This window comes from Sorex araneus, chromosome 1, assembly GCF_027595985.1.
Source record: "Sorex araneus isolate mSorAra2 chromosome 1, mSorAra2.pri, whole genome shotgun sequence".
In the NCBI taxonomy this organism is placed as follows: Eukaryota; Metazoa; Chordata; class Mammalia; order Eulipotyphla; family Soricidae; genus Sorex; species Sorex araneus.
Window position 1 is genome coordinate 225,211,474 of NC_073302.1, and position 72,089 is coordinate 225,283,562.

The 72,089-nt window shown below is 40.5% G+C and overlaps 1 protein-coding gene across 1 annotated transcript; it reads left to right on the forward strand.

Annotated features, from left to right (window-relative positions):
* Positions 1 to 2,447: 2,447 nt before the first annotated feature.
* Positions 2,448 to 39,383, forward strand: MTMR6 (myotubularin related protein 6). The gene is made up of 14 exons (XM_055136787.1): positions 2,448 to 2,625; positions 15,807 to 15,923; positions 17,820 to 17,982; positions 19,708 to 19,865; positions 20,006 to 20,134; positions 24,083 to 24,217; positions 26,967 to 27,099; positions 27,966 to 28,075; positions 28,662 to 28,787; positions 30,872 to 30,921; positions 31,706 to 31,906; positions 33,832 to 33,963; positions 34,047 to 34,173; positions 37,209 to 39,383. The coding sequence occupies exons 1-14, from the start codon at positions 2,602 to 2,604 to the stop codon at positions 37,467 to 37,469; spliced, it is 1,866 nt and encodes a 621-aa protein (XP_054992762.1). The 5' UTR covers positions 2,448 to 2,601; the 3' UTR covers positions 37,470 to 39,383.
* The last annotated feature ends 32,706 nt before the right edge of the window (positions 39,384 to 72,089 follow it).

The window sequence follows — 72,089 nt, forward strand, 5'->3', positions numbered from 1 at the left end:
CTCCTGACTGCACTCAGGAGGTACCCAGTGTGTGTGAAGAGAGCCAGCCAAACGCTGTGCTCGAAACTTAATGTGGATCAGCTGCACGCAAGCAAGTAACCTACCCTCTGTATTCTCTACTCAGTCTTGGAGAGTTTTTTAAATATGGAAATAGCAATGAGGGTAAGGGTGACTAGCGATTGTGAAGGCTCCACTGTACAGTCACCACTGGACAATACTGTGGCCTGGAGTCTTTGTCAGTATTTTTTTTTTTTAGTATTTTTTTTTCTTCAAATTGCTTCACTTTTTTTTTTGGCTCCAAGGTTTACAGTACCTTTAATACTGTTTGGTTTCCAATGAGCCCTCGAGTGGCCCACCTGGCTACTGATCAAGCTGCTTAAAGCCATAATCCCAGAGACTCTGAAACAAATCTCAGAACCCAGCAGCTTTTGGGAGAAATCCCTCCAGATTTAATTATTAAAGTGTCAAAATTCCAAAATTGTGTAGCAGCGCGACATCGTATGCTATTCATAATCAGCAATAGAAAACAAATTGTCTAATGTTGCAGATCTGAGTGTTGGGATCATCATTATCCCGTTGATTGTCGAATTTCTCGAGCAGTCTCAGCAACCTCTCCATTTGTCCTATCCCTGAGATTTCAGAAGCCTCTCTCTACTCAGCTTTCCCAATAATGCCGCATTGGAGGCTCTTTCAGGGTCAGGGGAATGAGACAACAGCTTGTTGCTGGCTTTGGCATATGAATACACCATGGGAAGCTTGCGAGGCTCTCCCATGTGTTGGGATAAAATCCCAAATAATAATGGTGGGTCTGGTGTCAAAATATTGACTGTAATCAAAGTAGAGAGAGAGTAATGCGAAATCATCTGCCACACAGGTAGGGGGAGGGTGTGGGATGGGGGTATACTGGGGTTTTTAGTGGTGGAAAACATGCACTGGTGAAGGAACAGGTGTTTTTATCACTGTATGACCCGGATTTAAACCTGAAAGTTTTGTAACTGCTCTCATGATGATTTAATAAATAAATTATTAAAAAAAAAAGTTGGTTTCAACAGACAGTATTGCTACACCACATCCACCAGCAGATTGCCAGTGTGCCTCTACCACTGCCTCTAGGTGGATTCTCATCTCCCACTCCCTTAGCAATCTCAATTCTGTAGACTGATGACCACCTTCCCCTCCCCCTGTTCTGTCACTATTGACTGTTTTATTAATTCCCCTTCTATATTTCTTTAACTCCACATATTAGAGGTCATTCTGCATTTATTCCCTTCCTTTTCAGACATTTTTCCTTGCAATCTTCTCTCCAATTCCATTCATGTAGCAGCAAACTGCAGGGGTTCATCTTTCCTCATAGCTGAGTAGCATAGTAGTAGTACTACTACTACTCTAGTAGTAGTAGTAGTAGTAGTAGTAGTAGTAGTAGTAGTAGTAGTAGTAGTAGTAACAACTGTTCCTTTGGTCCACTTCCCACAGCAGCCACCACGGTGACTGACTCCCACTAGCCCCACTCAACCGACTCACAACTAAGTCTTTGAGGAGATGCAAAACAAGCAGCTAAAATTCAAGGATACACTGGTCATCCTGGCTGAAAACTCTAGAACGCCTTCAGGAGGGGCCAGGGATAGTCCCACCCTTTGCTCAGCAATTTGCTCAAACTGGCACCAGAAACGTCTCCACTGTGAGCAAAAAACTTGTTGCTATTTTTGGCATATCGAATACGCCAGAGGCAGCTTGCCAGGCTCTGCCCTGGGCGGGATACTCTCAGTAGCTTGCCGGGCTCTCTGAGAGGGACAGAGGAATTGAAGCCGGGTCGGCCACGTGCAAGGCAAACGCCCTACCCCCTGTGCTATCTCCAGCACCCCCAAACTCAAAATATATACATATATATATTTAAAATAAGACTATACTAATTACATATGGTGATTCCTGTAATGGACCTGAGTAGAGGCAGGGTATTTGACACCCGATTTCACACCATGAGGTTCTCAGAATCCGTTTAGGAGGTATGTCGAGGCAAGAAACGTAGTACACTGTAGCGCTCTCGCCTTACCCAGGCTCGATCCCTGGCACCAGATATGGTCCCCCAAGCTCCGCCAGAAGCGATCCTTCGGCACAGAGGCAGGAGTAAGTCCTGATCGCCCCCGCCTGTGACACACACTCCATTATCTCCCTGGCCACCCTCCCTCCCCCCCCAAAAAAAATAAAAGGTGAAATGTACTAGGACAGGCGTGATCTGATCTCTTCTAGCCACACATCCCCTTTTCTCCGGGCTGGCCGAGCCTCTGGCCCCTCTGCCAGCTAGGGACGCTGTTGGAACTTGTGGCGGCTCCGGAGAAATTAGACGCCCTTCTCCCTCCGTCGGTCGACGCTCTGCCCCGCCAGTCCCGCGTCCCCTCGGTGGCCGCCTGGTTTGCGGAAGTGTTTCTAGGAGACGGTGCGGGCCCGGCTGCGCCTGCGCGGTGGACGCCGGTGGGGCTGGCTGACGGACAGCGGCGCCGGCCGGTGGAGGGAGTTGGCGCTGGCTCTGGGCCGCTGTCGCCGCCCGCGACCCGCGCTCCGCTGCCGCCGTTGGAGAGGGCCGGCTGCTGACGCGTCTTCGGGATGGAGCACATCCGCACCACCAAGGTAGCGGGGCGCGGGCTGGGCGAGCGGGCGGGGGGCGACGCCGGCCCGTGGGTGGCAGCGCACGGCCCGGCGGGGGCGGGCGCGGTGGCGCCTCTCCTCGGGGTGTCGCTCTCGCGGTCGGGGCGCCTGGGGAGGTCGTCGTGGCCCTCCCGGCAACTCGGCTTCGGGCGCTGCAGAAAGCTCCGGCTGTCGGGGCCCCCGGCCTGGCGAGTTCGTGGCTGGGGGTCCCCAAGGTCGTGGGGCGGCGGCGTCGGGGCGCCTCCTGGTCACCCCCGTCCCACTGTAGCGAGGCGCGGTGGTCGGTGCTGACCGGGGCCGAGGGTGGAGCCCTCGCGGTCCGCCCAGTTTCCAGGCCGGGTGCGGCGGCCGGGCCCGCGCTCTGGGCGTCCGGTGCCGGTTCGGTGGGGAGGGGCGTGTCACCACGGGTGGCGAGGGGCGCGGCGCCTCTTGCTCGCGGTCCCCAGGCCCCCTCCCCCCGAGGGACGATTGGGCGCCCGGAACACGTTTGTCTCGAGACCGGGTGTTTTCCTGCGCCCAGAGCGAGCCTGGGAACTTGCAGGAAGTGTCATCCGGCACCGTGCAGCGTCATCGGCGTTCGGTTCCGACAGGGAGGAAACGTGCGAGAGCCCGAAGCGCCGTGGGGTTGGCCGCACCCCGCGCGGCCCGGGCGCCTGAGATCCGTCACAGCCCGCCGCCCACCTTTTTTAGGGCGTAGGTGGGTTTTCCTTTAGGCCAGAGGCTACTCGGAGTGACTGCTGTCGAAGATGCCCAAAGCCACCTCTGTAGCCACCCCCCACCCCGCGTTTTGGGGTTTGTTTTGTTTGGGGCCCACCCCGGTGATGCTCGGGGGCCGTTCTGTGGCCCTGCCCCCCAGGCATCACTCCTCGCGGGCTCCGGGGCCAGACAGGCTGCGGGGACTCGAACGCGGGTTGGCCGGGTTGGTCCCGCACTGCTGCCGCGGCCCTCGCAACCCCCTCCTGGTAGGTTGCGAGGAGGGTGCGGGGAGCTGGGCTGGGAGAAAGGTGCAGGGGGACGCTGTGCGGCAGGCAGAGAGGGTCGCCCCCGACCCCACTTTCCTCGTGCTTGTTGGGGTGCAGAACCGCTGGGCAGGGAAAGAAGTAGCACAAGGGATCCGGGCTCAGCACCCAGACCGAAGGCAGCGGGTGCGGCCCTTGCTCGCCTCTGCTTCCCGAATGTGAGCGCAGGGCTGTGAGTTACTCACTTGCGGCTGGTGGCTTGGTTCCCTGAAGATGACGGTGCAGTCCTTCCCAGGGAGTCGATGCTGGTGGTTGTAGCGAGGCACTTTCATGATTGTTTTAAGGGGGCGCGGAGGATGGGGGGCGGAAGAGCAAACTTTGTGAGCAAAGTTGAATTTTTGCGCCACCACAACCCACATAAGTGGGTGTATGTGGAGTGTAAGTAGAAACATACTAGGTGTCAGTTATGTGCCAGGTACTGCTCAGTGTACCTTGGATCCGGTAATACATCCTGACAACTGCAACACTTTTCCAAATTATAACTTGTTCCTAAAATATTGATTTGAAGGGCCGAGGAGATAGTTGAATGGGCGGAGCAGACGCTTTGCACTGTGTTATGGATTTCTGGAGTAGGCCCCAAGCACAGAGCTGGCAGTGACTGCAGCAGCACTGTTGGGAATGTTCGCCCTTGCTCCTCCCCTCCCCCCCATACCAAAACACACACAACACTGTTTTTTTAAACACAGACAACTTTTTGTTTCCCAAAACTTTCGATGGGCTTATTTGCCGCAAATATAATTGTATTTCAGAACTAAATCAAATCTCTTGAGCATATTTACCTCTTATTTACTTAGGGTTTTTTTTTTTTTTCCTTTTTGGGTTACACCCGGCGTTGCACAGGGGTTACTCCTGGCTCTGCACTCAGGAATTACTCCTGGCGGTGCTCAGGGGACCATATGGGATGCTGGGAATCGTACCTGGGTCCGCCGCGTGCAAGGCAAACGCCCTACCTGCTGTGCTATCGCTCCAGCCCCCGTTTTTTTTTTTTTTTTTTTTTTTAATGGGGGTAGGAGGAGGGTCCCATATGTGACACTGCACCAAACCCTGTTGGCTGAGTGCAAGGCAAGCGCCTTAACTGCCATACTCCTGTTTTTGTTTTTGTTTTTTTTTCTTTTTGGGTCAGACCTGTTGATGCTCAGGGGTTGCTCCTGGCTCTGCACTCAGGAATTACTCCTGGCGGTGCTCAGGGTACCATATGGGATGCTGGGAATTGAACCCGGGTTGGCCATGTGCAAGGCAAACGCCCTACCCGCTGTGCTATCACTCCAGCCCCAACTTCGATACTCCTGGTCCAGCATTTACTTTTTTTTTTTTTCGGTTTGTTTTTGGGCCACACATGGCAGTGTTCAGGGCTCACTCCTGGTTCTGCACTTAGGAATATTTCCTGGCAGTGCTCCAGGGACCATATAGGATGCCCGAGATCAAACCCAGGTTGGTTGTGTGCAAGGCAAATGCTCTTCCCGCTGTACTATTGCTCTGACCCTTTTACTTCATTTTAGAGTGGAAGTTGTCCAGGCACTTTTCCTAACTTAGTGCTCGGGAATGATTGTGGTATTGCTAGGGAGAACCTTGTGCAGTGACCATAACTGAATCAGGGTTGACTGTGTAAGCGCCCTACATCCTCTGCTACTACGACTTTGGTCTTGTTTAACGTTAACTCTTTGAAGTCTAGGTAGGTTAAGTCAGTGAAATCAAGAATTTCAGCTGGGTGGAGAGATAGTACAGCATGCTTTGCAAGTGGATGGCTGGGTTCAACTCCTCGCCTCACATATGTTCCCCTGAGCACTGTCTGAAGTGATCCCTGAGCACAGAACCAGCAGTAAGCTTTGAGCATGGATAGGGTGTGGTTCCAAAACCAAAATAAGACCCACAAGCCACCATAAAACCCCCCAATTAAGACTCAAGAAAAACAGAGGTTCTTATTGGAAATTGTTAGATTTTCAGAATTTCTGTGAGAAAATTGTTAAAGACAACCTTTGTTAATGATTAAATAATTTAATAATGGTAGTATAGTAAAACATGTGATTATAAACTCATTATTTTATAAATTTTATCTATTGTCTTGAGATGAAGAGATTATTATGTCTTATATTTATGGCTACAATATCTCTCTCACTACTAAAAACTTAGAATTCTCCTCCTCAAACTTCTTGAACTGAGTAAAATTATGGTACTTTGTTTTTGTGTTGTTTATATTTATTTTAAAAGTTGCTTGCTTTTAAAATCAAGCAACTTTTAAAAGGAGAGATTTATCAGATAATTAAATTTATCAGATAATTAAATGAGTTTTTACTTCTAAAATTCACGAGGAGTTATATTGTTCTGTTTTGGTCACATTTGATTGACTACACATGTCAAGTCAGAATTTGAATTTCTGAGAGAATACTTACAAACTAGTGAAACATGGTAACTTTTTCTAAATCAGTTTGAACTCTCAGGGCTGGAGCGATAGCACAGCGGGTAGGGTGTTTTCCTTGAACGTGACTGACCCGGCTTCGATTCCCAGCATCCCATATGGTCCCCTGAGCACCGCCAGGGTAATTCCTGAGTGCATGAGCCAGGAATATCCCCAGTGAATCTCCAGGTGGGACTCAAAAAGCAAAAAAATGAAAAGCAAAAAAAAAAAAGAAGAAAAAAAATCAGTTTGAACTCTTAGTTTTACCATCATGAAATGTTTTGTCAAGAAACAGTGGCAAATAGGCTGACTGAGTTCTTTATGTAGTCTTTCTCATTTCCCTGCCAGGCTCCAGTGCTTTGGCTGACATAATATAGTGATCTGACTGTTATTTATGAATGGAAGTTTACAGAATGAAATAGAAGAGTATTTTCCTGTTTTGAAAGACTTTGTTCTAGAATTTGTCATAAAATGGAGTTCCCATGAAAATTTGACCTCACTAGAGTGCAAATTGTGTTATTTCAGAAATTTTTCTCTGTTCTTAGTGTTTTGTCATTAGAATGAGATCATATTTTATTCATATGTTATAAAGAGGAAATGCAATACTAAAGATGGATTAAGAATAAGGAGAAACTAAACTTGGTCCTATACTGTTTCTCCCCACATGAGGAGCTCCTTTTCCTGTCTATTCTACTTTCTGATAAACTTTTCCACTCTCCTAACCCCCCCAAAAAAAAATACCCAAAAACAAGAATAAGGAGAGACATATTTTAATTTACACAGAAATGAGGGCCAGTACTGATTTTGAGGTATACTTGAATATTTTTTCCCTATGTGAAGTGCTATTTTGACTGTCAATAATATTATTCCATTATGCAACTGAGAAGACTGAAGCTTGCAGAAATTAAAATTATTTGTTCTGATTCAAAACCCAGCTGTACTATGCAGGATGTGGAGCTGGGAATATGAATCAGGTGTTTCTAATGCTAATCCCACTCTCTGTTATTGCGCTTTCCTATCTTAGAGAGTAATGCTGGAGCACTGCCATCTCCTTGCTCATCGATTCGCTCAAGCGGGTACCACTAACGTCTCCATTGTGAGACTTGTTACTGTTTTTGGCATATCGAATACATCACGGGTAGCTTGCCAGGCTCTGCCAAGCTACACTCAGTAGCTTGCCGGACTCTCCAAGAGGGACGGAGGAATTGAACCCAGGTCAGCCGTGTGCAAGGCGAACGCCCTACCCACTGTGCTATCGATCCAGCCCCCTCAGAGAGTATCAAGTTTTTTCGATTTGGCTTGTTTTTGCACCTGGCAGTACTTAGAGACTGTTCTTAGCTTGATGCTCGGAGGTCACACACCTGCCCCTTGGCAATACTTGGGGGACCAGGCAGTACTGGCCTGTATTGAGCTGTTTCTCCAGTTCCTTTGAGGGCGGCCTGTGTGAATAGAGAGTAGGCAAGCAGAGGAATGAACGGGGCAGATTTTGTCTAATAGGTAGCTGAGAAATGGAAAATGTCTGATTAGAGAAATAGCTTTGGGAGATGTCTATTTTTAGGTAATGTTTTTTGAAATGAGGTGTGTGTGTGTGTGTGTGTGTGTGTATGTATGTGTGTGTATGTGTGTGTGTGTGTGTGTTAGAGATTCTGTAGAGAAGAGAGAGGATGTACGAGCCCTGGGAATACTTAAAAGTGGGCAACCAGTGGAAGAGAGCAGCTGGAGAGTTTCTGGGATATCATGGGAAAAGTGAAACCACCGTTCAGAAAGGAAAAGTCTTTCCTACTTCAGTTTAGCCCCTGCTTCATCCTCTGCCCCACCGGCTCGTCCATGTCTCCTCGTCCCATGAATTAGACGCACTGTTCTAGATACTGGGGAAATGACCGTGAATAATCAGATAAAAGTCCCTGCCTTGATGATGCTTTGTTCCCCTAGTTATAGCAGTCATAACAATAAACATAATTCAAAGTCAAGTGTTGTAATGTAGTAGGTGATGATGAATACTCTGGCGAGTGTCAGGAGGAGAGTTGTTTGGGGAAGTAGTGTTTAAGTAGGGAAGTCTAAGAAGCTCCTACAGAGATCGCTTACAGATTGCAAGAGGCGAAGAGTAAGGGAGTAGTCATCTTCACTGAAGTAAAGGGTGGGAAACCCAAGAAAGGGAACAGCAACAGTTAAAATGTATGTTGCAAACCACAACACCCAAAAGGAGAGAGAGCAAAAGGGAATCCCCTGCCACAGAGGTGGGGTGGGGTGGGGTGGAGGGACGGGTGGAGGTGGTGGGAGGGATACTGGGATCATTGGTGGTGGAGAATAGGCACTGGTGGAGGGTTGGGTACTTGACCATGGTATGACTGAAATGCAAGCACGCAAGTTTGTAAGTCTGTTACTGTACCTCACGGTGATTCACTAATAAATGATTTTAAAAAATGTATGTTGTTGGGTTTGTCTGGTTTTTAAAAACTAGCAAGAACCAGGGTGGCTAAAGCAGAATGAGAGGGAGATAGCATAGAGATTCAAGATGGGCACAGGAATACGTAACTACAGAACCTTTTAGGTTACTGCTAAAATGTTTTCTTTCTCTGGAAACCACTCACTGAATATCAGCTGTTTTTAAATGATGCACAAAACCAAAGCACTTAAGAAGCTCACATTAGATTTATGGTCTCTTTCATATTGACTATATTACAGCAACAGAGTGTTGTAGGAACTGGGGTATATGAACCAAAGAGCTGATTAAAATCCCCATAGTTAAAATATTTTTTTTATATTATAAAGTAGTTCACAATATTTCATTACATTTAATATTCAAACACCAACCCACCACCATTACACCTTCCCATCACCATATTTCGAATGTTTCCACTTCAAACCCCAATCCCTGCCCCAAAGCAGAACCAAAATAATATGTCTTGTATTGTTTGTTATGGAAAAACCGCTGAAAATGGTACAAAAAAGTATGCTTAGAGGAAGGAGTGTGGCGATTGTTATATTTCACCCAGGGGCTATTCAGCCCTTCTATAAAAGATCACTAACATGTTGTTAAAGGTTGAATGAACCTTGTGTGCTTTATATATGTATACATATATATATATATAAAAATGTATATTTCCCTCTAGGATTGGAAAATCCCCGTGCTTTAAAAATTAAATTAAAAAAATTGATTTTGGGGGAAATTCCCTAGAAGTGCTCAGGGCCTGAGCCATTTCTGGTGAAATTCATTTTGGTGGTACAGTTTGGGACCACCAGGGCTATAGCCCACAGTGCTGAGGGTTCTGCTGTTCTGGGGATTTAACTTGAGGTCTCAGGCATGAGACTCTGAGCTTTTCTCCTTGGCCCCCAATCTCTCCTTTTGACTTCATGAAGGCAATTTGATGGATTCTTTTTTGCTAGCTAATTCTTAACTGGAATTGAAATGGATTTAACAAGTAATAAAATCTGGAATCATTCAAATATCCGAAATCTAAATTTTGTTTTAGTTTTCATGACTCCACCCTGTATAGTACCAATATGAGTCATGTTTCCAAGACTCATCAGATGGATATCCGATTAGAGGTTGAGCATCCCGTACTAGAGCATCAAGAACAGTACATGTTCTGCTTTGATAGTTGTTGCATCTGGTTCTACAGTAAGTTGGTCAGGGAACTTTGAGACAAGCCATTGGTCCCTTTTTGTTCCAGAGCTACTTTTTTCTGTGGGTCTAGTGGGTGCCTCAGATTCTGTGTACTTGTGATACTTTGTATTTTTTTTTTATTTTATGCTGATATTCACTGACATTCACATTTCCAATAATACACCACTAGGGTTCATTTTGGGCCTTTAGTTGGCAGCAACTGACCTTTAAAGTAGTGTGCTGGCATTGGCATCTTTATTTTATTTTTGCCCCCAGTGGCATCTTTAACGCCATTACCAAGCCCTCCAATTCTTAGGCTCCATTCTCTTTGTTTATTCTTCCTACAATATTTTCCTCTTTTCCCTTTTTCCTTGTTGTCTGTGGTAATACTTATATAATTAAAGACTCCTAACAATGTTTCTATAGTGCCTCAGTTCAAGTGACCTGAAAGAGATATAATTGCTTTTTAAATATCTATCTTAAAACATTTATAGGAAGAACAGTAGGAAATACACAGTAGCGACATCTGTAAAGTACTTTCAGTTCCTTGGTGAAAGGGGAAATAAAAACCAGCAATTGGAGTTTAGAAATTGCCTGCCTGTGACTTATACTTTTTATTTTATGATTTTAGCAAAGAAAAAGATTTGGATTCCATTTGTTTTGAAAGCTAGGATTTGTAGCAAAGGATAGAGTAATTTATGTATTTTGTCAGAAATTTTTTGTTTACCCCAGAAATTTAGTTTTCAGATATTTGAGTGATTCCAGATTTTATTACTTGTTACATCCATATAGAGATCGTGATGTTGCAGGTGGAATGATTTTTAAGTGTATTATCTTGATGTGAATATAATTTTGCATTTACCAAGTTAACAAGTAACCTCAATTTATTATGTAGTCAAGATGGATTCTCTTTCATGCTCTATTTTTATTAAAGTACCATGATTATAAAGTTATTCATAGTTGAGTTTTAGACATAAAATGTTCCAGCACCAATCATACTTGTCTTTACCAGTGTGGATTCTATCATTTAAAAAGTTTTATTTTAGGCACTATGGTTAAAAAAAATTATTTTAGGCATCATGGTTTACAATACTGATAATGGTAAGGTTTCATGAATAAAATAATCCCTCACCACACCCTCCACCATTATTCCAGTCTGTCACCTCTTCCCCATTTCCCCCCCCCCACCTCCCATCCCTACACAGACACATATCCCTACCCTATGGTAAGCTGCTAACTGAAGACCAGTTCTCTGTTGCCTTTCAGGCACTTGTTATGCCCCTACTAGATTCTGTATGTCCCATATATGAGAGTCCCTCTCCTGACCGCTTCACTCAGCATGCTACCTCCTGAGCAGGATGGAGTCCCTTTGCTTGCGGACTGACATTTCCTTTTCCATGTATGACATCTCGGTATGTTAAATGAATGCTACCAGCCTAACAAACTAGAATCTTAGAATATTGCTTTTGTTCCTTCCTTCCCGCATATTTTATTGCACAACCATGAGCTTCCTCTTTATCTTGTCTATTGCAGCTTGGTCCATGCCCTTATCAGATCTCTACCAGGCACTGTAAATTATTTCATTTTCCTCTTCTAGTTACCTTGCTACCAGTTTCTTCCAAACCTTTTCAATTTGAATTTAACTAGGTGATAGGTCAATACAGAGGACTTGCAGGGTTCATCTTCTCTTATTAATTTACTAGCAATAGTGTATTTAAAAATATATATACTTGAATATTTATTGCATAGCACAGTGGTAGGGCATTTGGCAAATTCATCTTTCCTAACAGCTTTGTAGTATTCCATTGTGTAGATTGACCAAAGTTTCTTTAACCAGTCGTCTGTTCTTGGGTACTCGGGTTGTTTTCAGATTCTGGCTATTGTGAACAATGTTGCAATGAACATACAGGTGCAGATGTCATTTCTACTTGCTTTTTTTGCACCCTTGGAATATATTCCCAGAAATGGTATTGTGGGGTCATATGGAAGCTCAATTTCTGTTTTTTTAAGAAATGCCCATATTGTTTTCCAAAAAGGCTGGACCATTAAGGTAATTTTGGATGTAGAAATTGGTGGTGGGGAGATCTAGAAATAAGCTTAGACTATTGAGTATTTTTAGCTTAGAATTTCCAATTTTGATAGACAGTGAGAACTAAGTATTATATAGTTATAGAGAAAGAGTGACTTTATCCTCATTGGATGATGGGGTAGGGATGCAGAACTAAGATGAAGGCCACTTGTCTTCACCTTTCTTGAAAATCTTAGGAAATGAAAAAATGTTCCATGTTCATGGATTGGAGAGTCAACACAGTTTTCATCCAAATTCTGGTAACATTCTTCAGGGACATGGAATAATCAATAATAAAATTGCTCAGATGAAATCATGAAACACTCTGACTAGCTATAAAATACCCCAAATAGCCGTAAAACACCTCAAGTAGCAATTCTGAGAAGTAAGAAATTGGGAAGTATCTTATTACCTACCTCGAAGCTATGCTAAAATAAAGCTATAATAATAATAATAATAATAATAATAATAGTCTAGTTTAGAATAAAGATACACTTTTTGACCAGTTGCTTAGAATTGAGTACCCAACAACAAACTTCCAGATCTATAGTTAATTAATTTTGCACCAACGAACCAAGTAAAGTACGTGAAATAAAGACAGCCTCTGCAACAAATGCTCCTGGGAAAACTGCATAACCTCCTGTGAAGTCAGCTGAATCAGTCCATTCAAAGTGGATCAGAGACTTTGAGTTTAGACCAGAATCCAGAAAATACATTGAGAATTAGATCATAAAGATGTCCTTGATGATACACTTTCACTGGCAAATAGAAAAGCTGCAAAAATAAATAGGATACAGCAAACTAAAAAGTTCCTACCTGGTAAAAGGAGCGTGGGCTAAAACAAAGACACCCAAGTGAATGGGAGAAAATATTCTCAATACATTAGATGAAGGGCTAATATCCAAGATAAAATCCAAAACCCTATCAAAACACAGAGAGAGGAAATGAACAGACACTTCTGTGAGGAAGACAAAGGAATCGCCAATATGCACATGAAAAAAGTGCTCATCATCACTTAATTATCAGGGAAATCCAAGTCAATGATTAGGTCTTTGTAGCTTCCTACTTGCAAGCTCTTAGTAGAAGTATGGTACGGTATCTTGAAACATCATTTTCTTTGGGGATAGCACTAGTATCTCCTGCAGGATTTGTGAAAAAGAAGATAATAATGCATGTTAAGAATTTACAGTAGAAGTCAGAGAAAGAAACGTGTTTTCCTGGCATGACCAGTGGTCACTTCTGCACACAGTACTGTGTAGTATAGCCCAAGCCTCCCACTGCACCCTCCCTTCCCCTCTAAAACACCCCAAAATTTACAGTATAGGGCATATAATAAAAGCCTCAGTACAGTACTAGGAATTACTATTATTTTTGTGCATTATATATTATGTCTATAGCAGTGTGAACTCTAGAGGTTAGTGCTAAGCTTACCGTTTTGTAAGTAATTATCATTTTGGCTAAAACAGTGATAACAGACAAGAGTGCTACAGAGACTGGAACTCCAAAGACTAATAGTGAAGCAGAGAGAGTTAAAGGAGAATAATTACTTTGAATGTAGGAAAGTGTGTGTGTAGAGAATTGTTTGGAGAACTGTGTGCCTTGTAAAAGAAATTATTACTTTAGGCTTTTGAGCACAAGAAGAACTAAGACACTTTAGTGAAGTTAATCAAAGGAGAGGAACAGACACGGGATGTCCTCTCCTCTAGTCAGAGTCAGAGTCAGAGTCAGAGTCATCCCATTGCTCATCGATTTGCTGGAGCAGGCACCAGTAACGTCTCCATTTTTAGACTTGTTACTAACGTTTTTGGCATATTGAATACACCACGGGTAGCTTGCCAGGCTCTGCTGTGTGGGCGAGATACTCTCGGTAGCTTGCCGGGCTCTCTGAGAGGGGCGGAGGAATCAAACCCAGGTCGGCCGCGTGCAAGGCAAACGCCCTACCACTGTGCTATGGCTCCAGCCCCCTCTCGAGTATAGTAAGGACATTTAAAAACTGTACAAGGACAACAGAAACTATGAACTGGTCTTCAGCAGGAAGCTTCCCACAGTGAGAGGAGCGGGCGGCCACAAGGGCATTGATGGAGGGAAGTCAGCACTTCGGTGGAGTGTGGTCCTGGAATGTTTTATGCTTGAATACCTACCACTAACAGCTGTGTGAACCATGGTGCTTAAAATAAATTTTAAAACATTTTTATTTTAAATGGAGCAAAATAAAAAAATTAATTCCATCGATTAAGAAGCTCATGTAGCAAACTTACAATTTAATTAAGTAAATAAGACAATCAGCACTCTTAAATATCAGTATTATTTATTTATTTATTTATTTTTAAAGTAACTTTTTGAAGGCAAAATGTTGGCAAAAATTGGTAGCTTGGGTAGTGTTTGTATTCTCTTTAGAAGCATTAAGCCTTTGATTTTATTGCTCTGGAGAGGGAAGTGTTTATGTTAATTGCTTTTGTTTGCTTGTAGTGTCTTTACTGCCAAGCCAAATGCAATTGATGAGGAGTAAACAGTTGGCCCTGTTGTCTTAAAAAAGTTTTGATTCGAACATATTTCTAAAGTTTTGAGAGGAAAGTGTTAAAACTCATTGTTCTATTCGTAAAGTTCTTAAAATCATAGACATTTCAATTTTACATTTAACTTATTTGACAAGGCGCTATTCTAAGCAAAAAAAGTTTTCTCTTGAAATCAGTTTCTTTGGGGGTGTTCCTAATAATTGGGATGGGAGAGAGTTCAAAGGATTGGAGCACAAGCCTTGCATGCTCGAGGTCAGCATGCTCAGCACTGTGTGCGTCTCCCCCCCCCCCCGCCCCCCCGCAACAATGCAGGGGTTCTGGTCACCTTCAGCAGCACTGGGCTGAGCAGCATCTGTCACCGGCCCAGCACAGAGCTCTGAGTTTCACTGCACTGGGTTACCCAGGTGGCCCCTTGAGCCTCCTCAGCATTGCGGGAGTCCCTATCCGTTTGCCCCCAAAATGTTAGTTACTGTTTATTTTGGAATCACATTGTTATAATGGGAACTTACCTCCTCCAAGTGTAGTAAGAGAAAAGGGTTAGGGGGAAAGTATATAATCAGTGAGATAAAGGTTAGCTATTTGGTTTGAGGCAAAATCTAATTTGAGGAACTCTTTGTAGTCTGCTGCTGTGATTGTGGATTGTAGTTATAGGTCATCTCCCATCCCCACAACCCTATACTAGGGACTCACATATGCCACTGTAGAGCCACATTCTGGCCTTATTTATTTTACCTTTCCCCACTATCAATACTGTTTTCTCAACGCAGTAGTTTCCTACACATTCCTGACCAACTCTCAGCCCTATTCTTCAGTGACAATAGCACATGAATGTGACTGTTAATAAATGTGCATGATTTTCTTGTCTCATCCACTAGTGGTGGCCAAAGCAGCATGTCAATAATATCCACAGAGAATTTAGAATTGGGAGGAAATGCAGTTAAAACCTTAAGTAACTAATTGATTTTTCTGAGAAAGGATTCCTGTTAGGAGATAGTGAACCTTGAAGAATGCTTAGCTATTATCTGAAAAAAAGAGACCATATCATGAAAGGAGAATAATAAATTAATAAAGAGAACTGGACATAAAATACTGTCCTGAGTGGAGTGGTATAGAAAATATAGAGACTGAGTTTGCAGCCATTTCCTGATTTAACTTTCCTGGTAACTGTCTTTTAAAAAAATTCTTTGTTTTGTTTTTTTTGGGCCATAGCCAGTGATGCTCAGAGGTTACTCCTGGCTCTGCACTCAGGAATCTCTCTTGGTGGTGCTTAGGGGACTATATGGAATGCCAGATATTGAACCAAGTCAGCTGTGTGCAAAGCAAACACTCTATCCGCTGTACTATTGCTCTGGCCCCTTTCCTGGTAATATTTGTGTTATAAATTGTATCTGCACTATTGTAGTTTATTTATTTTATATGTGTTATATGAAATTTAACACTCAACATTAAATAAACTCATGTTGTTGAGCAAAGGGAGGGAAAATAGTATGTTTAAATCATGGGCAATCTGAAAACCTTTTATAACACTTTTGAAATGAGAATATTTTTTCCTTTTCAGGTTGAGCAAGTGAAATTACTTGACCGATTCAGTACCAGCAATAAGTCATTAACAGGAACACTGTATCTTACAGCTACACATCTATTATTTATAGACTCTCATCAGAAAGAAACCTGGGTAAGGTAAACCTTCTGCTGAACTCTTTATGATACTTATGTATGGACTTGTTCTATTGTGTTTTATTTTAAAAGGAGTGGTATTGAGAAAGAAAATGATGGGGCTGGAGAGATAGTATAGCAGGTAGGGCACTTATTTTGGATGTAACCTACCTGGATTTGATCTCTAGCACTCATATGGTTCCCCAGGCCTTACCTGGAGTGACCCCTGAGTGCAGAGTCACGGAGTAAGACCTGAACACCACTGGGTATGGCCCAAAAAAACAAAATTTTTTAAAAAGACAGGAAACCATATAAGAATAGCAAACAGTACTAAGCTTTTATTTATCGTCACCATCATCATCTTCATCATCATCATCATTGAATCACCATGAGCTACACAGTTACAAAGTTGTTCGTTATTGAATTTGACATCCAATGTTTCAATACCCTTCACCAGTGTACATTTCCCACCACCAATGTCTCCGGTTTCTCTCCTACACTCTGCCCCCCAGCCTGCCACTATGGCAGGCGCTTAGACACTTTTCTTCTCTCTCTCTCTCTCTCTCTCTCTCTCTCTCTCTCTCTCTCTCTCTCTCCCTCTCCATGCATATCTCTTTATATACTTTCAGCACTCAGGTCTTGTCTAGAGTGATTATTTTCAAGTATCATTATCATGGTGGTGGTCCCTTTTCTATCCTAACTGCCCTCCCCCTACCACCCACTTGTGGCAAGTTTCCATCCATGGACTAGTCCTCATGGCCCCTGATTCTACTATTCATGGGTATTCATCTCGTACTTTGTTTTTTTATATCCCACAAACGAGTGCAATCACTCTCCCTCTGTCTTCCATATTCAAAGTTTTAGATGAGCATTATATGTTTAAAATGCCAGCTAAGTATTGAATTTATTGTAAGATTTTCTATTTATTAATTCAGTAAACATTGTGGTATCTGAAGATACACATATTTCTGGCTTGATCAAATTCCTTTTTTTTTTTTTCTTTTTGGGTCACGCCTGGCGATGCACAGGGGTTACTTCTGGCTTTGCACTCAGGAATTACTCCAGACAGTGCTCAGGGGACCATATGGGATGCTGGGAATTAAACCTGGGTTGGCCATGTGTGAGGCAAACGCCCTACCTGCCGTACTATTGCTCCAGCCCCTCAAATTCTATTTTTTTAAGAAGCAAGGTAGATTTTATTAACACTTACTTAGAAAGATGTGAGGGCAGAGAAAGAAGTCCATGTTCTAGAGAGAAACAAAGGCTTCTCTGAAGAGGACATAGGCAAACAAAGAAACAAGACAAGTAAGTGAGATATGTGTGCAAGGGAGAACATGGGCTTGTAGAGCAAGCCTTGATCAAATTTTAATTTTGAATATTGCATAGCATTTGTTTTATGAATAAATTTTATTTTTATTTGAAGAGGGTTATGATTCTTCATATATTGTTAAGTGCTAGAATTATATGATAATCAACTTAGTTCTAGCAGTACTTGAGAAGTTCTCAGCATCTTCCTGGAGAAATAGATATTTACCACAAAATGTATTACTCAGGTACTAAGTGTCATGAAGAAAAAGCATAAGATAATATGTAATAAGAAGATGGGAGGTCTGACTTGCTTGGAAAGGCATTTAGAAATTGTCAGACTATATTCTTCTCAGTAATGCATTTTAAGCAATGATTAGAAGTGGTATTAGAGAGGAAAGTAAAGTTCTAGCGTAGCATCCCAGGGTTTAGGAGCGACTCTGAATGTGTGGATTTGTGATGTAGGACTCAAAATGAGACTAGAGCAATAGGAAATAGCAGGAGTAGATTGCTTTTTGTGTATGTGGTTTATAACATACAGATTTTATACACTGTGGAAAAGACTAGACTTTTTTATGATAGTCAAATGTTTGTGTTTTTCATATTATAGATATTGCATCACCATATTGCCTCAGTAGAGAAACTGGCGTTGACGACTTCTGGATGCCCACTTGTGATTCAGTGCAAGAACTTCAGGATTGTGCATTTCATTGTTCCCAGAGAAAGAGATTGCCATGATATTTACAACTCTTTACTACAACTGTCAAAACAAGGTACTGTTCTTAGAGACCAGAGCTTCATTTTGAGATGAACTATATAAAATGTTTATTGATCAATAGTGCTATTTTATATTCTACTTTTTTGTGTTTGTTTTATTTTGGGGGTCATACTTGGTGGTGCTCAGGGCTCTGCACTAAGGCATCATTCCTGATGGGCTGGGGGAACCATACAGGGTGATCCAGGAATTGAACCTGGGTCAGCCACACGCAGCGCGTGCAACACAAGCACCCTACCAGTGAAATCTCTTTAGTCCCTTGTATTCTGTTTTTAAAATAATGTTATTCTTTTTACTCCTTCTCAATCAGCATCTTCATGTGTAGTCATTCCCTCCACTTTCCCTCTGTTGTTAATGCATAAATCAAACACATAAATAAAAACCATAACAATAGAGGTTTATAGAAATGGGGTCTTTTTTTTTTTTCTTTATGATGCCTGGGACTTAGACATACAAAGTGTGTCTAATACATTTTACCACTCACTAGTCTTTATATTAATGTTTTTAAGGTTTGTTGATAGCACTTTTTTGTTTTCTTAATAAGTATCCCACAACCTAGGGGGATTACTTGGAAATTAATACTTTTAAACAAAATGTTAAGGAAGGCCAGGCATCTTTACTAACTGTTGGATGAATCTATTTAATCAATAAGAGTGAAACATAGAGGAGGTGAGTTGAGGGAAAAGAAAATGTACCCAGTTTAGTACAGGTAAGATTGAGAAGGCATGTAGACTCTAAAGAGGAATTTCACACTATTCCTGAGGGATCTGGAGGGTTACCACCCTAACATGACTTGAATTCTGTAAGCAGGGTTTTGTTCACTTGTGTAGCCCATGAAACCATTTCTAACACCTCTGTCCCACCATTACAAGGTAAGCTAGGTGGTTTAAAGATGGCGAGGGCTGGAGACAGCTCCGAGGATTGAGCTCTTGTCCTCGAAGGAGGCCTGGGTTCAACCCCAGCACTGCACAGGGCCAGGGACAGCACGAGTGGGAGTGGGGTGTGGCCCATAAGTGAACAAGTCAGAACAGAATAGAGATAATGAAATGCTTCTGTGACTTCAGGGGGCTTTTTCAGAAATGAATGCTATCTGGAATTCTGCATAACTATTGCCATTTTTGGTTGATACCACCCGTCTTGTAAGAGTATATAATTCAATTTCATATTTTTTTCTATATGTTGTATTTATATTGTTATTTTTATTTTATGTAGCTTTATTTTACTATTTGACATCTCATTTAGGAAAAATGGTGAATGGATGGTATATTTAAAATTTTGCTTGGGCTGCAGCGATGGCATAGCGGGTAGGGCGTTTGCCTTGCACGTAACTGACCCGGGTTCTAATCCCAGCGTCCCATGTGGTCCCCTGAGCACCGCCGGGAGTGATTTCTGAGTGCAAAACCAGGAGTAATGCCTGAGCATCGCCGGGTATGACCCAAAAAGAAAAAAATAAATAAATAAAATAAAATTTTGCTTTTCAGAAAAGAAAGTCATTAGAGAATTTAATATTGTAAGTGTAACTTTTATTATTTGTCTTTAGACAATTGTTTAGATTAAAGAATTGGGAAAATACTTAATTGCAAACATTAGCTATCTGAAATTTTTAAAGGAAAAATGGAGGGATAAAATTAAAACCTTGTATTATGTTTTTGTAACATTTTTATTTGTATTGTATTATGTGCTATAATTGCATTTTAATATTTGTGTATTTTGTATACTATAGCAAAATATGAAGATCTGTATGCATTCTCTTATAATCCTAAACAAAATGATTCAGAACGAATACAAGGTTGGCAACTCATTGACCTTTCTGAGGAATATAAGAGGATGGGAGTGCCAAATTCAAACTGGCAGTTGTCTGATGCCAACAGAGAATACAAGGTATCTTATCAACTTTGACAGAATTGTGAAAGTGTTAGTACCAGAGTAGGCTATTTATCCCTGTATGTTTACAGACTAAAGCATTGATATGTTCTTGCATTAAAGTTTTTAAAAATTGATTTTAACCTCATGGTTTACAGATTTGTGAAACTTACCCCAGAGAACTCTATGTTCCCCGAATTGCAAGCAAACCAATAATTGTGGGTAGTTCCAAGTTCCGGAGCAAGGGAAGATTCCCAGTTCTTTCCTATTACCATCAAGAAAAGGAGGTAGGAAGTGTTTCTTTTAACTTTTACAAATGAATAACTCATATTCAGGTTGAGGTTTCAAAAAAAACTCTCATTTTTACGTTGTGGTCATTAGAGGAGTGATGTTGCTGATAGAGAAGTGTTGGCTTTTCATTTTCTGACATTTTTGAATTTTTTTTTTTTTTCAGCCAGGCACAGTGGTGCTTAGGGCTTACTTCTAAACCTGTGCTTAGGGATCACTCCTGGTAGTGCCTAGGGGATTAGAGAGGTTGCAGGGGATTGAACCCAAGTCAGCTGCCTGCAAAGCAAGTGCTGGCCTTAGAGCAGATCACTTTTTCTGTACCTGAAAACTAATCATTAAGTTGAGTAAGTTTAGACTTCCAATCCTTTGTGAAACTGAATTTCTTTCCTTGTGGAAGCTTTTATAGTCTTTCTTGCTTCTTAAAAATTTCTCAGTGAGGCCCAGAGTGATAGTACAGTGAGCGGGGTTTGTCTTGCATGTGGCTGATCCAGTTTCCGTTCTTTGCATCCCATAAAATTCACCAAGCAATTTGAGGAGTGATTCCCGAGTGCAGAGCCTGGAGTAACCCCTGAGCATCACTAGGTGTGGTTCCCCCTCCAATTTTATTCCTCAGTGATATGTTTTGATGCGTTGTTTTCAATTCTATCTGGAAACTCAGGTTTGAGAAGTTGTGTCTCTACTATTTGCTGATTTCTTCTTGTCTTTGTACTTGTGTGTGTGAGTTGATTATTGGACATCCTATGATAAATCTCCCATTTTCTTATTATTCACTCCTATTTCCCATTTCTTTTATTTTTTGGAATATTTTCTCAATCTTTTATCTCTGATCCATCTATTGGATCCTTTTTTCAGTATGTTGGTTTTTTTTAGATACAAGAGCTTTTATTTTTGGATAGATTTTCTTTTTAAAAGTTTTCTATTCTCTAACAGAGTGGGAGACTAACACCCAAGAATCATAGAAATAAGTACCAGGAGGTTGACTCCATGGCTTGGAGACTGACCTCACATTCTGGGGAAAGGGCAACTCAGAGAAGGGATCACCAACTATAATGTAGTCGAAGGCCATGCGGGGGAAGGGAGTTGCGGGCTGAATGAGGGCTAGAGACTGAGCACAGTGGCCACTCAACACCTTTATTGCAAACCTCAACAGCTAATTAGAGAGAGAGAACAGAAGGGAATGCCCTGCCACAGTGGCAGGGTAGGGTGGGGGGAGGTGGGTTGGGGAGGGTGGGAGGGATGCTGGGTTTACTGGTGGTGGAGAATGGGCACTGGTGAAGGGATGGGTTCCCGAACTTTGTATGAGGGAAGCATAAGCACAAAAGTGTATAAATCTGTAACTGTACCCTCACGGTGATTCACTAATTAAAAATAAATAAATTAAGAAAAAAAAGTTTTCTATTCTCAATGTTATAACTTAGTTTTTTGATAATAGGAATTTCAAAAAAGAATTGCTATGTTGTTTAACTACCCCATATTGAAAACTACAAATAGTTATAGAAAACTACACACAGTATACTGTTTGCTGTAGAGTTTGTGTGTATTTATTTTTGTTTCACGTGTCTTTCAAAAATACCTGATTCTTGGCTAGCCTCCCTCTCATATTTCCAAGTGAGGCACTACAATACAGTTTAGTCTGTGTATGCAAGTGATCTGTGTTTTTTGGATTCTTTCTTTTATAACTTTTGGCCTAGTATGTGTTGTAGTGATTCTGACCAGTGTTCAAGAAAAGGAAGAGGAAAGCGAATATTGCACTTTTTTTTAATGTAAACTTAAGTCTCCAGTTCTTCAGGGCCTACATCCCCTTACACAACTATGCCTTATTGGTCAGTCTTCAAATTAATCTTCTTTATAAATAAGTAAACTTTGTCTTTAAGACTCGGGAGCCAGGACTAACCCCTGATCATTGCTGGGTGTGACCCAAAAAGCATTAAAAAAAAAAATAGGTCTGAAAGAACTGAATGAGGTAATGTTTTTTCTTTCTTCTCCCCCCTTATGAGGTAATTCTTACCTTCTATTTTTATTAAATTTATAGTTTTATTAACTGTATAAATTTAAAATGTGTAAATTTATATATTTTTATTTAGTGATAATGTGGTTGGCATATTTTGTAGGGTTAAGTAGGCGTTAGTATGCGCTAAAAAGAGAAAAAGTATATAGATCTAAATCTTTTAATTATTTTTAAAATACTTTAAATAATAGGAAATATTTACTCAAAATTCCTTATCTCTTATGTTTTTTTTCCTTTTCAATTATTTTGAAATTACTATTGTTATTTTTGGGGCCATACCCCAAAAATACAGTGCTCAAGGTCTACTCCTGGCTCTGTACTTAGGGCTTACTCCTAGTGATGCTGGTGTATCTTATGGGAATATAGGATGCCAGGTGTCAGCCTGGGTTGGACATATGTAATGCAGACACCTTCCCGGTGGACTATTGCCCTGGCCCCGTTACATTCTTTCTTTTTCTTTCTTTCTTTCTTTTTTATTTTTTTTTCCTTTTTGGGCCACATTCAGCAATGCACAGGGGTTACTCCTGGCTCTGCACTCAGGAAACACTCTTGGCAGTGCTCAGGGGACCATATGGGATGCTGGGAATCGAACCCGAGTCAGCTGAGTGCAAGGCAAACGCCCTACCCGCTGTGCTATCGCTCCAGCCCCTATTTCTTAACTCATATTTGAACTGAAGTTTTTCTTATTTTATGACTGATTTTATTTAAGGGAACTGGTTTCTAATCAGGTCTGAAAGCTTCGAAAAGTAAATGTTGCTTAATTGAAGAAAGTACTACTTTTTATTCATTGCCAAATCTTTGCCTAATCTTTTTTTTTTTTTTTAGTTTTGGATTTCTTTATTTTAGTATTTTAGTAACTAAGTCCAGAGAAATGTCTGCCAGGAATCACAATCTTTGCCTAATCTTGAGTTGCAAGTTTATTTTCTTAGGAGGCCACACCTGGCTCAAACCAAGACCTCAGTCTACTGAAAACATAATATAAATGGAGTGCAGAATGCATCTCAACATTAGCTTGCTAATAGAAAATAAACTGAAATTGTTTAATTTTAAAAATTTATTTAAAAAACATTGGTTTTCAATGTTATTGGCAGTCGAGTTTTAGGCATATAGTATTTCAATACCAATCTTACCACCTCATTGTCAACTTCCCTCCACCAGTGTTCCCGTATTCCCTCCCCACCCCAGCCCCCACTTCATCCCCCACCTCCAGGCACATTACAAAGTTCCGGTGGCTGCAGCTTCGATCCCATGTTTTCAGTGTTGTTGAGTCTGTGTGTTGGCTATATGGCCACACCACTCACCTGCATCACCAGCGTAACTGAAGCCCTAATCCCTGTTCACCCATTCCTTCCTGTTCTCTTCTTTTCCCCTTCATTTTTTCCCCTTCTCTATCTTTCTCCTCTCTACACACTGGGGTCAAGGGTGATTCAGGCATCTTCCTTTACTCCAGTATATTTCTTCATTAACTGGAATTGTTTCTTAGGACCTACAATCTTTCTTTACCTAAACTAAATAAGCAGACACTTAGATTTAATAGCATGAAGATTCTGAGATAGGGGGCCGGAGCGATAGCACAGTGGGTAGGGCGTCTGCCTTGCACGCGGCCGACCCGGGTTCGATCCCCGGCATCCCATATGGTCCCCCAAGCACTGCCAGGAGTAATTGCTGAGTGCAAAGCCAGGAGTAACCCCTGAGCACCGCTGGGTGTGACCCAAAAAGCAAAAAAAAAAAAAAAAAAAAAGATTCTGAGATAGTATTTAATTCAAATGGGATTTTTAAGTTTATGCCTCATAATTTTTCTGCCACTATTAAACAAATTGAACATCTGATTTTAAGTTTTTTCTTTTAAATGTTTATTGAGACATGTTTTAGATATTTTTGAATGTTTATTGAGTCATATTTTAGATATTTTTGGATAATCTGTGTTTCATCTCTTCAGGCTGCCATTTGTCGATGTAGTCAGCCACTGTCAGGATTCAGTGCCAGGTGCCTGGAGGATGAACATTTGCTTCAAGCCATCAGTAAAGCCAATCCGGTCAATCGTTACATGTATGTTGTGGATACCAGGCCCAAAGTATGTGTCTCGAAGATGGTGGAGTTTGTTGTTTATTTTCTTTCTTTAGTTGTTTAGAGTTGATCATTTTGTATTCAAAATATATAAATCCTTGTTTTAAATTAACTGAGGTTAATAATGCTAAAGGAATAATTTTTAAAAATATATATGAATTTAGGACTGGGGAGATAGCTCAAGAGGTAAGAGCACATGCCTGGTATGTTCAAGGCCCTGAGTTCACATGATCTCCAGTATTTGATGCCGCATTTCCCCCCACCCCCCTGAGTTCTGAGCATCCTTGGAAGTGTGGTGGCCCCAGGACCCCCAGCATTGCCCTGTTTTTTTCTTTTTTTTTTTAAATAAGGCATACCAAATTATAATACTAACTTACCGGTAACTTATTTGGTGATATATATTGTTTTATATGTCTTTTGAAATATATACAGATACAAATTTAAGAGAGTTGAATTTTATGTTGGTTACCAGGTAAGTTTTTGGTTAATTGTGGGAAAATACTAATGTTTTGAAAAGTGATAGAATCATACAGTTGTTGATAGAATTTTTTATTGGCAGAATACTTTTTGTTAAGACTGTAATTTGATTCCAAAAGAAGAAAAACAGTTAACTTAGGAAGCATTAATATTGATAATTAAAGAAAAGGAAATAATTGTCCTGTTAGACATCTATAAAATAATTAACATAATACACAATTGATATAAGATAATATAAATTTTATCATTGAGACAAATGTTAGAATCCCTTTTAGCTCTTTATTACACACGTAAACAATCAGATATAGAATCCTAGAACTAAAGTAATTGAAATCATCAAAATTATTAAAGCTGATAATACTTTTAATTTTTATTATAGCATCGCATGCAGATCTGGTGGGCTACACAAAAGGACTTTGGCAGAATTGTAGTGAGGATTTCTTCAAAAATCTGGAATGAGGAGAAAATAAGAGAAAGCAATGAGGAAAAGCGAGTGAGCAATATTGGACACAATTTTAGGCAGCTTTATTGAAAGGAACAATAGCTGTTTTAGAAGTAATTCTTAGGTGAATGGGCACTGGTGGAGGGATGGGTAAACGATCACTGTATGAGTAAAATGCAAACACAAAAGTTCATAAATTTTTAACTACATCATAGTGATTCTCTAATAAAAAATTTTTAAAAAGTAATTCTTATCTCTACAGCTTCACAGAAGATGTAGAAAACCAGATTGATTTGACTAAATTAAGTTTTAAATTTAGAAATTAACAGATTAGTAATATATTTTGTTAAAAATACTTATAAGTCAGGAGTTGTGATAATATCCCTTGTAAGAAAAATTTTACTTGTATGACTAAGTGTTTCAGTTAGAAATAATTTTAGGTAATATTAGATACGATACCTCTTATAAAAAGCTATTTTGATACAATTCTTTCTGAGGGGTAATGCAAGAGATCTGAGGATGATCTATTTCTCTGGACATAATATCTTTTATTTGTGTAATTGACAGGAAGTATATCTTTTGTTGATTATAAATTAAACATCAGCTCACATAGAAGTATTTTAGGAATATTAAAAATATCCAACTTTTTTAGTCATCATAGGTACTGAATAAAACCAATGACCAGGAAAGGGAAGTTCACTGTACTTATAAATCTGGTTCTCAACCAATAGAAAGCTGCTATTTCAAATTAGGTGCACTTTCTTCCAAATTCAGGAGAATATTATAATATTGTACTATCTGAAATCTTAATCTGAAAGAATTAAGCATGCCAGATTCTCAGTGAACATCCGATACCATTTCATCCAAAAACCAGACTGTGGGTTAGTTGAGCAAGCAGTCTGTTTTCTCCCTTGAGGCATATATATATATAATTTTTTAATTGAGTCACTGTGAGTTACACAGTTGCAAAGCTATTCATGGAGACTTAATATATTTTTATATAATAAAAGTAGATATTTTAGGGAGACTTATTTTTAATGTTTAATTAATTGAATAATTTTTAATTAATATTTTAATTTTTAATTAAAAACTTTGTTTGATTTTGGGCCACTCCCAGTGGGGCTCCTTGTAGCCCATTGCTCCAGGGTTATGCATGGTGGTGGTGAGGACTCTGTATGTGGTTCCAGAAATTGAACCCAGGCCTACTGCATACAAAATCATGCATGTCAGTCTATTGAACTATCTCTCCAGCCACAAGTTTATTTTTTTTTATCTTCTCAGAGATGTATTTACTACACAAGCTGTGATATATACTGTATGAACCTTTAGTAATCTCAAATAAGACACATTTCAGATTTGTCTGATATTTGTAGCTTCCTGAATGGTTAAATACTATAGTGTTATTCCGAAGTGAAATCTCTTAGCCTGACTCTGTAAAAAAAAATTCCATCAGTTGTCAAGTTATGAACCGTTAAGGATTTAAAAGGGAGACATACTTTCTTAAATTTTGAAATACTAACTTGGAATGATTAAAACACAACTGAATTTTGTTTTGTTAATTATTTGTGGGAACTTTTGTCTTATAGTAAAGTCATTTTGTCATTTTATGATATGCTTTATTATTATGGTATACCACTTATAACATTTTTACTTCACAAATTCAGCATATTTAGTGTTGAACTCTTATGGCTAAAATATACTTTAGTGTTTTCATGACATTTTGATATTCTCTAAGCTAAAAGTAATTTGTCACTAAATTTCATTTACATCTAGTGACAAATTACTTTTGTCACTAAATTTAAATTACAATGAAATTACAATTTCAATTACATTTTAGCTGAATGCAATGGCCAACAGAGCTGCTGGAAAAGGCTATGAAAATGAAGATAACTATTCCAATATTAGATTTCAGTTTGTTGGAATTGAAAATATTCATGTCATGAGGTCCAGCCTTCAGAAGTTATTGGAAGGTATGATTATTGTTTACTTTAGTAGGCATCTTTGCCCAATAGAAATATAATGCTAGATATAAAATTTTAAATTACTATTAAGATTTTGATAACTGGCACTGCAAGTGTCAGTTTTCTTTCTTCCTTTCTTTCTTTCTTTCTTTCTTTCTTTCTTTCTTTCTTTCTTTCTTTCTTTCTTTCTTTCTTTCTTTCTTTCTTTCTTTCTGTCTTTTTCTCTCTTTCTTTTGATTTCTTTTTTTATTTTTGGTGTTAAGGTGGTTATTTAGGCTTCATTCAGCAGTGCTCAGGGCTGTTGCTATCTCAGTACTTGGGGGCTCATGCCTGATTGAATGAGGTCTTCAGCATGCAGTACATGTGCTCCAAGCCATTGGTCATCCCTCTAGCCCTGAACGACTATTTTGAACTAAACATTTGCACTGCCTATTTTCTTTAAAAATATTTGTGCTGCATTTGGGGGCAGGGTGCAGGGAAAGTGGGGTCACACTCAGCAGTTCTTGGAGGCTACACTTAGCTTAGTGGTTGGAGTTTGGGTTGCTCTGAAGGTGCTGGGGACGGGAGATAGGGGTAGACGGTGTCGTCCCCAGCTTCAGACCCACATCTCCTGCATGCAAAATATGTATATTCTGATCCAGTGAGTCCTCTCAGTCCCTTGAGCGTTTTTTTAAGTATATAGAAACAAAGGAAAGATGTATCCAAATATGACAGAAAATGTATCCAAATATCTTTTACTGAATTTTTAGTAGTATATTCTTAAGTATAGGGAATCTTGTGGTCCTTTTCTCTCTCCAGTTCATTTGCCCTTGTTCAAAAGTGAAAACTCTAGCCCCATTCTAACTAAATGATTTCCCACCCCCTTCATTTTCTAGTCAATGGTACCAAGGGACTTTCTGTCAATGATTTCTACTCGGGTTTGGAGAACTCAGGATGGCTTCGTCATATCAAAGCTGTTATGGATGCTGCAATCTTCTTAGCCAAAGTAACTCTTGCTATAGTTGGTTTGGGGTTTCTAATGGGTGGGAAGGAATGGATTTAGTTTAGGAATATTAAAAGAAATTTTCAAATTTCAAACAGGCTTTTTTCTCATTCTGTATATTTTATATTTGTATGGTGTTTTTCCTTTTCCCTTTTTGAAATGACCTTCTGACAGATTGCGTTGAACTCATTGCTCTTTGTGACGCAATACCCCTAGTAGCATGGTTTTGAGTAAATAGAACTTTATTTTTTTTGTACAGGGGCCGTGCAATGCTGGGGATAGAAGTAGGGTCCCCTGCAATGTAAAGCCGTATACTCAACCCATGGAGCTATCTTTCTGGCCAAAGTAGAACTTTTAATTTATTTTAATTTTAAAATTAATTTCCCCTTGCCAGACTCCCAGACCATGGGCCTGTCAGGACCACTTTGGTGCATATAACAGCACTGGTGATTAAGCACATAGCCTTAGAACCACCACCTGGGTTTGAGATCTCAGCTTTGTGCTTAAGCCATTTTGGGGACACTAGTAGAATTTTTTGATTGACTTAAAATGTATCCTATATTATAATTAATACGATCTTTCTTCTTAGGCAATAATGATTGAAAATGCAAGTGTGTTGGTACATTGTTCTGATGGTTGGGATAGGACTTCCCAGGTTTGTTCCCTTGGGTCTCTCTTACTGGATTCCTACTACAGGACAATCAAAGGATTCATGGTAAGATTTGTTTGACTAGACAAACGGTTCCAAATAAGAGACATTATCATTCATCTTCCAGGGGCCACTTGGTGATTTAGGAGATAATTTTGATCTTTTCAACTGAAGGAAGTTGTGAAGCTGTTATCTAAAAAATGCACACAGATTGAGTATGGCGTAAAAGGAAGTTCTCTCTAGTGTCCTATCCAAGCATTACAGGCTCCAGCCTTAGTCACTGGGATGGATGATGCTTTTCTGCTTCTCACTGAGATGAGCACATGAATAAGTTTAATTATGTGAAAGATAAATTAAATTTTAGATCTGGGCATGCAGAAGAATGGCAGAGGACCCAAAAAATTTAGGGAAGCTCCAGCCAGAAAATCACTTGTCCAGAAGTCATCTAGATGTGGAAGCAATGCGATTCAGAAACTGCATTCTTGGCCATCATATTGTATGTTCTACTAGAGAATCAGATATAATTTAGGACCAAGTCAGAGAAGTTTTTTTTTTTGGGGGGGGAGGGTGAAACACTTCCAGCAGTGCTCAGGGCTTACTCATGGCTTGTGCTCAGAGATCACTGTTGGTGGGAATTGGGGTACTGTATTGGATGCTGGGGATTGAGTCCCAGTTGGCTGCATACAAGGTATTTACCCTTCCCGATTCCTAAGTCAGAGAAACAAGTAGTAATTTTGCTGCTTTGAAAAGTATGTATTTGGTATTTGATGAAATTTATAAGTATTAAATATTAAGATGTTTAGACAATTTCTATAAGAAGTTAGTTATTAACACTTGAATATGAACGTAGAGTTTTAATTGGTCTCTTTTTCAAGCTATTTAAGTAATGTGTAAATAAGCCAAAAGTAGGCCATAATAATAATACTATAGTGGATAAGGCTGCCTTTTGTGCAGCCAACCTGGGTTTGACCCCAGCACCACATATGGTCCCTCCAAGCCCTGCTATGAGTGATCCTTGAACACCAAGCAGGAGTAAGCCCTGATCTTTGCTGTGTGTGACAAAAACCCATACAAAAACTCCAAAGAAACCAAAAGATTGAAATATCCATACTACAGTTATCAGTTGGAGGCATTTTGTTTTTCATTTTTCTAGTCTGTTTCTTTCCCTCTCCTCTCCTCTTTCTTCCCCTCCGCTTTCCTTCCCTCTTCTTCTCTTCACTGCATTGTCACTCTGGCCCCTGTCTAGCCCTTTTAATATAAATAATCATTGTACATAGGAAATGCAAATTAATCAGTGCTTTATAGCTTCTATTTTTTTAGTTAAATTGTCATAAATATAATCATTTGTCATAGCTGTATTCCCTTAAAAAAACTTAAAAACATTTTTGTCAAGCTCCACCTGGACATACTCATGGCCATACCATACTCATGGCCCATGGCCCATGGATGTTCCAGGCAAGTTGCGCTGTCGGGACCAATCCCAGGCGGCCCCACACAGAGCATGTGCTCGTGCTCCTTGAGCCACCCCCCTGGCCCTGTGACTTTCCTTTATGTATCACTTTCCCTCTTTCCCTCTTTCTTTAATTGCTTTTGGGGGCTGCATCTGGATCTGCTTAGGGTTTCCTCCTGCCTCTGTGCTGAGGGATCACTCCTGGCAGTACTCAGGGGGACCATATGTGCTGTCAGGGATTGAACCCAGGTTAGCTGTGCCTGTTACACCACCTCTTGGGTTTCCCCCCATTTGTGTTTTGGTTGGTGACGCCTCCCAAATAGGACTCCGGAATCCAGGGAGCTGCTCCCAATGGAACGGCCAGCCAGGCCTGGCATTCACTTGAGGTCAGCTACACAGTGCTTCTTGGGAACTAGGGTGCCAGGCCCACCAGAGCCACCCTGGGGATGTTTGGGGTGTCTCCTCGACTACTGTGACCATGTTCAGGGAGCCTATGGTGCCAAGGAGATCTGATCTCTGAGTCCCCTGACCCCATTTTCACTTCTTCAAACTTACCTCTAATCCAGGGTCTTGTCTTTGGGTTATAATTAAAAGAAATGTTTTGTTTAATCTGCAACCTTAAATTATTTTTAAGATAATAGGATTTAATCCTTTATAAACAGATTATGTTATGTATTATTTTATACTTTTCCTCATTAAGGTTTTGATAGAAAAGGATTGGATCTCCTTTGGACACAAATTTTCAGAGAGGTGAGTAACAATATGTTCATATTTTGTATAAAATTGGTAAAGTTCATTTGCTTTTGTGTTTCTGTCTTCATGAGGTCACATATCTGATGGTTCATGAGAATGTTTACTTTTTTTTTTTTTTTTTTTTGCTTTTTGGGTCACACCCGGCGATGCACAGGGGTTACTCCTGGCTCTGCACTCAGGAATTACCCCTGGCGGTGCTCAGGGGACCATATGGGATGCTGGGAATCGAACCCGGGTCGGCCGCGTGCAAGGCAAATGCCCTACCCGCTGTGCTATCGCTCCAGCCCGTTTACCTTTTTTGTATGGTGACTGATGAAAACAGGAAAAAACAATTTTTTTTTTCTTTCTGGGTCACACAGGGGTTACTCCTGTTGGTGCTCAGGGGACCATATGGGATGCTGGGAATCAAACCCAGGTTGGCCATGTGCAAGACAAATGCCCTACCTGCTGTGCTATTACTCCAGCCCCCCAAAATCCAAAATATTTTGTTACGTTTTTCAGTTCTTAAACCTATGTTAATTTCTCTGCTATTTGTTACCTTCATTTCTATCTGGATTTTTCTAATTATAAAGACCTTTTAAAACTTACACTTAGACCCTATAAAATTTATACAGACTCTGAAAAATTTATTTGTATAAATTGTTTAGTTTTTTGGATAATGTAATTAGGTTTTATTTGAAGGGAGGGGGAGAGGTGGTATATGTATTTAAATTTGACAGTACCTGAACAATGAATTTCTTTCAGTGACAGTTTTAAAAGCCTATACTTTCTGGGGGGTTAGGTGTGGCCAGTTGGATGGTGACCCAAAGGAAGTCTCACCAGTGTTTACTCAGTTCTTGGAATGTGTGTGGCATTTGACTGAACAGTTTCCACAAGCCTTTGAATTCAACGAGGCATTTCTTCTTCAGATCCATGAACATATTCATTCTTGCCAATTTGGAAACTTTCTTGGAAATTGTCAGAAGGAAAGAGAAGAACTCAAGTAAGATGGTTTAATTAAAATGGGTTCTTTTTCTTCTTTCTTTTTTTTTTTAAGCTTTTGTTTAGCCCTGGTCTAACAAAAACCAAGTAAACTGAATAAAACATCCTGACAATATGAAATAGAACTAAATTTTATATTAGTATTTCTGAAGCTAAATACCTTCAGAAGATCCCTCTTATATTATGATTAATCATAACATTGCATTTAAAATTTTGAAATAGAGCATATCTACAGAAAAGTACATTTAAGTTGAAGCTCAATAAATCTTGAAGCTTAACCACCTTTGTAACCAGTCAGCAGAAAGAGAAACATTGCCAGAACACTAGAAACCTCCTCCCCACGCCTTGCCCTTCTGAACATATATATTTAGAACAGAGAAGTTGACTCTAGTTTTCTAGGAAATAGTGATCATTAAGTTTGAGAGCATGGTAAAAGATATAGGATCGCTAATTTTAAAGTTAGATGCAGCCCTCACCCCCCCTCATGGTTCTGAGCAGACAAGTCTTTGGGGAAATGAGATCTTCCTATGCCTTACGTCTTCCAAGCCTTACGTCTCCTCCCCTGGGGTACTGTAGAGTTGTTGTCTAACCAGACTTTGAAGCCTGGGTTTTTATTATTTTATTTTGATGCATAGGAAATCTAAAATTCTTTTATATATATGTATGTATGTGTGTATATATAAAATTTTTTTTTCCTCCTTCCCAGATTGGACTTCTGAGATCAGATTTTTTTTCTGGTAATCAATGAAGAAGATTAGATTAGAAGTAGATTCTTGACCATACAAATTTACTTATTAGAGAAGCTAAATCTGGTGTGAGTTGAACAGCCACATGCTCATATTTTTGGGACAAAACTGAAAGCATGTGAAAAATTTAAAACTGTGTGAAGGGAATAACTTGCAAGCAAATAGTATAATGGGACAGAGATGAACAAACCAAAAAATATTAGAACTCTAGCTCTGTGCTATAGTAATTTGTTTTGTCATACTCTAGAATAGATGATTTGGATCTATTTTAGGAATAAATATCCTTCTCAGGGCTAAGCAATAGGAATTTTCTTAAAAATAGGAACTGATAATGAAAGCAGATAATTACTAGTTGTTTTTTTTCTAGGAACATACAGATGAGCAGTTTTAGAGTCCATGGGGAGATGAACAAATTCTCTATCTTCCTCCTTATATAGCCTGTCCTTTTAATTTTATTTGTTAGGTACACTACCAAAAACCATTCTATCCTTTAATTCTTAGATTTGGGATGTAATGGACATTTTTCACTCTTGAATAATGTCCTCATTTTTGATAATTCTTTTTTTCAACATTAATACTTGAATTTGTCCATATACCTTAGTACCTACCACCATTGCTGGGTTTAGGGCCAACAGAATAAGAACTAACAGATGTACATTAGTAACTTATTCTGTATACTTGTGTGTGGTTATGTCATAGAGACCAAATTTATGAAACTCTGTTAGGTAAAATGGTCATTTTGTGGGGTGTTTGCAAGGTGCGGGCACACCTGGAGGTGCTCGGGACAGACTCCTGGCTCTGCACTCAGGAATCAACTCGTGGTGGGTTCAGGGGACCATTTGGGATGCCAGAGTTTGAACTTGTGTTCACCACATGTGAGGCAAACGTCCTGCCCACTGTAGTACTCTCTCCCTGGTCCCAAAAGTTATCTTTTAAGTTGTATGATGGTGAAAGAAAAGGATACACCTGTGTTGTGTTCAAGAGACATGGGTTTTTTTTTTAATTCCATGATTATGAAAAAGAAAAGGAAAATCTAATATAGTACATTGTCAGCAACAAGGTGAGGTTAGACTGAATAGAAGAAAAAACTAAAATTTTAGTGTCCTTGTTAAACTCGTTATATTAGAATGGTATTTAACATCAGAGAAAGTTATGATTTTTGATTTTTCATTATGTTCAGATTAAGGGAGAAGACTTATTCTTTGTGGCCATTTCTTTTGACTGACCAAAGGAAGTACTTAAATCCCCTCTACAATTCTAAATCGCAGAAATTTGCAGTGTTGGAGCCAAATACAGTATCTTTCAACTTTAAGTAAGTTGGCATCGTTTGAAGAACTTGATTTATATTGTATTTTTCTTAAACACAATTTATTGAAACTTGTTTTTGTCATAAAGGTTTTGGAGAAATATGTACCACCAATTTGATCGAACATTACACCCTAGGCAGTCTGTATTTAATATCATTATGGACATGAATGAGCAAAATAAAGAGTTTGAGAAAGATATTGAAGACTTAGAAACTGTAAGTAGTCTATAGTACCTAATGTAATACGTTTATAATATAAAATCAGTTTATTTCCTCATGTTGTCAGTGTAAATCAGCAAATATAGGCAAGTTTCATAGAAATCCTGGGCTCAGCTTGGGGCTTCTTCCTGTCTTTGCACTCAAGGATCATTCTTGGCGGTGCTCAGGGGATCACATGAGATGCTTGGCCACATGCAAAGCAAGCACTCCAACTGCTGTCCTATCTCTCTGCCCCCGTAGTTGCTGCTGAAAATTTGAATTTTCTAGTTTTGGATTTCCATCATAAAAGTTGAAGTTACTTTTTTTCTGTGAATGACCTGGGTTTTTTGTTTTTTTGATTTTTTGTTTGGGGGCCATACCCAGTGGTGCACAGGGGTTATCCGTGGCTCCCCACTTAGGAATTACTCTTGGTGTTGCTCGGGGGACCATATGGGATGCCAGAGATGGAACCTGGGTGAGCCGTGTGCAAGTCCAGCACCTTACCCACTATACTATTGCTCTGGCCCCTGACCTGTTTTTTGTTTTTCTGTTTTTGTTTGGCTTTGGGACCACACACACTCATGCTTAGGACTTACTCCTGAGTTTGTGCTCCAGGGTCACTCCTGGTGGAGCTCAGGCACCATATATGGTGGGAGCTCAGGCACCATATAGTGCTGGGGGTAAATGGTGGTCAGCCATGTGCAAGGAAAGTGCTTTAATTCCTGTACTATCCTCTGGCTTGTGAATGACCTATTTAAACCTCTGCATATTTCCTGTTGCCGTATTTGCCTACTTCATATTGATTTTTTTTTTTTTTTTTTTTTTTTTTGCTTTTTGGGTCACACCCGTTGATGCACAGGGGTTACTCCTGGCTCTGCAGTCAGGAATTACTCCTGGTGGTGCTCAGGGGACCATATGGGATGCTGGGAATCCAACCCAGGTCAGCTGCGTGCAAGGCAAACGACCTACCCGCTATGCTATCGCTCCAGCCTCTTCATATTGATTTATAAGAGTTCTTTATATACCAGACACTAGTTCCTTGTTAATTATATATATCACAAGTGGCCATTCTAGACTATTCTTGATGTATCCACTTTATGACAGTTATGTCTAGATGACTGAACATTAGTATAGCCAAGTTGATCAACCTCTGTGTTTTTTTCAAGACAAATGCCCTACCTGCTGTATTATCACTCAGCCCCCTTTGCGATTTTTGCCTTTTTAGCTGACTTGTTTAAGAAATTCCTCTCCACCAAAAAACCATCCTATAATTTTTCTTTGCCTTCATATATAAACAAGACAGATCATTAAGTACTGTATTTTAAAAATCCTATATAAATGTTGTAGCCCAGTAAGACTGACTGCTAGTCTGTCTCTCAGGCAAGTGTGTTTCTTTGGCATCTCTGAGGAAGCGATGACTGCTGGAGTTCAGTGCAGGGGATCTGTCAGAAGAGAGGCGAGCTCGGGATGTAGATGGTAGAAGGGGCATCGGTGCAAGGCTTTGGAGAACACTGATAATTTGCCGAAGAACATGTGAATATCATCTTTATAGAGAAAAAAACATCGGATGATTACATAATGAAACTTTGTAGGGAAATCCTGTAAGAAAGTGACTTTAGTGAAGTGTGTATTTGTTACATTCAAAAGTTATGTCAGGGATAATGGCTCATAGCATTTCTTTTGTTCTAAGTTTTATACTTTCTTTTGTTCTAAGTTTTATATTTTCTTTTCTAAATTATATATTTTCCAGGTAGTCTTTAGTGATAGACTGCATTTAAGTATAAAAATATAACCAGTTTTGGTTCAGCCCTTCTGGAAAACAATTTGGACGACTCTCAAAAAATTAGATATTGAATTCCCATTTGACCCAGCAATACCACTGCTGGGAATATATCCCAGAGAGGCAAAAAAGTACAATCGAAACAACATCTGCACATGTATGTTCATCGCAGCACTGTTTACAATAGCCAGAATCTGGAAAAAACCCGAATGCCCCAGAACGGATGACTGGTTGAGGAAACTTTGGTACATCTATACAATGGAATACTATGCAGCTGTTAGAAAAAAGGAGGTCAAGAATTTTGTAGTCAAGTGGATGGGCATGAAAAGTTTCATGCTGAGTGAAATGAGTCAGAAAGAGAGAGACAGACATAGAAAGATTGCACTCATCTATGGTATATAGAATAACAGAGTGGGAGACTAACACTCAAGAACTGTAGAAATAAGTACCAGGAGGTTGACTCCAGGGCTTCGAGGCTGGCCTCACGTTCCGGGGAAAGGGCAACTCAGAGAAGCGATCACCAACTACATTGTAGTCGAAGGCCATGTGGGGGAAGGGAGTTGCGGGCTGAATGAGGGCTAGAGACTGAGCACAGCGGCCACTCAACACCTTTATTGCAAAGCACAACAGCTAATTAGAGAGAGAAAACAGAAGGGAATGCCTTGCCACAGTGGCAGGGTGGGGTGGGGGGGAGATGGGATTGGGGAGGGTGGGAGGGACACTGGGTTTACGGGTGGTGGAGAATGGGCACTGGTGAAGGGATGGGTTCCAAACTTTGTATGAGGGAAGTATAAGCACAAAAGTGTATAAATCTGTAACTGTACCCTCACGGTGATTCTCTAATTAAAAATAAATAAATTAAAAAAAAAATATAACCAGTTTTCCTTGCAAAGGTGTGAATAATTAGAATTCTTGAAAACATTCAATTTGTGCTAGGAGTTTGTTGATTTTTTTTTTTTTTTTTTGCTTTTTTTTGGGACACACCTGGCGATGCACAGGGGTTACTCCTGGCTCTGCACTCAGGAGTTACTCCTGGCGGTGCTCAGGGGACCATATGGGATGCTGGGATTCGAACCTGGGTCGGCCACGTGCAAGGCAAACGCCCTACCCGCTGTGCTATCGCTCCAGCCCCGATTTTTTTTTTTTTTGAGATTAAATTTCCATTGTTCATAAAGAGAACATCACCAAAGCATATTTTTTTTTATCTAACATACACTTGAACTTATCTAGTATGTGTAATTAGTAATTTTTCTCAAATTTGAATTTGTCCTAGAAAATCAAACAGCATAAAAATAAGCGAACAGATGAAGTTCTTACCAAGGAATTCTTAAGTTCAGTTCGTCCTGAATCACCTACCCTCAAAACATCCCTGTGTTTTAAGGAGCAAACCCTGCTGCCTGTGAATGATGCTCTCCGAACTATAGAGGGCAGCAGTCCTGCAGATAACCGTTACAGCGAATATGCAGAAGAATTTTCCAAATCAGAACCTGCTGTGGTCAGCTTAGAGTATGGTGTGGCGAGAATGACTTGTTAGATTCGTATTTTCTGAACTGATTGTAATGCAATAAATGGATTATGAGAGTGATTTGATCTGTGTGCATGACCAAAAGGAATTCATCTAACAGTGACCTTAGAGTTACAGTAGGTTAGGTAGTTGAAGAATGGATAACAGCTGTACTTGTGAGAGAAATAAGTCAAAGAATGACTTCCAGTTCTGTAAGAAGTGATGTTGGTGAGTGTACTCATAACAGATTTCACTGTACCTAGTGAATTGAGATTTCTGTATGATTTGTATGTTTATTACAGCCAAACAGGAATTGCCTTTCTTAAGAACAAATTAATTTTCAGAAAACAAACTACACAAAGTTGTTCCTAAGAGGTTGATATGGTATGTACTTTTGAGTTTGTAGTTATAACTACTTTACATATTTTGCATTTTTAGTGAGTGATGTTTAATGTTCAAGTGCTATAAAATATATTTCTAAGAAAGCCTTAAAATCCCAGTTTCTTGTTTACTCTTAAGTTTTATAGCCTGGAGTACGAATTTTCAATGTTATCTTCTTTTGTTCAGTTTTGTTTGATTCATGAAGCATTCTCGTTATATAGAACTTGCATGCTTTAATATTCGTATATAACAGTCATAGAAGCACTCTTATTAAGCTCTTATTCAGCCAGCCCCAGTTTTTAAATTCAAAATTATTGAAGTTTTATTCTGATTACCATTAGTGCTATATTTGATTATTATTTACTTACATGGTTGGTTTCTTGAATATGTGTAAGCACAGTTGACTTTTTTATGTATGGGTTACTGCATTCCATTGATTCTTACTTTGTGATTCACTTTCTTTGGTAAATGGTAAGTTTAAAGAGTCAATACTGAATCTGGTGTCAGAAACAACGAACAGTATGTACATAGGTATTTTTTAAACTGCTTTGTCTCTCAGTGAGTTGTTATTTCTAGAATATCTTTGTTTACCTAACATTTTGGGGTTGAAAAAAGGGGGAAGTACAGATTGTTTAGATTTCACTTGGTTGCATGAATTTTAAAGCAGTCATTTCTATATGTAAATTTCTTTCCTCCTTAATACAGGAACGACAAAAAAGGAAAACTATGAATATTGTAATACAAAGTTATTGTTTAGTGAAAGCTGTAAAGAGTTTCATTTTTACCATATTATTGCAACTGTTTATTCTTTGTACCAGTTCATATCTTTAAGTTACAAACAAACCAAAAAAAGCAAGAGACAGAGGTAACAGTGTCACCACTGGCTTTGAAACAGAAAGCTTCATTACATAGGTGGCATGAGTTACAACTCAAGCATATTAAGGAATCTATTATAGGCTCTCTTCTTGCTTCTCTTTATTTAACCTACATCTGTTGTATTAATTTGAAGATAAATATCTTTCAAATGAAAAACTATTGTATGAGAGCTTGTATAATCCTTTCCATTTCCCCATGTTTTTCTCTAATACATGATGTAATAAGAAAATTACTCCTTTACAGACAGTACCAGAAATGCAATATAAAATATGGTTTGTAATTTAACCAAGTCTTTTTCCATATTTAGGAACTGGGACAGGAAGCAGTCTTTGTGATCACAAGGAAAGCTTTTGTGCCTTGTTACTTGATGCAGATACTGATTGTGGTTTCATAATCTCCCATGGCAGATGACTTAAATTCCACCATTTGCTTTATTACTCGTCCATCCACAGCATATATTTGCGCATCAACTTGTATGCTTATATGCACCCACTTGGACTGAGAAATAGTTAACATACTAAGTGACCTATGGGGTGTATGTTGGCAGAAAACAAAACGAAGCAAAACAAAAACAAAACCATTGTGTATATGTCTTGTAAAATTGGATTTACATTTGGTGTGTTTGGGAATGTATAGCATGTAAATTGTTTCATATATCACTTAAAGTAATTAAATGTTCATGTTCTAGGTTGAATCTTTTTTTTAAAAAAAAAAAAACTATAAATATGTGAGTTTTTTCCCCCTTACCTAGGCAAAGAGGCCTGCACAATACACCTTTTAGTATAAGATATACTATGCAATGCAACTTCCAAAAGATAGAGTTGATAACTGATACACAAAAGCTGTTTCCAAAATTATAGGATAGGCCTAGAGAGTTTCTAGTGTTAGCAGATAAAGTTGATAATGTTAAACTTTCATTCATGTCACTGTATTTATAATAATTATTCTATTCTTCCTCACCAACTTGCTGATAGAAGGCAGGGTCTCATGAGTATCTGGATTTAAGGTAAAATGTCTTTGCGAAGAGATATCTGGATATAAATATGAGGAGGAAAATCATTGGCAGTAAAGAGTATAATTTTTTTTTGGAGAAATCTGAACAGATTAGTTAGTTTAGAGGTAGCCCGGAGGGCCGTGAATTAATAAAGATGGTAGGAAGACTGTGTTGTAAATTCTTGGGGCCCAAAGAGTTGTAATGCATTGTTTGTATTCCTAGGCCCCAGTCTTTGACACTGCACTATTCCCTGAGCACTCGGAGCCACCCCAGAGCATAGTCTTGTCTAGCCTCTGAGCACCAGCAGGTGTGGCCCTCAAATCAAGATAAATGAAAGCATAAATTCTTTTTATTTGCTAGGGAAACAGGGTAGGGTGGGCATTGCCTGAGTAACTTCTTTCAAAAGGACTTTTAGAAGAGTGGTTTTAGGTTCACAGTAAAATTAAGAAGTTCTGAAATTTCCCTCCTTTTCTTCCATTCTCCATTATCAACATACTCTACTAGAGTGGTGCATTTGTTGCATTTGATGAGCTTGTATTGACACTTTGTGTGTTTGTGGTGTGGTGTGGTGTGTGTGTGGGGGGGGTGTGTGATGCAAGATAGCCATTTTTTAAATTTTGGTTTGGGGGCAACACCCAGCAATATGCAGGGGTTCCTCCTGGCTCTGCTGTCAGGAGTTACTCCTGGTGGTGCTCAGGGGACCATATGGGATGTGGAAATCAAACCTGGGTAGGCTATGTGCAAGCAAATGCCCTACCCCAGTTCCAAAATTTACTTAGAAAGATGGTGGTGGTGGTAGGGGTGGGGTGGGGAGGTCTGTCACAAGAAGAAAGGAGGGGGCAGGGAGGAGGGTCTGGGGGAGAAAAGAAATCTGGGTTCAAGAGAACAGGAACGTGAAAGAGCAAGCAAGCAAAGAGACATAGAGACAAGTGAGGTTTGTATTCAAGGTACACCACAGGCTTGAAGAGCAAACCTGTGCTGACACGTTATATTCACTGGAGTCCATAGTTGGTCTTAGGGCTCACTGGTGGCTTGCATATTTTGTGGTGTGGACAGATGGCCTTTCTTTAGTATATTTTCATGCCCCCTCTTTTTTAAATTGTTCTCCGCCCTTCCTATTTATACCTTCCCCTTCTCCCTTTTCCCCGCCCCTGTCAAGCACTGGTTGTTTTGCTCTCTGCGCAGTTGGCCATCTCCAGAATGTCATATAGTTGGTGTTAAATACAGCATAAAGTTTTTCAGTTGGCTTCTTTCACTTAGGAATATGCACTTAAGGTTGTTCTGTGTTCTTTCCCATAGAATGGTAGCTCATTCCCACCCCACCCTCCAACTTTGGTGGGCTGGGTTGTGGGCTACACCAGCAGTGCTCTAGGTCTGTTTGCTTCTGGCTCTTCGCTCAAATGATGCTTGGGGCACCAGGTGCAGAGCTGGGGATTGAGCCAGCGGTGGCCACATGAAGGGCAGGCGCCTTCACTTCATGATTGGGTTTCAGGCAAGCAGTGTGCTAGCACTAATCCCTTCACCAGTGTCCATGTCCCTCCACCAGTGTCCCCAGTTTTCCTCACACCCCACAGCCTGCCTCTGTGACAGGCACATACATTAGAAACTATAGGCCTATTTTAGAAACTGTGGCTTGTAGTACTTTTACTGAAATGGTTTGGTGCTTACCACCTTACCAGCTTTCAAGACTTCCCTCCGCCATTGTTGCAGCATTTTTTGCCCTATCCTCTCTCCCCCCTAACTCCACAAGTGCCAAGCTTCCTACTGAAGATGGCTTCTCATGCTCTTCATTTCTGTTGCCTTTGGACATTTGTTGTCTTTCATTTCATTTTAGTAGTGAATGCTGTTGTGTTCTCTAGGTGTACCACAGTTTGTCCTTTGTTGGCGGGTGGTGGGGCCTCTGGGAAAACGGTGCTTAGATGGTTCTGGGGCCGCTTCCTGAGGTACTTGGCTAACTGGGCCAAGACAGGTCAGTTCTAGGATCTAGGGATGTGGTGCTGCTTAGCTAAGGCTTGGCAGTTCGGGGAATACCCAGGCCTCATCTGGAGGCCCTTGAGGGGGTCATCGGGACTACATCTGGCGGTGCTCAGGAAGCTGTACATTGCCAGGGATGTAACCGGGGTCTTGCACATACAAAGTCTATGCCTCTGATTCCTGTGCTGTCCCCCTGGCCTGCCCTCCATCTTACAAAGTATGTCCAGGTGGCATGCAAGTAATGACCGTCACAAGCATTCATGTTCAGGTTTCTGGGTAAATCAGTTTTTAGCTCCCTTGAGTAAATAACAGGGAGCATGAAGATTGCTGGGTTGTAGGGTGGGAGTATCCTGAATTTTTTGAGAAACTGCCAGACTGTCTTCAAAGCAGCAGTGAGTGAGGGTTCTGTGCTGCTTCACATCCTTACTAGGGTCTGATAGTGTCAGTATTCTGCATTTTGAAAGCTCTTATAGGTGTACAACTAATTTTCTTTCTTTCTTTCTTTCTTTCTTTCTTTCTTTCTTTCTTTCTTTCTTTCTTTCTTTCTTTCTTTCTTTCTTTCTTTCTTTCTTTCTTTCTTTCTTTCTTCCTTCCTTCCTTCCTTTCTTTCTTCCTTTCTTTCTTCCTTTCCTTCTTTCTTTTTTTCTTTCTTTCTCTCATTTTTTGGTGGTGGAGGGCAGAGGGTCAAGATAGAATACTGAAAAATTTCTAGTTGGCATTCTCAGTTATTGATCCTTGAGTGCAGGACTAGGAATAAGCCCTGAGCATCACGCCCCTCCCCCTTCCCACAAAAATCACTTTCTTTACAAGCCACTTTCAGTGCAGTTGCTCCAGGTGGGATGCGCCGTGCAACAAGACAAACTGGTTGCTGGCCTCAAGTGTCTGGCCATCACCCATGATCAGGGTTTTTTTTTTGTTTGTTTTTTTGGGGGGTCGGTGGGAGGGGGCAAACTCAGTGATGCTCAGGGTTCCTGGCTCTGTACTCAGGGATCATTACAAACAGCGATCGGGGGACCATATAAGATGCTGGGGATGGAACCCTGGTTGGCTGCATGCAAGACAACCATCCTCCCTGCTGTACTATGACTGCATTTCCTCAAGACCAGTCTTCGGAGGCGCTTACGAGAAACTGCAGGTGGAGTCCATTCACCAACAGCTTCTCAGTCATCCGCCCAACCAAGCATGGGTGCCAGCTGTCTGCAACCAGGCTCACGACCAAGTCAGAGTTCCCAGGCTTATTTTCCAGTCTTTTTAAGGCTACTTCGAAGTTCCCAGGCTTATTTAGGCTGAGTAAGATAAAAACTTACTCAGTGCCTAGCCTGGAAAGTGCCGGTTACACCCAGAGCTCCTGCTGGACCCTTTCAGTGCTCTTTTCTGGGGAGAGAAGAATCACAACTGGGCTAAACTTTGAGAGCTGGTTTGATTGTTCCAAACCAAGGGAAACAAGCCGTTCCAGTCTCCTCAGGCCAGACCGTCGACTGCAAAGGCACAGCAGGGCTCTTAGAGATGGCAAGGGTCTATATCATCTCCTTCTCAGCGTCACCCAGCAGCGATGCAAGCCCTCATGGCCGTGCAGCTTGCAGCCTGTTCCTCTTCGGCGAGCCCAGGGAGGTCTAACTGCTAGTTCCCTGCTCTGTGCCCAGTGTGGGACTTGAGCGGCAGCAAAAGTTCATTTTAAATGACCAGTGCAGTCAGACAATGGCACCATCAAAAGCTGGGAGAGCAGAACTGAGCAAAATGACAAGGGGTATCAGAATAAGTAACTAATGCAAAATATAAGTTGGCAATGGCATCACCAAAATACCTGACACTCCACCACCATCTTTAGGGCATTCATTTTATTTTGGAGTGTTGGGGCCACACCTGGCAGTGCTCTGGGTTACTGGCCTAGTGTTGCTCAGCGGATCATGCAGCACTGGGGATCCAACGAGGGTCAAACTTCATTGCTCTCATCCCCATTTGGCAGCATTTCCTTAAAATATAAATACCAGCCAGGGGGGCTGGAGAGATAGCACAGCGGGTAGGGCGTTTGCCTTGCACACAGCCGACCCGGGTTCAAATCCCAGCATCCCATATGGTCCCCTGAGCACGGCCAGGGGTGATTCCTGAGTGCAAAGCCAGGAGTGACCCCTGTGCATCGCCAGGTGTGACCCAAAAAGCAAAAGATAAATAAATAAATAAATAAATAAAATAAATACCAGCCAGAGACATAGTACAGGGGTTAAGATGTGTGTGGGAGCCAGAGCAATAGTATAGCCTTGCATGCACCAGACTCGGAGTCTGTCTCCAGCATCCCATACGGTCCCTCGAGCTCCACCAGGAGTAACCCCTGAGTGTCACCAGGTGTGACCCATAAAGCAGAAAAAAAAAGATGTATGTGAGAAACCTGGTCACATTCTGGGCGCTGCATAGTACCCTGAGCAACACATTAGAGGAGTAAGCCCTGAGTGTGCTCTGAAAATCAAAAAGAAGAAAAAAGGAAATTGTAGGTGCTTAATTTTTCAGAGTAAAGAATTATTATAATCATTATCTTCAAGGATTCATTCTCTGTATGCATAGGGATTTCCATAATTATAGTGAATTCTCTTTTTTGCTCAGACTCTTTTAAATCTGTCTGAGGGATTCATTGAAATTCCTTCCACATCCTTTTGACAACCCTATTAGTTTTGAGCATGTTTTTAGTTTCTTATACGAGTGAATGATCCAGACTTATTCTTTATTTTATAAGTCTATAATATGCATAATAAAGATAAAAATTACTGTGAGGAATACTAATAGAAATCGTACAATTTAAGATTTTGTGCGCTTCTCTTCACCTATACGTCTTACCAAGATTGTATATTTAATACAAGTGACTTGAAATAACTTCCATGTATATCACAAATTTGATATACAACTGAAATATTTTGTCTTCATTTTTTAAAATGTAGGAGTAATGCTATTTATTCAGCCATTGATTAAGCTGATTGAATTGAGCATGAACTCCACATTACACTTTTAAATTTCCGTGAGATGCAGTTACAAAGCTTTCATGTTCGAGATTCAGCCATACAATGATCTAACACCCATCCCCCACAAGTGCATATTTTCCACCACCAGTGTCCCCAGTATATCCCCCCACATTCCAGTCCTCACCCTGCCTCCATGGCAGGCAGTTTCCCCAGTACTCTCTACTTTGGAGCATTATGTTTTGCTCGAATATTCCCACCACCATTCAATCCTGCCTGCCAGGGGCAGATGCTAGATCATTTATTGTCCATTGCTCATTTTGAAAAATTTGGGTGCTGTAGCCATGCACTTCTGGAATTGATTGTCTAGGTTGTAAATGGTTGGGTTCCAGTTGGTGCGCTAAGATGGCACCTGGAGGCCCATTGTGGGTGTGACAGCCAGTCTGACGAGTGAGGGAGGTGCGGGGGGGGGGGGGAAGCTGGGGAGGGACAGCCCGGCACCTCTGCCACCATGCGGCATGGAGACTTAGTGCTGGAACCTGCATATCTGGGCCTTGCTTGTGGAAGCTCTTGGTCACTGGGATTCCATCTGGAGTAGGTGGGGAGACTGCACTTGCTCCATCTGGGGTGCCCTGGTGAAATTGGCTCAGTATGGGCCTGGACAGATCTCCGGTTCTGTGATGTCTTCCGGGACTCACTGCTGTGTCTCTGGCTTTTGATCTGTTTCAAGATTTATTTATGGGTCTCTGAAGCAAAGCCAGTAGTAGAATTTACAGGGTGTGCCAAAACGTTGGTATGTGGGGGCAACTACCAGTGCTTCCATGTGTATTGGGAAGCGGGGGGAGGTAGCCTACCCCAACTCCATGAAAGCCTGGAGATTTCAGTCACAAAACCCACATATCAGAATTTTCAGCAGATTATATCTTGGTGATGTTCGTCCTGAGATGATGGAGTCAGGCTGGGGGTATGGTGGCAATTTTGGATTGTTGAAGCAAGTGGCTGCTGGGGGCTCTGCCTGGGCAGGCACACTCCCTCCAATTTATCCCAGTTTGTTCAGCCATGCTGGGATTAATTGTGGCTTTTGATCTCTTTCGAGATTTATCTATGGGTCTCTGAAATAACACCAATAAATGAGTTTGTATAGCGGAGCCAGGGTGGTTTGTGGGTATGGCTCCCACATACCTAACTTTTGGCGGTTTAATTTCTTGGTAAACTTGGTTGCAAGTTGTTGGGGTCTGGCCAGAGGCACAGTGGCAATTTTTGGGTGTCAGGAAGCCTGAAGGCACCATCAGGCTGCTGATGCACTCGCCCCGCAGGTACGGTTGATCTGTTGGTGGATCATACCACCTACTTTGTTTTCATTTTAGGGTTTGTTTATTTTCTGATTCAGTAGGTTTTAAAATAAGTAAACCAGTTTTTTATTCAAACATTGAAACATAAATGCATATGTAAAAGCCTTCCTCTTATACTTTTATTTCCATTCTTTTTCTCTCCCCTGTAATAGCCATTTTTGAGTTTCTCACTTGCCTTTCTAATGTTTATTCTTAGAAAACAGATATTTATATATATACTATTTATATATATACTATGTACATATATGCACACTATGTACACACATATATACTATGTACATATACTATGTATCTATACTATGTATATATGCATATATATGTTCCTTTCTTGAACAAAAATATATGTATACTATGTGATTTATTCTTGTGTCTGTATGTGCGGTGCCAGGGGTTGAACCCAGGGCCTCACAGATGTGAGGCATGCACTCTACCATTGAGCTACAGCCCTGACACTTAATTTGTTCTGTATCTTGCTTTTTATTTTTTTTACTTAAAAGTGATCATGCCTTGTTTCTAGTTTAATATTATTCCATAATGTAGATTTTAAAAGTCTATTAATATCCAAATGTACAAAATAAGAATATATATATATATATCCTTCTTGTTGTTGGTTTATACTCAAGTAGATCTCAGGTATGTCACTTCTGGTGGGCTTAGGGGACCATGTGTGATGCCTGAAATCGGTCTCAGGTTGACTGCTGCAAGGCAAGTGCCCTACCTGCTCTACTATTGCTCTGGCCCTATCCCACAGGTTAAACTGTAAACTGGTTGCCCTCCACAATGGTTTTATTAGTGGTGTTTGGAAAATTGATGGGAAGAAGGTATGTAAAAAATTTTCTTAAACTGAAGATCTAGTACAGAAAGTAAAACACTTGGCTTGCAAGCAGTCAACACCACTCGATCCCCTAGCATCACATATGGTTCCCTGTGATGTAGTACCTGTGTACAAGGTCAGGAATAAACCCTGAGCACTTCTGGGTGTGCAAGAATTATCTTAGAGTTCTATTCTAGGGCCCAAATGTATCCAAAGCAAACATTCCCCTGGATGTTACAGTTTCACATTCAAAATCAAGTATCCTGCTTGCTCTTGAAATATGGCCTGTTCACATCTGTTTCTTCATAGGTATACACTCATAGTTTGTTGCTGTTCCTATGATGTCACCAGCCTACCTAGGGTGACCCGAGGGTCCCCTTAGTGATTTGGGGCCAAATCACCAATGTCCGATGGTGACGGACAAATGAAGGAACAGGGGCCACAGGCTGGTTGTTAATCAGTGGTCGCTTATTCAAGTCTCACAGTGTTATAGAGAAATCATGAAGGGTTGGATGTAGCAATTACACGTGGGTGTAGTTGAGTAGTATCATAAACAATGGACAAATGCAAAGTCCTTTCTTCAGGGGAAGTTCTTCTAGATTTACTCTAGGACAGTACCTCATCTAGGTTCTCAGTACTCTAGATTCCTGCTAAGAGATCCGCCCAAGGGGGGAATTCCATCTAAGGGTGTATTGCTTTCTCCTTTCCTTAGCTAGAAATCCACATAAACAGTCATCTTAAATTCACTTCTTAATAATATTTCTAGTCATTTTGTATGGACACAGTAAGAGATACATTAAGCTTAAGGGTTGACTCTTCCTGGGGACATCTTGCTATATGTCTCAAACTACACTTCTCAGGCAAAGTTAGTCTTTCCTAATCCCAGCAGAGTGCTTATTCAGTTACTTCTTTATGGGTCATGACAGAGTTTATTCTATGATCATGCTCTTAACTTATTAAACTTCTTTTAGTGCTTAGCCTGGCCCTTTTCGATGCCAGGGTAGCTTATGGCTTGCACTGGATCCACCCAAATCCTTCGCCAGGACCCCCATCTTGGGGTGTTAGGAAATAAGGACAACTGAGGCTTAAGTCAGTAAATCTGATAGATGCCCAGGAGTGAATATTATTTGAAGCCAATTATTAACTCCCATGTTACAAAAGCACAGCATTAACTGTCTTCCAATGTCTATACAAAAAGGACATTGCACTAAAATAAACTATGCAGCAGACATAAAGGGAAAACAAAAGCAATATTTCACTTTCACAAAATCCAGAGCCCTCAGAAGAATTTGACTTTATGTTACAGGGTCTGATTTGGGGATATAAATGATTAACACATAGGGGACAAAGAGCACAAAGGAGAGGTTAAATATAAACACAGAGGGTTGGGGGTACCTGATGGAATTGGGTGTGCATCAGGAGCACTGTGGTGGAGTCACTCAATACACCTGAGCTCCCTGCTGGGGGAGGGGTGCAGGAGAACGGACAAGCCAGTGTAATCTAACAATAGTTGACACCGATATGAAAAATGAGTGAGAATCTCGTACTCAGATATCCTCTCAACAGTAGCCATAGGATGGCAGTTCCTTGGGAGCACAGGATATGTGAGTAGCACAGAGTATCTGCTGCTGCATTCATTCTGTAGATTCAGTCAGTGGTTGTCTGCCATGGAGACTTGACATTTTAGGGAACATATGTGAAGAGAAACTCTTTTTTTAAAAGTAAAAATATCAGTAGTCAGAGAGCCAAAAGATATGAGTTAATAGTATTACCTAGAGCTTTGGGGTTAAATGTAAAGAATTTTTCAGGTCCCAGATTAATTTTTGGTAGCAAAGTGAGTTATTTCAACTGGAAAAGCCTGCTTTTAGCTGTCTCAAATATTTATATAATTCCAGTTCACCCACAGAACAGAATATTGAAATACAAGTATTTATAGAGAAAAACAGCAGCCCTGGGTGGAGAATACTACACACACACATACACACACACACACACACACACACATATATCACTTGTCATCTCCTTGATCTTTGATTTGCTCGAGCAGGCGCCAGTAACATCTCCATTCATCCCTGTCGCGTGCAAGTGTAGCCCAATGGTATCTGCTCACTCCAGAAACACGAAGAGCCTCAAACTGTTCACTCAGGGTTTTGACGAAGAATTCTGACCAACCCGTAGGTGGGCTGCCACGCGGTCTTTTGTTCTATTTCCCACCAGGAGACAAGGCACATGTCTCCCATCCCAACTGATTCCTCCAGCCATCATTTTCTTATTCAGCAAAAACAAAACAAGCATGTTATACAGCCTCTGCTAGTTTTTGAAATTACAGGGATATACTGGAGAAAAAGAAAATACTGTGAATTCACATCAGTGAAATACAAACAATATCCAAATCTATTAAGTCCGTTTTCTCCTGGACGAGGACATTGTGTTCAGGAGGGTAGTTTGCTGTGCCCAGTGGTGAGTCAGTAGCACCATCTTGCAGGGCCACCTGCCTAGTGGTTTGTTTCTCCTCTGAGCAAACATCCACGTCCCTCTATTAGTAGAACTTTCCAGCTACCTGAGATTCTCTCCAACCAACTAGTGGCTCTAAAGTGCAGTTTTCCAAGTTTCATCATTGTATTATCTGAAAAAAATATGTGCTATGGACATTGACTATATGTGTGTATCTGTGTATATATATGTATATATATGTGTGTGTATATGTATATATATGAATATATATATATATGATGGGGAACTTTACAGTTGTTCATAAAATCTCCCAAAGTTGGAAGCTTCAGTAGCTAATATCCCTTCAATATAAGTCTACATGCCACCTTTCCTCAAACCTCCAAGCTCCCCTCTATCTCCTTCATGCCAGCTGGTGACTTGCCTTCCCTAGTCCCTGAGAAAACAGAGAGGCCATCAGAAACAGCAAAATGAGTTTCCATTCTCCTCCTCCCCAAACTTACCTTCTGCCACTCCGGTAACTAGTTTTCATTGTTCCCTTATCTTCTCTTCTGGGAATTTTGGACGTGTTCTGTCATTCATCCTAGATGGCGTTTCTCCTGCCTATTATCATCCACACACTAACCTGTTAGTGTTTGGGGACCCAAAGTGCCATTCCAATGGGGCTGTGTCCTGATGCCAGTTCTCTCTGCCACTGACTTCTAATTTAGAGTGTGGGCTTCATGCCTGAACATGAGGCTGCTTACTCACTATGACATGAAAACTCTAGTTTATTGGGTAAGCAAGCTGTGTTTCATATAGTGTGGGGGGTTCAAGTATAAGAGGGTATGAAGAATGATAGTTGCCTACATGGAATCCAGACCCAGAGAAATTTGCTCATAGTTATAATGCCACAGTACCCAAACTGGAAATACTTAACAAAAGTAAGGTTTTGCTCTCTGAGAATTATGAGGCATAAAAATCTCTTAATATTTTGTTTTGATTTTAATTTTAAATTAGATATTCTACTTATTATTTCTGTTTTTATTTGAAGCACCATGATTTACAATAAATGATAAGGTTTCTTTTTTTAAAAAAATTATTGAATCACTGTGAGATAGTTACAAGCTTTCATGTTTGGGTTACAATCACAATAATCAAACACCCATCCCTCCACCAATGCACATTCCCCACCACCAATATTCCTTCTATACCCCCTCCTTTCCTACCCTACCCCTGCCTCTATGGCAGAAAATATTCCCCATACTCTCTACTTTTGAGCGTTATGGCTTGCAACACAGACACTGAGAGGTCATCATGTTTGGTCCATTATCTACTTTCGGCACACATCTCCCATCCCGACTGATTCCTGCAGCCATCATTTTCTTAGTGATCCCTTCTCTATTCAATCTGCCTTCTCCCCTCCGCTCATGAAGCAGGCTTCCAGCTATGGGGTAATCCCCCTGGCCCTTGCATCTACTGTCCTTGGGTGTCAGCCTCATGTGATGTTATTCTATACTCTACAAATGAGTGCAGTCCTTCTATATCTGTCCCTCTCTTTCTGATTCATTTCACTTAGCATGATACTCTCCATGTCTATCCATTTATAAGCAAATTTCATGACTTCATCTCTCCTAACAGCTGCATAGTATTCCATCTTGTAGATATACGAAAGTTTCTTTAACCGGTCATCTGTTCTAGGGCACTTGGGTTGTTTCCAGATTTTGGCTATTGTGAACAGTGCTATAATGAACATACAGGTATAGATGTCATTTCTACTGTGCTCTTTTGCACCCCCAGGATATATTCCCACGTGGTATTGTGGGGTCACATGGAAGCTCAATTTCTAGTTTTTGAAGGACTGTGTATATTGTTTTCCAGAAAGTCTGGACCAGTCAGCATTCCCACCAACAGTGAAAGAGTGTCCCTTTTTCCCCACATCCACGCCAGCACTGGTTGCTTTTGTTCTTTTGAATGTGTGAGATAATATCTCATTGTTGTTTTGATTTGCATCTCCCTGATGACTAGTGATGTGGAGCATTTTTTCATGTGCCTTTTGGCCAATTATATTTCTTTTTTGAGGAAACTTCTGTTCATTTCTTCACCCACTTTTTGAAGGGGTTGGAGGTTTTTTCTTATACAATTCTAAAAGTGTCTTGTATATCCTGGTTATTAACCCCTTTTCAGATGGGTATTGAGTAAATATTCTTTCCCATTCTGTGGGCTCTTTCTGTATTTTGGTCACTGTTTCTTTTGAAGTGCAGAAGCTTCTTAGTTTGATGTAGTCCCATTTGTTTATGTTTGCTTCTACTTGCACGGTCAGTGCTGTTTCATCCTTAACGATGTTTTTAGCATCAATGTCATGAAGAGTTCTGCCTACATTTTCTTCTATGAACCTTATAGATTCATATCTGATATTGAGGTTCTTTAATCCACTTTGATCTGACTTTTGTGCCTGGCATTAGACAGAGGTCAGAGTTCATTTTTTTTTTTTTTTTTGCAGGTAGCTACCCAGTTTTCCCAGCACTACTTGTTGAAGAGGCTTTCCTTGTTCCACTTTGCATCTCTTGCTCCTTTGTCAAAGATTAAGTGGCCGTATATTTTGGGCTCTGTGACAGAATATTCAACTCTGTTCCTTTGGTCTACAGGTCTGTTTTTAGCTTAATACCATGCTGTTTTAATTACTACTGCTTTGTATTAGAGTCTGAAGTTGGGGAAGGTGATGCCACCCATCTTCTTTTCCCAAGGATTGCTTTAGCTATTTGTGTGGGCTTATTGTTCCATATGAATTTCAGGAGTATTTTGTCTATTTCTTTGAAAAATGCCATGGGTATCCTGATAGGGACTGCATTAAATTTGTATAGCATTTTGGGTAGTATTGCCATTTTGATAATGTTAATTCTCCCTATCCATGAGCAGGGGATGTGTCTCCATTTCCTCGTGTCCTCTTTTATTTCTTGAAGTAATGTTTTGTAATTTTCCTTATAAAGGTCCTTCACCTCTTTGGTTAAGCTAATTTCAAGGTACTTGATTTTCTTAGATACTATTATGAATGGGATTATGTCTCTTTCTTCTCTTTCATTATTTGTATATAAGAAAGCCATGAACTTTTGGGTGTTGGTTTTGTAGCCTGCCACTTTACTATATCAACCTATTGTTTCTAGGAGCTTTTCTGTAGAGTCTTTAGGGTTTTCTAAGTATAGTATCATATCATCTGCAAATAGTGATAACTTGACTTCTTCCTTTCCTATCTGTATGCCCTTGATATATTTTTCTTGTCTAACTGCTATGGCGAGGACTTCCAGTACTATATTGAATAAGAGTGGCAAAAGCAGTCAACCTTTCCTTGTGCCCGATCTTAGAAGTTAGGCTTTTAGATTTTCCCCATTGAGAATGATACTTGCCGTGGGCTTTTGGTAGATGGCTTTGACTATATTGAGGAAAGTTCCTTTGATGCCCATTTTTCTGAGAGTTTTCATCATAAATGGGTGCTGGATCTTGTCAAATGCTTTCTCTGCATCTCTTGATATGATCATATGGTTTTTATTATTTCTTTTATTGATATGATGAATTATGTTGATTGACTTGCGAATGTTAAACCATCCTTGAAAACCTTGAGGAAATGGATAAATTCCTAGATTCCTAAAGTCTCCCAAGGCTAAACCAAGAAGACCTGGAATACCTGAACAGACCTATCATCATCAAGGAAATTGAAACAGTAATAAAAAGTCTCCCCAAGCACAAAAGTCCTGGCCCAGATGGATTCACTAGTGAATTCTTCCAAACCTTTAAAGAGGACTTACTACCAATCCTCTTTAAGCTCTTCCAGGAAATTGAAGTATCAAATACACTTCCAAACAGTTTCTATGAAGCAAATATCACCCTGATACCAAAAGCAGACAGAGATACCACAAAGAAAGAGAATGACAGACTGATATCCCTGATGAACACAGACACCAAGATCCTCAACAAAATATTAGCAAATAGAATCCAATGACTCATCAAAAAGATGATAACCATGACCAAGTAGGATTCAGCCCAGGGATGCAAGGATGGTTTAAATTGATACTTACACTGTTCCAACACCACACCCGTCACCCCTCTTCACTTCCCTCCACATTGTCTCTGTGTTTTTATTTTTAGAGAAAGCAACAAACAAATGAGCTAAAAATCAGTGTGGTGGGGGCGGGGCAGGCAAAGAGAACACAAAGCAAATCATAGAGGTCAAAAATCAATGATGGATTATTAAAACGAGAAAATTCAGAAATGTCAAAAGTCTCTGCTCAAATGAAAACAAGTAAGCAAGCATGCAGACAAAATGAGGAAGGTGCAATGGCCAAAGTTTTACCTCTTATCTGGGAACCAAAGTAGCCCCTGAGTAGTCTCCCAACTAACACTCCTGTTGTCAGCCACACTTCATTTGACAACCAGAATTATCTTAGAAACTAGATTGGGCCAAGTTGCTCCTGACATTAATTCCTCCAGGTCTTCCCATTGTCCTTAAATACATTCTACCTCCTAATGACGAGTAATTTTCTTTATCATCATCTGCCTGCCTTTTCTTCTGTGTTAGCCTAGAGTGCTTGTTCCGGGTTTGGAGCCCTGGTCGTGTTGGTTTTTGCCCTTTGAAAGTCTGCTTCCTGTGAAATGCTATCTCCTCTGTCTCCTTGGAGATGTCAAGGTTAAGCACCGTGTCCCAGATGCCTCTCATAACTGTCTCCACAGCATCATCTCGTTCATTGTCTTCATGTCATGTCGGCAACCAATTTGTTTCCTTCATCTTTAGCTTTCCCCGTGAGCACGGAAGCACTGTTGGAAAAGGATTTTCCAGTCACACTCATGGCAGTATCACCAGCAGCTAAGTCAATTCCAGGCACATGATTAAATCCTGGAAATGTAAACTCTCCATGGCAGGCACTTTTTTTAAAATTTGGGGTGGGGGTACTGGGTTCTCAGGGATCATTCCTGGTCCTGCTCAGGGTGGATATGGATCACATGGCAAGCACCTTATACTCTGTGTTGTCTGATTAGTCCCAGACACTTTTTGAATTATAAAGTTATACACAATCAATAATGAACTAAAGAAGTAACAAATATAGAAGAGGTTTGAAAAATTTGAAAAAAATATTTCAAAAAAAGATTTGAAATATAGAAGAGGTTTGAAAGCGGGCAGAGAGTCTCCTCTGCCCAGGTTTCCCATCTCCCAGTAGCTAGGCGGTCACACCCAGGGACTACACCCAGGGACTACACCCAGGGACTGCCCCCAGTGCCGTGTAATCCTGTCAATGCCAGCATCCCGAGACTTTAAAGCAAGCTCCTGGAAGCTCGAAGTGGTCGAGAGATATCTTATAGCCTACTTCTCCCTCTGGGAGAACCTGGCAAACTACTGGGAGTTTCCTGCCCACATGGGAGGGCCTGGCAAGGTCCCCATGGTGTATTAATATGCCAAAACCAGTAACAAGCTGGGTCTCATTCCTCTGACCCTGAAAGAGCCTCTAGTACAGCATCGTTGGAAGGATGAGTAGAGAGAGGCTTCTAAAATCTCAGGGCTTGGATGAATGATGTTACTGAGACCGCTCGAGAAATTCAACGATCAACAGGATGATGATGATGATGATGATGATGATGATGATGATGATGATTGATTATAAATAGTAAATGCTAATAAATAGACAAATCTTTGGATAAAATGGGAAACTTGAGTAGAACAATAATAAAATAAAAAAATTTTAATTTGTGAAGGATCTAGACCTAGATTCCAGAACAGAAAACGATATAGACTAGACTCACCTTTTAACATAGGTTTGTAATCCTACATAAACAAAATACAAAGTTTTAAAACCATTTTTTTGGGTTTTGGAGTTACACCCAGAGGTGCTCAGGGCTTCCTCATGCTCAGGGAACATATGCAATGTGAATATGGGTTGGTTGCATGAAAAACAAACTCTTGTACTACCCCTCCAGCCTCAATAAAAATAAATATTAAGTATAGAATTAAAATTTATACTTATAAAATTATATATCAATTAAAATAAAATATTTTATAGCAATCTTGCTGCTTTAGGCATCCAATTTATTGTATTATGACCACTCCCAAGTCAAGAAAATTAAATGTAATATTTAAAAAATAATTTGTTATGATTATATAGTTTATTACAGAATAGCTATTAAAGTGTATTAATAAAGCAATAACTCAAAAAAAGAACATGTACATTTTGTTAGATGTAGAAGGTATAAAATTAGAGCTCTTGTCCTATTGAGATTCTGGTTTTAGGGGGCCACACCAGCAGTGCTCAGGGTTTACTAACTGCTCTGAGTTCTGGGGTCACTCCTGGCAAGATTAGAGAACTATATATGGTGCTGAGATCAAACCTGGGTGGGCTGCATGCAAGACAAGTGCTTTATTCACTGTTTCACCTCTTTGCCTCCCTATTGAGATTTTTTTAATGTTCTCAGGGAAAGATAAAGCATTTGCTCTGCATGCTGGAACTCCAAGTCTGATCTCCAGCACTGAATGGTGCCCCAGCACTGCCAGGAGTGTTCCCCAAGCACTGACATGGGAGTAATCCAGAAGTTCCACCACCGGGTGTGCTCCACCCCTGTATCCCCAAAATCAAAACCATCAAGCCAAAAACAAATTGTAACGCACTCCTCAGACTATAGGTATATGAAGCTGCACATTTGAGATAGAATAGGTAGCTTCATTAAACCACAGCTGACCTAGATGTGACACCCTAGACGTATTTCTACTAAACTGGAGCGAGAGCCCTGAAAGTCTGCTGTCATTGTTACTATTTATCATCTCCTGGAAGTTTTAAGTCATACAACTAGATATCAAAAAAAAAAAACAACAACAAACTATGTAAGTATTTAAAAGGAGAAAAAATGAACCCAATATTGTTGTCTATCTAAGGGAACATTAAAAATCAACTAAAGGATTGCATGTGATAAAAAATCAGAAAAGTGGCTAAGTGCAAAATAAACATTGATGGCTCACTTTGTAACCCAAAAACTGCTTTTAGACAAATAGTGTAGTTCAGAATTGAAAGTAGAGCTTGCTTTGCTAAGAGGGTACTTTTAGCAGCCAGGGAGAGAGCTCAGGATTCAGGGCTCCATGCCCTGCTTGTGCAATGACCTGAATTTGGTTTGTGGCACCAAATGGTCTCTGAAGAGAGGTGACCACTGCAGCATTGAAATATTCTGTCCTGTTGGTTGAGTGTCACTTGGAGTGGTCCCGAGGGCCCCTGAGCACTACTTGGGAGTCACTGTCTCCAAAGTAAAGTACTGTGGTTTTGTCTTATTCATCACATACAATACTTGCCCACAGAGATTAGAGGCTGAGGAAGTAGCTGAATTTAAACAGATCTTAGAGCAGGGGTGGTAGTACCTGGATTAGGGCCCGTGTACCTGCCCAGTTTGATCCCTGGTGTCACAGGGCCTTCTGAGTATTACAACTGTAGTCCCTGAGTATTTTGGGGTGTGTCCTGAGAGCGCCCTGAGCATCACTGAGATACTCGTGGTAGTCCCTGGCACTGCAGGGCACTAGCAGTACCACATCCATGGACTCTAGTGTTCAACTGTGTGGCCTGGTTTACACTGGGAGTGGCCTTTAGGGCCTCCTAAGAACCACTTTGAGCCCTTCTATCCCATAAAAACTGATCTTAAAGGCAAGAGTCACTTGGGAAACCATAGAGAGTATATGCAGGTGTGTGGGGATTGGGTCATATGATACAGCATCCTTTCTCTGCCCATCTTAAAGGGTTCCTTGAAAAAAGAATTACCTATGAAATCAATATCAGTTGGCACAAGCTGAATAATGTTTTTTGAAATAGAAATGTTTATTGTAAAGTAGAAAGGGAAGGAAGAGAAACTCCTCATCTGGGGAGGAAGTTAGTATAGGAGTAAGTTCACTGGTTGAATAATTTATGACCTTTAAGTGTTCTTTTTTGGAAAAAGGAATCAAGAGTTTATTGATCACAGAGTGATATGTCACATGCGGCAGTGGAATGGCATGGGCTAAAAAGGTAAAGTAAGTATTTAAAGCGTGGAGCTCAGGAGAGTGTGAGTTTAAAGTCTTTGGCTTTTCTATCCTGATAGAAAAAGCAGATAGAAATGCCACCAATATTTCTAATGCAGAGATCTTGAGCAAAATGTTAGCAAACCAAATTCAACAATATATTAAGACATTACTGTACACCATAATCAATTGGCATTCGGTACAGAGTGGTTCAATGTACTGAAATCAATTAATGTAATACATCACATCATCAAAAGGAAAGATAAAAATCATATCATTAGATGAGGAGAAAATCTTTTGACAAAATTCAACACTCACATTTACTCACTAAAATGAGGATAGAAGGAACATACTCAATACAGTAGAGGTATACTCATGACTCTGTGCTCAGGGATCACTGCTATTAGTAGTCAGGGAACTGTATGGAATGCTGTGGATTGAATTCAGGGTGGCCATATGCAAGGTAAGTGCCCTGCCTTTTATACTCTCTCTGGCCCTAAAAGCCATTCATACAAGAGTAGGTACAAAGCAAGGATGAACTTTTACCACTATTATTCAACATGGTATTGGAAGTCTTAGCTATAACATTTAGGCAATAAATAATTAAAAGTGTTCTATATTTGAAAAGATATTAAGTTATCACCTTTTTTTAGATGACATGATAATATGTACAGAAAACTCTAAGACCCCACTAAAACTTTAATTTTTTATCTATTTGGTTTGAGGACCACATGTTCAGGGATATGCAGCATTGCAGCATCTGACTTTAAATTATATAAAGTTGTAGTAATCAAAACAGTGTGGTACTTGAATAAAAGCAGATTATCAGACCAGTTAAACAGAATTGAAAAGCCAGAAGTAAACCATTAAATGTACATACAGTTAACTTATTGCAGAGAGCTAGGTGTGTTAAAGAGAGCAAGGAAAACCTATTCAACAAATGGTGCTGGGAAACAGGTGGTCTATATACACAAAATTAAAATTGGACCACCACCTCACAATATATACAGAAGTTAATCCAAAGTGGACTAAAGACCTTGATGTTGGAACTGAACTCTTAGGATACTTTGTGGAGAGCAGAGGTCAAATTCTCCATGTTACTGTCTCAGCAGATATCTTTAGTACGCCACTGGCATATAAAGTACTCCAAGTTGGATAATATTTAAAGGATTAAAAATAAAAATAATTGTGTTCGAGAAACAAGACTACATCAAACAAAGAAGATCTGCATTGTGAAAGAGACTTATGGCTAAAATAAGAACTCTCTGCTGAGGTGAAAAAAATAGTTGCAAACCCGACATTTTAAACAGAAGGTTCATGTCTCAGAACATTGTTCTCTAGTGCACAAAGAATGTTCTCCAAGACTATCTTAGGACATACTTAAATACCCATAGAGTTACAAAAAAATACAAAAATCACATTAAGTATCTTGCCAGACTCCAGTGCTATGAAACCCGAAATTAATTATAAAAAGATGTGGAAAATCTCCAGCATTTGGAAACTGAAGAGCACATTAAAGGGAAAAAGTTGACATTTTGAAGGTGACAATAATGCCCCAGAATTTATTAAAAATATAATGAAAGTTTACCCAGTTCTCAGGTAAAGAAAAATGCAATTAATATTTGATGTATTTCTTTGGGCATTTTCCCACATGAACTTTTTATGTAGACTTGTGTATAAAATTTTAATATTCTAATAATGGTACTGGTAGTTCCACTCTTTGGAATACCAAGGGCCCAGAAACACAATACAGAAAAGACATTTGCATTCCTGTGTTTATTTCAGTACTATTCAAATAGCCAAAATCTGGAAACAACCAAGTGCCCAAGAATAGATGAATGGATAAAGAAACTGTAGTACATATACACATGGAATACTACTCAGCCATAAGGAAGGTTGAAGTCATGCTATTTGCTGATACATGGATGGAACTGGAGAGTATTATACTGAGTGAAATTAGTCAGAGGAAAAGAGGCAGACACAGAATAATCTCACTCACCTACAGAATATAAAGAAACTTAGTGGGGAAATAACTAATTCCCAAAGACAATAGAAACAGAGAGCAGGAGAACTGCTCCTCACTAGGAATCTTGCACTGTGGGGGTTGGAGAGGGGAGCTAGGTTGGGGAATGTAGAGGGTGACCATGGTAGAGGGAAGCATTCACTCTGGACAAGGATTAAGTGCTGAAAGGAAGTAAAGGGATATGCATAGTACCCTACCAGTAGCAGGATTGCAAACCACAGTGCCTAACAGGGAAAAAATAGATAAAAAAGAAATTCCTGGGGCTGGATCAATAGCACAGCAGGTAGGGCATTTGCCTTGCACGCAGCTGTCCTGGGTTTGATTCCCAGCATCCCATATGGTCCCCCAAGCACTGCCAGGAGTAATTCCTGAGTGCATGAGCCAGGAGCAACCCCTGTGCATCACTGGGTGTGACCCAAAAAGCAAAATAATAAAAAATAAATGAATAAAAATAAAGGCCTAGTCTAGAAATTATTAAAAAAGAAAAAAAGAAAAAAAGAAATTCCTGCCTTAGAAGCAGGTTAGGGAGGCAGGAAGGAAACTGGGGACCTTGGGAAAGGGAAGTGAACACTGGTGATGGAATTAGTGTTGGGACATTGTAGGAATGAAACTCAATCATGAATAACTTTACTACTTTATAATTCAGGGTGATTTAATTTAAAAACATAATATAGTGATGCGGGGCCAGAGTAAGACATTTTCCTTGTATATGCCCAACCAAGATTCTATCCCTGCCACCCCATATGGCCCCTCCAGGAGGGATCCCTGAGCACAGAGCCAGGAATAAACCCTGAGCACCACTTGCTGTGGCCCCAAAACAATAATAGTAGTAATCATAAGGGTGCTATTATATGTATGATGTTAAGTTACTTTTCCCATTTAGTACTATGCAATTGTATGTGTATGTGTATAAAATAAGCATTCACATTTAGTTGATATTTTATTGCATCTCCCTCTCGGAGAGCCCCGTAAGCTACCGAGAGTATCGAGCCCTCTTGGCAGAGCCTGGCAAGCCACCCGTGCCTATTGGATATACCAAAAACAGTAACAATTAAGTCTCTCAATGAGAGACGTTACTCGTGTCCTCTCGAACAAATCGATGAGCAACGGGATGACAGTGACAGTTTATTGCATCTACCATTTTATTTGAACACTCACTCAGCCTTATGACAGTTTTATAGGCTAACCTATATACCATCTACCCAAATATTCTACATATGTGTATATAATTATATACATATAAATAATTATAGCATATAAATATGTAGTCTAACTTCACTACTGAATTTAGTGGAGTTAGGCCAGAATCAAAACCAAAACTTATCATGCTTTGCTCCCACTGAGACATAAATGCTTTGTCAGTTCCTTAAATCTCAAATTATCATGGAATAATAAATGTTATTTTTCAAATGACAGTTTTCTATTACATTATATTACATTGTATCTATATGGACATACCAATTTTATAGAATCAGTTTAATATTGTTAGCTGATTAGTGTATTTCCAAGTTGTATAATAAGGTATTAAAAATAAAAATAAAAATAAATCTGTTAGATAAAGCATTCGTAAAACCCAACATCAAACCTCACAATTCCCTCAGATGTAGAGTAGTTGAACAGACATTTCTCAAAAAAGACATAAAAATGGCCACATATATGAAAAAGTGTTCATCATCACTGATTGTCACAGAAATGCAAATCAAATGACAATGAGACATCTCCAGTGAGAATGGCATATATCAAAAAGATAAACTGACCAGTACTGTTGGAATACAGTATTAAAGGAACCCTCATTTCTGTTGGTGGGATTATAAGCTGGTTCAGTCATTTATGGGAAACAGAATGCAGACTTGTAAAAAATTGAAACCATATGATTAAGTAATTCACCCCTTGGTGTCGATTCCAGAAACATAAAAACACTAATTCAAAAAATATATGCCCACTGATGTTCATTGTAGAGCTATATTCAATCACCAAGATCTAGAAACAATGCAAGTGTCTAATAGCAGGTGAGCAGATAAAGAAACGTATTCCATTGTGTACACATATCATGATGGTGTATGTACACAATGGAATATTTCTCAGCTGTTAGAAGAGTTGAGATCTTAAAATGTGCTGCAACATAGTTAGAACTAGAGAGTGTCATATTAAGTAAAATAAATAAGTCAGAACAGAAAGACAAATGTTAGATAGTCTCACGCACATATTGTACATAAAGAAACATAAGAAGGGGATAAACAATGGTCATTAAAAACAACCCTAGGGAATACCCTGCCACAGAGCAGGGTGGGGTGGGATGGAATTGAGGGGTTGGAGGGATACTGGGTTCATTGGTGACGGAGAATGGACACTGGTGGAGGGATGGGTGCTCGAACACTGTATGAGAGACACACAAAAATGAAAATGTGTAAATCTGTAACTGTACCCTCAGGTGATTCACTAATTAAAAAATAAAATAAAATAAAATAAAATAAAATAAAATAAATAAAAAGAAAAAAGAAAACAACCCGTAGATTCTGACAATAGAAATGCAGTTGCCAATGAGGAGAGAGGCTGAGTAGGTTGAAAATTGAGGGTCACAGGGACAGTTACTGAGAATTATTTGCATTTTGATGGTGGCCTGTCTTAGTAACATTGTACGCCTAAAGCATAAATGTCAAAATAAATATGAACAAGTTATGTCAATCACTGTCACTGTATCACTGTCATCCTGTTGCTCATTGATTTGCTCGAGGCACCAGTAATGTCTTCATCGTGAGACTTGTTACTGTTTTTTGACATAGCAAATAGGCCATGGGTAGCTTGCCAGGCTCTGCCGTGTGGGCGAGATACTCTCAGTAGCTTGCCGGGCTCTCCGAGAGGGGCGGAGGAATTGAACCCGGATTGGCTGCATGCAAGGCGAACGCCCCACCTGTTGTGCTATCGCTCCAGCCCATGTTATGTCAATAATAATAAAATTAAGTCCTTATACTTTATCATAGCAGACATTGTAGATGGGAAATTTCAGCTTCAGTAAAGCAACATGCACATAAGGTATAGAATTTTGTTGCTTCCACATCATTGTTTGCATCCCTCCCAGCTAATTAAAATATGTTCACATGTAGTTGAGTAATGGGACTAGCAGGACAACCTCAGTGAGGGTGGGATGGGCTGAAAAAGTTCTATGGACCCTGGAGGAGGAATCATGACACCTTGGTAGTGAGCATGGTATGGTCACATTGTATCCATAAAACATATGGATACAATGCAAACCAATCCTGCAAACCAATGTTACCTCAAAAAAATTACAAAAAAGATTGGCTTTTTTTCAGCAGGACATCTTCTAGCCCAATGATTGTAGATGCCAGTTATTCTGTGGATTGTGTAGGTCTCAGCCCAGTGCATAATATTCCCAGTCTTCTGCAAATGAATAAAGGAAAGACCGTGTCTTGCATATATATGTTTTGGGATCAGTTTTTATACTTATTTTTAGATCGATAAGTTTTGCTTTTGAGAACATGTCATATCTATGTCTTTTACTGTTATAATATTTTCTCTGTTTTTGTTTATTTATGGCTTCTTTAGGCAATTATATGGAGAGCTGTAAGTATGGTGTGGCTCAGTGACAGAATACATACCTCTCATGTGGCAGGCTCTGGGATAATAATCACAAAATACTTTATTTGAAGTAATGAAATATTTGCTGTGGATAGCACAGTGATAGTGCATTTGCCTTGCATGTGACCGACCCGGGTTTGATTCCCCCGCCTCTGTTAGAGAGCCTGGCAAGCTACCGAGAGTATCTTGCCCACACGGCAGAGCCTGGCAAACTATCCGTGGCGTATTCGATATGCCAAAAACAGTAATAAATCTCACAATGGAGACGTTACTGGTGCCTACTCGAGCAAATTGATGAGCAACGGGATGACAGTGTCTAACTCTATGGTCACATTTTCCTTTTCCCAAGGCATCTTATTATTTTTATTTTTTGCTGTTATATATTTATTTTCTCTCTGTGTATATCATCTACTATTGATTATATATGGCATTGAATTATATGCATATATACCATCTACCATTGAACCATGTACATTTAAAGAGAGAATATTTAGGTGGATGGTATATAGGTTATATAGGCTGAATAGGTTATATAGGCTATATAACCTATATACCATCCACCTAAATGTTCTTTCTATATGTATATAACTATATACATATAAATAATTATAGCACATAAATATATATAGCCTAACTCCACTACTGAATTTAGTGCAGTTAGGCCAGAATCTAAACCAAAACTGAACATGTTTGGCCCCCATTGAGACGTAATTTGAACTTTGTCATTTCCTTAAATCTCAATGTAGGTTATTTCTTAGTTCTTTCATAGCAGACACAGTGGGGAGAGAGTGTGAGAGATTCTGGGATTCTATAGAGTCAAAAGGCATAGCAAAATGAAGAGGAGGCTGCCAAATTATACTTTGGTGTACCAACTTTCTAGGCATTTCAAATGAATGGTTGTTGAACTTGGTAAAGTCACTGGTGTCAACAGAAAAATCTATTCTTAAATCACATACACTTTAAAGATTATTGAAGAGGTCTTCAAAGCATAAAGAATAGTAGGAAACAAATTACAGAGACTACTTGGGAATTACCCTATAGATATTTAAACTTAGAATGGTGTTTTTTCGGGGGGGCAGGGGGAGCACACTCAGCAGTGCTCAGGACTTACTCCTGGACTCTGTACTCAGTGATCACTTCTGGCAGGTTGGGGGTTGCATGTGGAATACCAGAGATTCAACCTAGGTCAGTCATGTGCAAGGCAAGTGCCCTACTCAGTACAGCCCAAAGAGTGAGTTTATAAAATATATAAATCCACATGAAATCACCACTGTTTTTCCTGACCAGCTCTCATGTCTGCCCTTCTCCAGTCCTGGACTATTGTGTGTCTCTGAGGCCAAGTCATCGTCTTTCTCATTATCATTCCTGGTGTGTAACTTAGTGCCTAGGAAATTGCTAGTGCTGCATAACTACTTGTTAATTGACCGAATATAAAAATACTGCCTGGTGACCTAAATGCCAATATCCTCTTTCTAAACCAAAATCTGATTCCAAGGGACCCCCGTAAACCCTTGGAGGGTAAAACTTCCAAGGAAATCAAGACTTCAGGAAGTTATCTCTCTTGCCACATGTTTCTACCTTTTCAATAATATTTATGAGGGAGATGACTGAGTCAGTGGGCTTTCTCCCAGCTCCAGTCAGATGTCTTAAGTTCCTCAGCATGCACTGTGCTTGAGAGTCTGAACCTTCCAGTGACTTCCAATGAACTTGGAAGCGAGTTTCAACTCCTCACTGCAAATCTCCCTCCCGCTGGCATCTGCACTAGAACTTGATGAAAGGAACCTTTGTCCTCACATTAACTATTTCTTAGGAAACAAAATCAAACAAATGGTCACAGCCATCATTTTACCACTTTGCATCAGCCTGTCTGCTTAACGAGAAAAGATGGTGGTGGGACATGAAAACAGTGGGACACCCCAAAAGCACTTTTCCAGCACCCCGAGGCTCGCCTCTCCTCTCCTGGGAAAGCGCAGTTGTTTCTTGCTGAATTGGCATCAGAGAGCAGAGACTTCATTGTGTAGGGCTGGCTTTCCCACTGAGCCAGGATTCAAATGACCCTGTGATTGGGAGCAGACAGCCCCTTGACTCTGGCCAAATGACCGTCAAGTACCATACTTTCCTCCCAAAAACAGCTGCAGGAAAGCATCACTGACCTCTGAGTACCAGCTACATCTTCTGAGTCCTAAAGTTGAAGCTCTCAGACTAATCCTGGTTCAGCTTCCAGAACCTAGTAATCCTAGGTAGTAGCTGCTGCTACTTGGGACTATTTGAGCAGGTAGAGAGAGGAAGCCCTGTTCATTGATATCCTTTCAGGCTGAGCGGCTCTCATACTGGAAGGAACGTTCTGATTCAATCTTCTCAAGTGGCATTGAGGATGCAAGTGATAGCTCAGAAATGGCTTCAGAGGATGATGCAGAAGAAAATATGAAACTCACAATTTAAATGAAGTCAAAGTCTCGTTAATATTTTATGCTTAATAACTCCATATACTGTCACTGGTCATTTCAAAACCCTAAATCCCCAGCGGGAGGGAATTAACCATTAGTAAAGGTGTTACCTGCACCCACTCTATCTCCAGTTTTAACCATTCTTTGAAGTAATAAGATCCAGGTGTTGTTAGGTTGATTTTTTCCCCGTCTACTATGTTTTAGTCACATATTGGGCTAATACTACGACTAAGCACCATATTGGTTTTCAGATTGGTTCAGATGGGTTTTCACTTAGCCTTATCTGATTGGTTTTGTTTTGGGGGCATACTCAGCAGTACTCAGAGACTACTGACTCTGTGTTGTGGTGTGGTGGAAAATGGGGTGCTCTGTGGCTCAGGGGACACAAGATTCCCAAACCTCTTTCATGCAAAGCATGTGCTACAGCCAGTGAGTTTTCTCTTCAACCCAGGCTCTTCTGATTTTGAAGAAAGTGTTTCATTTTAGAACAGTCTCAGGTTCACTGAAGAATTGCAAAACAGATGGAACAAAGAATTCCATCTACCCCATACCTGGTTTCACCTATTGTTAACCCCTTACATTACCAAGACACTTTGTTCACAGTTAAGGAACTCCCCTAGGTATGCTGCTTGTTTGGGTGGTGGAGGGTTCCCCAGGGGTTATTCCTGGTGATGCTCCACTCTGCCGTGTGGTCCTCAGTCTGGCACAGCAGTGCTGCTCTGGCTGGTAGCACTGAAGTTCACAGGGACCAACCTAGAGGTGCTAGGGTTGAGGATGCATGTTACATCAAGGATTGGAATTCAGGGCCTGTGTGTGCAAGACATGTACTCCAGACCTTTGAGTTATTTCCCTTTGACCACCCTTGACTCCTACTACATTCCTCTTAAACCTGTACTTCACTCAGATTTCATTAATTTTCTCTTATTTTTTCTTTGTTTATTGTTTTTGGTTTTTGGGCCACACCCATAGGTGCTCAGGACTTACTCTGCGCTCAGGAATTGCTCCTGATAGTGCTTGGGGAACCATATGGGATGCTGAAGATCAAACAGATACTCTTGTGCAAGGCAAGTGCTCTACTTGCTGTACTATCTTTCTGACCCCGATGGTTGTTTGTTCTTTCTATTCCAGGATTTTGCCCTTTTTTAAAAAATAAATCAGAAGTAATAATCTTATTTTTATTTATTTATTTATTTTTTTGCTTTTTGGGTCACACCCAGAAATGCACAGGGCTTACTCCTGGCTCTACACTCCGGAATTACTCCTGGCGGTGCTGGGGGACCATATGGGATGCTGGGAATCAAACCCGGGCCGGCCGCGTGCAAGGCAAATGCCCTACCCACTGTGCTATTGCTCCAGCCCCATCTTGCCCTTTTTTTAAAAAAATGTTTTGCTTTGGTTTTTGGTTTGGGGGCCACACCCAGCGAGGCTCAGGACTTGCTCCTGGCTCTGCATTCAGGAATTACTGTTGGCAGAGCTGGGGAACCATATGGGATGCCGGAGATTGAGCCCAGGTTGGCCATGTTTAAGGAAAATGCCCAACACAACTCACTGCTCTGTTTCTCCAGCCCCACATCTTGTCTTAAATGTAAATTATATTTTGATGTTCTATCTCCTTAAAATCCTTTGTCTTGTAAGACTTCTTCCATCTCTCTGTGTGTTTCATCTGGATAGTTTTGAAAAGTCCAGGTCAGCTGTTCTGCAAAATGTCTCTGTGTTGGAATGGATCTGACACTTTTCTCACGACTGGACTGGAGCTGCGAGTGCTTCGGTAGAAGAACTCAAGGTAAAATGCCATGTCATCACCAGAATCCAAAGACTATCCACAGAATGGGAAAGGATATTTACACAATACCCATCAGATAAGGGGTTGATATCAATGGTATATAAAGCACTGGTTGAACTCTACAAGAAGAAAACATCCAACCCCATCAAAAAATGGGGCGAAGAAATGAACAGAAACTTTACCAAGGAAGAAATACGAATGGCCAAAAGGCACATGAAAAAGTGCTCTGCATCACTAATCATCAGAGAGATGCAGATCAAAACAACCATGAGATACCACCTCACACCACAGAGACTAGCACACATCCAAAAGAACAAAAGCAACCGCTGTTGGAGAGGATGTGGGGAGAAAGGGACCCTTCTTCACTGCTGGTGGGAATGCCGACTGGTTCAGCCCTTCTGGAAAACAATTTGGACGACTCTCAAAAAATTAGATATTGAATTCCCATTTGACCCAGCAATACCACTGCTGGGAATATATCCCAGAGAGGCAAAAAAGTACAATCGAAACAACATCTGCACATGTATGTTCATCGCAGCACTGTTTACAATAGCCAGAATCTGGAAAAAACCCGAATGCCCCAGAACGGATGACTGGTTGAGGAAACTTTGGTACATCTATACAATGGAATACTATGCAGCTGTTAGAAAAAAGGACGTCAAGAATTTTGTAGTTAAGTGGATGGGCATGAAAAGTTTCATGCTGAGTGAAATGAGTCAGAAAGAGAGAGACAGACATAGAAAGATTGCACTCATCTATGGTATATAGAATAACAGAGAGGGAGACTAACACCCAAGAACTGTAGAAATAAGTACCAGGAGGTTGACTCCATGGCTTCGAGGCTGGCCTCACGTTCCGGGGAAAGGGCAACTCAGAGAAGCGATCACCAACTACATTGTAGTCGAAGGCCATGTGGGAGAAGGGAGTTGCGGGCTGAATGAGGGCTAGAGACTGAGCACAGCGGCCACTCAACACCTTTATTGCAAAACACAACAGCTAATTAGAGAGAGAGAACAGAAGGGAATGCCCTGCCACAGTGGCAGGGTGGGGTTGGGGGAGATGGGATTGGGGAGGATGAGAGGGAGGCTGGGTTTACTGGTGGTGGAGAATGGGCGCTGGTGAAGGGATGGGTTCCCGAACTTTGTATGAGGGAAGTATAAGCACAAAAGTGTATAAATCTGTAACTGTACCCTCACGGTGATTCTCTAATTAAATATAAATAAATTTTTTTAAAAAATGCCATGTCATCAATGATGTCGCTATTGTAGTGTTTACTGGGATCCTCCAGAAAAATAGAACCAATTAATTTTATATATCATATAAAGTTGAACACCTCCGGAACCCAGTCACAGCCATGCTCAAGGCCAATTTCCACATGTTCGGATGAGCCTCACACATGAAAGGACCAGCAGAGGAACCCAGGTGTGCGGGACCCGGGGCTGAGATCTCCAAGCCTGATCAGATTGGGACTGAGCCTTCTCTATCCAGATCCCCCATTTTCTAGTAGCTTGGCAGCCACACTCACAAACTGTCCCCAGCGCCATGTAATCACACCAACGGCCAACATCCAAAGACCATAAAGCCAAGCTCCCGGAAGCACGACATCTAATAGCCTTGTTCTCCCTCTTGGAGAACCTGACAAGCTACCAAGAGTCTATTGCCCACATGAAAGAGACTTGCAAGCTCCCCATGGCGTATTCATATCTCAAATATAGTAAAAGATATATACATACCTCTTGGAGAGCCCGGCAAGCTACCGAGAGTATCTTGCCCACACGGCAGAGCCTGGCAAGCTACCCGTGGCGTATTCAATATGCCAAAAACAGTAATGATAGGTCTCATTCCCTTGACCCTGAAAGAGCCTCCAATCGTTGGGATAGATGAATAAGGAGAGGCTACTAAAATCTCAGGGCTGAGTGTAATAGATATGTTACTGGTGTCCTCTTGAATAAAACGACGAACAACAGGAAGACAGTGATACAGTGATTTTATATATATATATATATATATATATATATACACACACACACACATATATATGCCTTATATATATATATATATGATATACCCTAGGATTGGAGAAATAGTGGGCAGGATGCTTGCCTTGCACAGGGCTGACACCGGTTCAATCCCCAGCACCCCAAATGGTCCCTCCAAGCACTGCCAGGAGTGAGTGCAGAGTCAGGAGTAAGTGCTGAGCGCCAGTGAGTATGGGAATGCCCCTTGAAAAAAAAGATAATATTCTATCAGTACTACATATTTTGAAGACATATTCCTATTGTTCACCTATATTTGTATATTATAAGGTATATTTATGATTTTGTTATTTGTTGTATTAAACTATTATAAAATATTATTACCTAATTATTTAAAGCATTAGCTTTAAATTTTTTAATTAAATTAAGAATTTAAATTAAATTTAAATTAAAAATTTAGATTGAAAACTTTTTTTTTTTTTTTTTGCTTTTTGGGTCACACCTGGCGATGCACAGGGGTCACTCCTGGATGCACTCAGGAATCACCCCTGGCGGTGCTCAGGGGACCATATGGGATGCTGGGATTTGAACCCTGGTCGGCCGCGTGCAAGGCAAACGCCCTACCCGCTGTGCTATCACTCCAGCCCCAAGATTGAAAACTTTTTAAAAATTAAAATTTTTAATTAAATTTTAAGTTGCCTATTTATTTAAAGCATCATCACACATGATTATGGAGAAGTCACCTGATGTGCCATCTTTAAGCTTGAGATCTGGGAGCAGAGAGCAAATGTGTGGGTCATGCCTGCGCTGACATCAGGCAGAGGAATATTCACCCTTCCCTCTGAGTCCTGTTGGGAACTCCAAAGAATGACACAGGCCCACCAGCACTGGAAAAGATCATCTGCTTTACTCAGGCCATAAAATTTCAATTTAATCTCTTTGGAAATTCCCTTGTAGACAGGCCCAGAGTCATATTTGATCAGATATCTAAGCATTAGCAATCAAGTTGGTGCACAGAATTAATTGACATGTCCACTGTGGACTTAATATTTTCCTGGTGCAAACAAGTCATTAGATACAACCTGTATTCAAGGGATGAACACCTCACTTCTACATTAGAAGTATATGGACAAATATTTACACTACTTGGAATTATTCCCTGTAGGATTTTTATCTCTTATCTCTCATTTTTTATTTATAATTGATTCATTTATTCATATCAGCAAGGACTCATGACTATGTGTATTATGTTTACTTTTATTTTCATATCATTTGAATTTGTGTCAGGGACTTTGAGAAATGCTAAATTGTTGTAACTTTCAGGACATAAAACAGCAGGTAATGAGTGGCCCAAGACTTCATTTATTGGAGCAGCCTGTTTTGGAGAGTAACAAGCCCAGGGCTGCGCGTTCCCCTGGAGATCTCTCCGGCCCGCGGAGAGACAACAGTGGAAAGCGCTCCTAATTAGGTGGATTCTGTGAGGGTCCCGATCTGAAATAAGACTAGTGAGGTTAGTAAACAGGGGGCCCAAGACGACACATGCCGATCAAGGGCAACTTTATTAACGGCCACGCTGGTTTTATACTTTTCTTAGCAGGGGGTTGGTACATAAGTTGTCAATCATCAGGGAAGTGTCTTCTCAGACCAAATAAGGAAAGGTTCGGGGTGTATTAGGTGGGCTTACAACATTCTTCAAGAGTAGATTGAGAAATAGTGGGGAGAGGAAGGCAAGGGTTTATCTGGCAGGAGCATCTGGCAGGAGGAAGGCACAAGGTAGAGAAAGGTATTCTACTTTAGGGCTTTATGGGGTCTCTCAGTTAACTGCCCTGGGCTACTTTTACCTCTTGAGTTTGGCTATTTCCTTTGTCACAAGGGCACCTTTGCCTCAGGTCATGCAAAACTGGTAATGGAATTTTCCGGTTTGTCCAGGGTAAAGGTTTCGGGGTCCTCTTTTGTTCAGGGTCCTGAGCAGTCCCCAACACAGGGCAACTGACATCATCACTTCCTTCCCTCCCTGGACACAAAAGCCACCTCTCCTTGAAACCAGAGTCTGTTTCTCCTTCCACGTACATCCGTGCTGGTCTTGGTGACATGTGTAATGTGTGTGCACATGGGAGCAATAGCATCAGGCCTATGTGGAAAGAAACCCAGCAGCTTCTTCTGGGATTCCTGGTATGCTCACATACAAACCTGTGAGGTTTCCCCTCTAAATTTATTTAAACACTCTGGCTTGAAAAGTTGTTCATAATGCAGTTATTTCTGGCATTCAATATTCCAGCACCAATCCCATCACCCGTGTGACCTTCTCTCCACCATTGTCCCCAGTTTTCCAACCACAGCCAAGCCTACCCCCCTTTTTATTTTTTTTAATTAATTTATTCTTTTATTGAATTACCATGTGGAAAGTTACAAAGCTTTCAGGTTTAAGTCTCAGTCATACAGTGCTCGAACAACCCCCCTTTTTATTTTTATGATAGAAATAACTATGGCATCTTGTTGCTACATTGATCTACCTTTTGTGTTTTCTAGAACAGCAAATCTGCAATTATCAGGTCAGAGAGGGCCTTTTACTCCTCCAAGGTCTAATCCTTTCAAAGTAGCATTCCTTTTTCCTTCACCTAATTGATCTGATCTCTCAAATTCATTGCCTGGGGCCCATTAAAAACTAAGGTAGCTTGAGATTTTACCCCTTGTGCAGGCAGGGTCAGTGCCCCTTTGTCAGCATGAAGCAGCTCCAGAAGTTGGAACTTTGACCATTTTCCCTTTAAAGATCTATGGTGGTGAAATCTCTAGGGGATATGACGTAGGTAGGTACCTTAAAAGAGGAGGTATAGGCAATAATGTATGATCACTCTCCTTCCAAGTCATTATAGGCCTGCCAGATATTTAGGCCCAGCTCCATGTGGAGCTTGGAGCATACTACCAGAGTGAAGGAGAATTAGTAACTTCTCACCAGTATGCACTGGGAGATCTGGTCTGGGGTGACATAAGACTGCCTGCCACCCTTCGGGGGTCTGGTGCTGCCAACAGGTCAATCA

Excerpts from the sequence above, each read along its gene's own strand:
- MTMR6 (XM_055136787.1), top strand. The coding sequence starts at position 2,602 with ATGGAGCACATCCGCACCACCAAG. Across the intron at positions 28,076-28,661 it reads CTGCAATCTTCTTAGCCAAA|GCAATAATGATTGAAAATGC; the intron begins GTAACTCTTGCT and ends CTTTCTTCTTAG. Across the intron at positions 31,907-33,831 it reads AAGGAAAGAGAAGAACTCAA|ATTAAGGGAGAAGACTTATT; the intron begins GTAAGATGGTTT and ends CATTATGTTCAG.